Genomic DNA, 72,089 nt, shown 5'->3' with positions numbered 1-72,089 from the left:
GGTTCGTTTGTAGTGGTAATGGCGTCCATGGAGGATGTGTTGCATGCGTTAGTCCTGGTGCAGCAGGAGTTAGCCTCATCCAAAGCTGAGACTACAACCTTAAGAGATAAGGTAGAACAGTTGTCTAGGAATCCCTTTAATGCCTCTTCTCCTGCTTCGTCCGTACAGGTGACGGTGCCCCCACCCATTCCTTTGGCCACTCCCGAAAGATTCTCAGGCGATCCTCGTAAGACGCAGGTCTTCCTAACTCAGATATTGCTCCACTTTTCGTGCAAACCGGCTTGGTTCCCAAATAATCATTCCAGGGTGGCTTTCGCCATATCCTATTTAGTAGGGGACGCAGCCAATTGGGCTGTACCGTTAGTTAAAAACAACGACGCCATATTGTCAGATTGGAATGCCTTTAGAGCAGAATTCGAGAAGGTCTTTGATCGCAGGGCAACTACTTTTAGCGCGGACAAGGAACTCTTAGAATTGAGGCAGGGAAAAAAATAGCTCATTACCTATTTGACCACGTTTAACAGACTGGTGGCTGAGGCTGAATGGCCAGAAGAAAAAAGAATGTCCCTTTTCTATCAGGGGTTAAAGGAGGATTTGAAAGATGTGGTGGCACAAGTAGACCCTCAGCCAAAAACATGCGTGGATATGATTAATCTGGCATTACGCTTAGATAGTCGTATGACAGAGAGAGGGGGTAACAGGAAAAGATGGGATAGAGGAGTGTTCAGTTATGAACATTCCACTTGTATGGCATCTGGAGGGACAGAAAGTAGTCCTGAACCTATGGAGATAGGAGCACTCCGAGCCCTGTTATCTAAAGAAGAGAGGGAAGTCAGGAGAACACAGGGACTATGTATGTACTGCGGGAAGAAGGGGCATTACGTCAGAGAATGCCCCTCCAAACCCAAGTCATCTAGTACACATAGGTTCAAGAGAGTAGCTGTTTCATCCATAGTGCCTGAGATGGAACAGATGGAGACCAAGGAACCAGTGGGTGAAGGGGGTCAGGAATGGAAACTTACCTCGCTATCCACAATCAGGATAGGGGAAACCGAGTCAAGTCTTGTTATAGGCATGACGCTTGAATGTGAGCACGAGCTCCATCAGGTATTGGTCATGTTAGACTCCGGAGCAACAGGCAATTTCATTGATGACGGCCTGGTGACTCGCCTGGCCTTACCACGTATTCCGAGAAAGAATCCTGAAGAAGTTTTAGCAGTAGATGGTCAGCCTTTGAAATCAGGCCACATAACGGAAAGAACTAGTGAAGTCGGCCTGTCTGTTGTTATGCTAGGGAACATACATTCGTAGCAGTTAACTCTAAACATCATTGCAGCTCCTCAGTATGAGGTAATCTTAGGCATGCCATGGTTATGTCGTCATAATTCCGTGGTCAATTGGAGTTCTAAGACGTTCAAGTTCTTGCCCGAGTTCTGCCAGGATCATATGGTGCCTGGTCCCTCTGCTCATGTAGCTGTTTTAACCACCCCTCATTTGGCAGCTATGGCAGCGGAAACAAACGTTCAACTCCCTGATGAATACAGTCTCTACAGAGATGTGTTTAGTGAAGTCAAAGCTGAAACACTACCACCACACAGGGAGTACGATTGTCGTATAGACTTGGTGGATGGGGCTACAATCCCCACTTGCCGAGTGTTCGCATTGTCAGTACCAGAAACTACTCACTTGAAGGAATACAATGATCACTACTTTCGCTTGGGGTTTATCAGACCTTCCCGCTCCCCTGCAGCCTCCCCTCTATTCTTTATAGCGAAAGCCAATGGGGACCTAAGGGCTTGTGTGGACTATCGCGTCTTGAACAAGAACACCGTACGCACCGTTATCCTCTCCCCCTCATCTCTGTTTTGCTCAACCAGGTGAGGGAAGCAAAGATCTACACTGTTTGGACTTACGGGGGGCTTATCACCTGGTCAGAGTACGAGAGGGGGATGAGTGGAAGACGGCGTTCAAGACGCGATATGGTCTCTACGAGTATTTGGTGATGCCCTTTGGGCTGTGCAATGCCCCAGCGGCTTTCCAATTTTTTATCAATGATGTTCTGAAGGAGTACGTGGACTACTTTGTGGTGGTGTATATCGATGTTATACTGATATACTCCCAGGATGAATCCTGTCATACAGATCAAGTGGGAAAGTATTGGAGAAGTTGAGAGAACATCGCTTGTACGTTAAATTGAGCAAGTGTGAGTTTGGGGTACACAAGGTGGAGTTCTTGGGGGTGAACCTCAGCCCTAAGGGATTGCAGATGTCAGATCGGAAGGTCCAGGCGGTGCAAGAATGGCCAGTCCCAAAGAACGTGCGGGAAGTGCAGAGTTTTTTGGGGTTCACCAATTATTACCGCCGCTTCATCTTACAGTTTTCACAAACAGCTGTCCCAATAACCAGGCTGTTGAGAAAAGGGGTACAGTTTGCATGGACCAAAGAGGCTGATGAGGCATTCCAGACCTTAAAAAGAGCGTTCATTACGGCTCCTGTGTTGGCACACCCTGTAGTAGAACATCCCTTTGTGGTGGAAGCCGATGCTTCGGAGGAAGCAATAGGGGCTGTATTGTCTCAGAGAGATCCACTCACGGGTCAGCTCCATCCTGTAGCATACTTGTCAAAAAAACTGAGCCCTGCCGAGATCAACTACACCATTGCAGAGAAAGAACTTTTGGCCATAAAGCGTGCCTTTCAGGAGTGAAGGCAATATCTGTGGGGGGCTTGTCACGCTGTGACAGTATACACTGACCACAGAAACCTCCAGTATATGTCTTCGGCTAGGCATCTGACTCAAAGACAAGTGCGTTGGATGCTTTTCTTTGCTGAGTATAACTTTGTAGTGACCTTTAGACCTGGCATAGATAACAGGAAAGCAGAAGCTTTGTCCAGACAAGTAATGCCAGATGAACAACAGGAAGAAGTCCCTCATGCCATTATCCCAGCAGCCAAGGTGTTGTGTGTGGTTCGTGCTGAGAGTTTCTTGGAAGATGTGAAGAACTCCAGGACTTTGATGGCCTGCGAACGATGGGCGGCTAGCAAACCCGGAAGGGTGGTGAGACAAGGGCTGCAATTCCAGGGAGAGTGTTTGTACCTGCCCACGGTTGAGATACAGAAAAAGGCTTTTGTTTGGTATCATGTATCGCGCCTGGCGGGTCACCCAGGAGTAACTAAAACTGTGAGCCTGCTGGTTAAAGATACTACTCAGTGGGTGAGGTGTTGTGAGGAGTGTGCAAGAGCAAAGGGGGAGAACACAAGGATGAAAGGCCAACTGATGCCCATGTCCACACCTGCTCGCCCGTGGCAGAACATAACCCTGGATTTCATAATGGGTTTGCCCATGGATCAGGGGTGTTCTGCTATCTTGGTGGTGGTAGATAATCTAACTAAGATGGGTAATTTTATACCATGTAAGAATCTCCCCACGGCAGGCCAAACCGCCCAGTTACTGGCTTCTCAGGTTATACAATTACATGGCATTCCTCAGGTGATCGTGTCTGATAGGGGGGCACAGTTCATTGCTCGTTTTTGGAGAATGTGGTGTAAGGCATTGGGTATTGAATCAGCTCTTTCGACAAGCTTCCACCCGCAGACCGATGGGCAGACGGAAAGGCTGAATCAAACCTTGAAGAAATACTTGCGGTGTTATTCTAAGGAAGCGCATGAATCATGGGTGGACTTGTTATGGATGGCTGAATTGGCATATAACAATGCGTGGCAGAGCTCTACTGGTATGTCTCCATTCAAGGCCAATTACGGTTATGATGCCAGCACTTTGCCCATCACCATCCATCCAGATGTAGGCAACCAGCCCAATGTGATGGCTCGCATACGTACCTTGAGGAAGGTGCACAGGGGCGTGCAGAACCATTTGTTGAAGGCTAAAGAAGTGTATAAGCATTGGGAGGATAAGCACAGGATTCCCGGCCCTCAGTTTAAGGTGGGGGATAAGGTGTGAATGTCCACCAGGTACATCCGATTTAAGCTGAGAAGTGTATTTCATCCGTGCTTTATTGGCCCCTGTTCAATAGGGAGACAAATCAACCCTGTGGCGTACAAACTTAGGTTGCCCTGCTCTTTGAGAATCCATCCAGTGTTTCAAGTGCATTTGTTGAAGAGGGCTCTTACGTCCAGAAGGAGGGCACCCCCGCCAGTGGAATGCGACGGAGGTCCCGAATACGAAGTGAGGTCCATACGTGATTCCAAGATGCGCAGGGGTGTGCTATGGTATTTGGTCTCCTGGAAGGGTTACTCGGTAGAGGATGACTCATGGGAGCCTTGGAGTAATGTGCATGCACCGAGAGCCATAGCTTCCTTCCATCGGAGGTTTCCCTCCAAACCTGGCCCTAGGAGGCGCTTGGGAGGAGGGCGTACTGTCAGGGTTTAGCCCATGCGCCTGCCTGAACTGCAATTCCCAAGTAACCTATGCCTGAACTACAATTCCCATGAGCCCTTGTCCGCCGACTGGATTTAGCGCGGTTTTGCCGGTGGAGCAGCGCTTGTGATTTGTTGATGTCAGCGGGAGCGGCTGCTCTCGTTTTCCGGAGTTCCGTGTAGCGATATTCTGAGGAGCGTCTGAAGATTCAAGGCGTCCTGCACTTTGGTGTCGTTATAAACAATTCTTGTCACAGCGCATTTGGTTTAGTGGGAAGAACGGTTCTCTTTTGAACATTACTCTTGAGCCAGCATTTTGATTCCGTGTGTTTAGTGCTGCTTCCCTTCGTACCATCCTGAGAGGGGGAACTTGATGTTGGCATTTAGAGCCTGGTTTCAAGGTGTTTCGATTTGCAAGTGGCGGAGTGCAGGGGGAGTCCTCCGCATTGCCGTCATGAAGACATGACGCTTAATTATATGCTTTAGTGGATTACAAGTGCCAAAGCGGACAGCAGTGGTAAAGACACTGCGCCCTACCGTATTTGGTTTTAACTTGGAACTTGGAGGATTGGTTATCGCTATTTATCGGTGTGGATGACGGAATCTGTACCGGTTGCTTTGTAACTGTATCCTGCCCTTTATTTTCTTTTCATCACCTTATTTGCTTGTGTTGTTCTACAAACCTGGATATTGGTCAAGACTTAAATAGACAGTACCGGTTGCTTGTACTTTGAGTGGTTACACTTCCGAGGGTATGTCATTAGCGGTAGCATCACATACATTGGGCAGTGTTGCTATGAAGGCATTGTGTGCTAAATGAGCTCTTTGTGTTACTTATGGAGAAGAAGGCACAAGGAGAGTACCACCGCTTCGATACTCAGAGTCATAGACAGCACAGGTGACACCCTATCCTTTAGCGAGAATTAATTGAGAGTAGTATTTAAAGGAAGTGTACTAATCTGTATGTTTTGTTTTACAGCTTCCTTTCCCTGCTGTCCCTTCCTTTCCCTCCCTGGGTTTTTCCCCTTTGGGGGTTTTTCCCTCACCGTATCGCTCAAATACTCTGTGTACATATCATTCAGGGTATTTGGGGGGTCCGGAGGTGGAGCTTATTACTGCAAGCCGATCCTGCAGAGTGCCAACCTGACAGATCTCATAACTGGTATGGTGTGATGACCTCTCCTCATCTTCTGACCAATCAAATAAAGGGAATACACAAATTTGCAACACTGGGGGGTGGTACATTGCCCTGGAAAATGGTATAACTAAGGTAGGCTTAGCTAGTTGGATTATCCGACTTGTCCGAGTAGCTGACCAGTCACTGACCCAACGCATGCTGTAGGAGATCGAGAGCAGAGGTGCTGGCGGAGCACTCTGTCAGAAGAATTGAGAATTGCAGAGGGAGAAGAATCAATAACCCAATTGGGGTCCAACAGTTAGCCGCAGAGAGGGGTGTGACGCTGGTGTTGCACTTAGCGGAGGGTTCCTGCCCTGACCTGCATCTGTTCGGTCCTGGTCCTCACCTGTCATGATTTGCACCTGTCCTGTTCGTTTGCACCTGATATTGTGGGGAGTCCTGGTTTCCTTAACCCAGCCAGTGGCCAGGGTTGGTCTTCACACCATTCTAGGTAATATATAAATCTGCGTGGGTATGTTCTTGCATAGTCTCCCTTTCTCACCCTTCCCAGGTATCAATGTCTAAAAGAAGGTCGTAATATTTCTACATATCACTGCGTTTGTTATTATTTTCTTAATTCAAAAGGCTTTAACTTCAGTTGTATGGACTCTAACATTTACGACTTTGCATAGATAACGCGTTTGAAACTTTCCAGAGCCTGTGGTTATTTTATAAAGGTAAATGTTATTTTTTATCTATTATTCTAACACCTTTTCGATCCCTTAGGGCTTTAAATACAGGTGACCAGGATTGGTAAGTCAATGTGTATAGGTATAGGTCCTAAAGTGAATAAAATCCTGATAGGCAAAGGGTAAAAGCCAGATTACCTGTTCAAAGTGTGTATATTTATGGGCCCAGGTGAGTATGGTAATTGAGCAGGTAACTCTGCGCGCCATCACCTGTGAGTAGGTTGCTAGTATTTTGTTCCATTTAGATTGTTTAGAGTGTTTTTAAATACGAGAGTCCCTCGCTGTCCTTTTTTTCAATTTCTTCTTGGACTCCTAGGGGTCCTATAGATGAACGTCCAGTGCCGCCAGGTCGGAAGTGAAAGTTTGGAGTGCTGTTGAAATTTCCTGCAATGGTGGCACCTGCTGGACTTCCCTCGGGAGCCATGTTTAGCCAGGGGGGAGCTTGTGTACAACTGCAGGCTTGAGTGCAGGAAGAGTTCCGATTATGCTGTTGTTGGTGGTCGTGTGGGTTGCCTTATATGGGCTCTCCCATCCTTGGGGGTCGACAGCCCTGTCGGATTCCCGCTTCCCATGGCACTTTTTTGCAAGGGCTTTGTAAAGCACATGGCAGTTGGGAGAGAGTTGGAATAATTGGTTGATTTGGGCTCACAGTCAGGGGGTGAGGACTTGGGTCTGTTTCCATGTTGCTGACCAGTACAGATGTTGGTAAGGATATTAACGGAGTTTGCAGCTCAGTGAACTTTTTTTGATTGAGAAAAGCAGTTCCAACATCCTTTAGAAAGTTGAATTTTGTGTATATTTCTGGCTTGTTTGTGCAGGCAGCGATCTTGATGTCAGGGAATGGCCGGCTTACTGATGATCCTTTATGCGGTTATGCCCATTGATTCTGCATGATTTAAAAGGTCCATTAGAGGGCTTTCGTTTAATCGGAGTTTGAAATCGGCTTGCAAGCTGCACCCAACCGCTCTGGCTGCTTCCGCATGCCAGGTCTGGTTGGCTCTTGCTGTGACTGTAGCTGTCTTGACCTTGTGTCAGCGGGCCAGTGCAAAACGTCAGTATTGGAAGTGCTGCCACACTCCCTGTGCATATTTCTGTGGTAATAGATGGAAGAGGAGGACACAAGCACACTGGTGGGTTGGACTTTTTCCCATCTGAGTGGGGTTTTATCCAAGGGCAGATTTTCAGGTCCCTGGGTCTGGGGCAAACAGCGCCGCCGCCACCCCCTTTGAAGGCATAGTGATGTCAGTTTAATGGCGGGGCACAAGTGCCCTGGTTATCTGAGTTGGTCCTTGTACTGCTATGGTTGCAGTTGGTTTTCCTGGTTTACTGTCCTCCTCTTCCTTCCCCTCCAAGGGGCACCACCAGGCTGTCACTATGGCAGGAGCGGTGAGGATGTGAGGTGGCTGTTCGCTTCTTCCTGATTGAAACATTTTGACAGCTTTGTTTGGCAAGAGCAGCAAGGATGTGCAGGAGGTGTTTTTGGGGGATTTGAATTGGTGCTGGTTTTCTATGAAAATGTGTGGGGATCTAGGCTCTCAAGCCACACCCGACCTATTGGGCTGATTCCAGGGGATGGGATCCTTGCTGCTTGCTGCTCATGTCCCCTGCTCCCTGCCTCAGTTCTGTGGGGGCAGGGAGGAGCAAGGACTATGAGCTGGTGATGTGGGTCACATAGGTCACAGTGCAGGCAGAGTCTCTATGGTGTAGGAGGTGCAGGACCCGCTGCCTAGAGCCCCACAGCTGTTGTCGGGAGCCACTATCTGGAGCTTCCACATTGCTGCCGCCAACCAGATGTTAGTTTCTCTGGGCTGCGGTAGGCAACAGCAGCCGCAACAGACAGCAGCAGCAACGGCAGCGGCCAAAGACGGCTCCTCCACAGCACAGCTCGGGGCAGCCTGCAGCGTCGCTCCACCCTCCACTAGGTAGTAGGAAGTCGTAACAGGACACCAACTGTATCAACTGTAGACAGGAAATTGCACCAACAAATTATGGCTCCTTGAGGCAGGCATAACAGTGAAACAACTTTTAAAAGAGTCTCCACATTTTTCCAACTTTGCGTGTGTGCTGCACTGTACAGCACACATACTGTAGTGTTGTGTGATTTAGCAATGATGGAACCATTTTGGCTCCTGATGGATTCGGGAGAACTATGATATAAGTGTTAGAGTGAAGTAAAGTGAATGCAGGTTTAGAATGTTGAGTTCGCGGTTACACGCAGATGAATAACAATTAGTGGGTAGCCAGGCTGGGGAGGACACTACAACTGGCGATGAGATAGGGGATAAATAACCCGAAAATCGACAGTGCTCTCCCAGAGATTTTGCCGTGGTCCAGCGAACTGCTCATGCATTCCCCGTGTGCCTCCGTAGAAATGCAGAATCGACATTTGGCAAATGGTGAGTCAAACCGCAACTCCAGCCTGTGTAAAGTATTTGAAGATAACAAAACCTTTACTGAGAAGTGTACACATCATTGGCCAAGAACCTGCCGGTAAGGCAGTAAAGAAAGGTACAGCGCTTCTACACAACCTAAAGCTATACATCATACAGAGTGATAACATTAAAGGCGGATACAACCAAGTTTTTAAAGAGCAACAAATAGCGACAGCAAATTGAAAGATAAAGCTGCAACAAGAAGCTCTGCGAGGCAGAGATCAATCAGCTGTCAGACAGTACATAAGGACGCTTAAAAACAAGGTAAGTCAGATACAAGAAATGACACTTTTCAGCATGGGGTTGCTGTTGAAAGCTGAATTGTGGAGAAACTGAGACCTCCAAACGGTGCCGTGGCCAGAATAAAGTCCTTTTTTGCCAAGTAAGGCTTTCAATCATGGTATTCACGAGATCCGAGCGGCTGGCATGGGCAAGTGAGAGGTTGATATTTGAGTACATTGGGCCTCATTTATGAAAAGTGACGCATCGCTGCGTGAAAACAGCGATGCGTCACTTTTCATTGCGCCCTCCTTGCGACACCACTGCTGCGTCATATTTACAGTATGACGCATCATGTCGCTAGGAGTTACAGATACGTCAGTATTTTTGACGTATCTGTAGGCGCAAAAGTGACGCATTGCTGGAGTGTGCCACAAAAATGACGCAACTCCAGCAATGTATCCTTTCACATGGGGCAAGCCCCATGTGAAAGGGCTTGCGTCAGTCTTACGCCTGCTGAGAGGCAGGCGTAAGATTTTGATGCATTTGAGTCCTAAAAGTGGCGCAGTGAAATCTCATAGATTTCACTGCGTCACTTCCATGACCCTTTCTTGCGTCAATACGCCCCCTTGCATACATTATGCTTGGCGCAGGTATAATGTGGCGCAGGGGTTTACAAAGTGACGCATCTACCTAGATGCGTCACTTTGTAAATATGGCGCAACAAGGCGCATTTTTTACGCCACTGTTACGTCACAAAAAGTGACGCACCGGCGGCGTAAAAGTGATGCACAGCCTCATAAATGAGTCCCATTGTCTCTCACAAGCACACGTAGTGAGAATGTCATTTCTCTGCAGTTTCGAGCACTGTTAGAATGTGATCTTTGGGCAGGTTTGAGCCTTGTGATATGCTCGTTTTGTTATACAGTTCATGAACATACCAGTTTTGTTGATGTAATTAGTTTATAAGTCCCGCACGTGCCGGTTGGGTAAAGTTGTGTAATTTTTATTGTAGATTGTTCCACCATGCAATTTCTTTGCATTAGATGCCGCACCGGACAATACTGATGTTCCAAGTGAGTAGCTTATCCGACGGATTTGGTTATTAGGATATTGAACTTACCAGTTCCCGTTGGGCGCATTACATTGTCCTAATAAACGTTGCTATTTTGACAAATTTCTGTCTTTTGTTATATTACAGGTGAACATAACTGAATCCTGCCGTGTGATATAATCACCTGTCTCCATGAGGTAATTTTACATGTTTCTAGAGGTCTTAAATTTAGAATACATAGATGAGTGTATTAAATATTTTGGGGCAGATTTACAAGCCCCTTGCGGCTCTTTTACGCCGCTGTTGCATCACTTTTGTGACGCAGCGGTGGCGCAAAAGATGCGCCATGGTGTGGGGTATTTACAACGTGACGCATCTGGGAGATGCGTCACGTTGTAAAGCCCTGCGCCATAAGGCGGCGTTCCGGTGCAGGGGGGGGGGGCGTTCCTGCACAGGAATGCCTCCTAAAAGTGGCTGAGTGAAATCTACAAGATTTCACTCATTCACTTTTAGGCCAATGCTGCGTCAAAACCCTGCGCCTGCTTGAAGCAGGCCTTGACGCAGTATTGGACAGATAGAGCCCCCCAGAGCATTGCTGGAGCTGTGTCACGCTTGGGACGCAACACCAGCAATGCTCTGCCTTTACGGCACAGATGCGTCACGCATCTGTGCCGTTTTTGCCCCATGGTGCGCCACATTGTAAATGCGGCGTACCATGGGTGGCGGAGCTGCGGCACACAATAACTGGCGCATCCCTGGGGATGCGCCAGTTATTGTAAATCTGCCCCTTTGTTTATATGTTTTTTTAGAAACAGACACCAGTTCCTTGTCCTGAGGAGAACCCTGATATGTAAACTTCAGAGGGTTCGAAACCCGTTGACTACTATTCCAGCACTTACTGTGAAACATTAATTACATGATTTGAAAAAATAACATTTAGAAAATAACAGTGTAATCCAGGGCATTATCAAATGTTAAATGCTTAAAATCTCATCCTGGGTGTTATAAGTGTGTCATTTGTAGAGGTGCTTGACCTATTTATCATGAGAGCAATTCGATGAATTTCTAAATTTCGTTTGAGACTTCATTGAAAATGTTTATTCAGCTCTCGTTTAGATTTGTAAAAAATATGAACTATTTATTTGTTGTGTCTTGTGAGTCATTAGTTGTGTTGCAGTATCATTGTCTATTGTGACTTGTTTAATTTGTGTTTATGTATTTTATTACTTTGTTGATTTACCTGGACAAACTTTGTATGTGATTTTCTGTTTGGTCTAGAAATGGTCGCATTACATTCATGTACAGAACAAAAAAACAAAGTAATAAAAGGTGACTGCTATTATTGATCTAAGTAGCCGCGAAGGAAGAAAAATTGCAAGTGATTTGCCAGTGTTGCATTTCTTGTTTGATTAAACTTTTAAAAAGTAGGCATTTTCTTCTTCAGACCATTTGGCGTCTGCTGCCCATATCCTGGGTCACATGTCTAGGTGCATCAGGCAGTTGGCCTTTGTGTATTGCTTCCTCAAGGTAAAACATAGGGCTATGGGTGTTGGCATTGCAGGCCATCTCTGACTAGATGAGTGAGAGGAGCTATTACCTACCACACTCGCTCACCATAAAGGCTTTGCCTGAGCACACTTACAATCTATTGTGATCCCAGACAATCTGGGACCAGGGCAGGGAGGCAGGAAATTCCAAACACCTCAGGGGGCAGAATCCTCCAGAACCACCTTCTTCTTCAAAGTGAGCACCAGGTGAAAATATTGAACCCTCAAACCTAACTCCTACCTATACCCCTGGACCTGTGGAAGACTCAGAATGACAGCTATGCTGCTCTGCACAAAGGCTTGCTTCTCTGTTGCCCTGGTGCCCTGCTGCCTGAGTAAACGGGCTGGACCTGCAGCTTGAATCCAGTGACTGATCAGAGCCTCAGCGACAGAAAAAGGTTCCAACCATCTGGCAGCCAGCAACTGAAACCAGTTTGCTGTGAGTCTTGCCCCCCCAAGTGGTACTACCCCAGTCCTGGACACTTGGAAGAGGGCCTGAAGGTGCCCTGCCAGCCCAGATGCAGTCCAGTGAGCGGAACCAACGCTGTGCGACATATCTTTCCACAGCTCATCTTCTGAACTGCTGCTGCACGATGCATCCCTGACACAGGACTTCTCATCACAGCCCTCTGTCTCCTCAGAACCGTCACTGTGTGACACATCCTCAAAGTAGGCCTTTGCATTGCAACCTCCTTGTCGACGGCATCCTCATTGACAAGGTAGGACTCCGTATCGCAGCTCCTCAGCTTCTTAGGCACCACTGGTGTGCAATACATCTTTGATTGATGACTTAGCACCGCAAGCCCCTCATCAACAAAATCCTTGAAAAATTACTAAGGTCATCGCATCACAGCCTCGCAGCCCTTTGGAACGGCCACTGTGCGATGCATCCCTAACTCGGAATCTCGCAACAGGATTTAAAGTACTTTGTTAAGCGGGCCTCACTTGGTCCCTGGATCAGGCCCTTGCTTCATCCAGATCAACCTGAAGTTTGTCCCGGTCCCGTGTGACCAGATAGCCAGAGTTGGCACTTTGTGCTTTTAGGCACTATTTTTACTTACATCTTTAAAATTGCACATCTCCAGTTCTAATGATTGGAATTTTGTCGATTTGGTTTCAAATAATTTAGTACATTTTACTTCATTTTTCTAAATGTATGTGGGACTTTTCTTGTAGTGTGTTTCCCTTAATGTTATGTTATGTTATGTTATGTTAAATTTTTATTTATACAGCGCACGTACGCCCATGGGCTTCTTGGCGCTACTAGAACTTTTGGAAACCATAACACAACACAGAATGACCAGAGAGAGAAAGCCAGTCTACGGGTATGCCTGTCTAAATAGCAGGGTCTTAAAGGCATGTCTGAATGTAAGCAGATTGTCACTGTGTCTCAGAGAAGAAGGCAAGGAGTTCCATAAGGATGCAGCCAAGTACTGGAAAGAGCTGCCCCCTTGGCGTTTCCTCTTGACTGAGGGGATAGTCAGCAGATTTTTGTGTGCAGATCTGAGGTTACGTGACGGATTGTGTTTACACAGCATGTTGGTGATGAATTTCGGGCCTTTCCCTTGTAAAGCCTTAAATACAATGCAGCCCGTTTTAAAAATGGCCCTTTGATCTATAGGTAGCCAATGGAGTTTGGCCATTCCAGATCTGATAGAGTGCCATTTAGGTAAATTAAGGATGAGTCTAGCAGCTGTTTGAGGTACTGCATTAATACTTTAAACATTGCCTCTAAGTTACGCCTGACTGATTTTGTGCCTAGCTACGAGAGGGTTTAGCACAGGTTAATTTGGGATTTGCATGTGTTTCTCCCCGACAGAGATTTTGGTTGTTGTTCATGTAGGGTTTCTCCCCCTCATGAACCAGTATATTTTGTTCATATTTAACAATGTGCAGAATGAGGTTTTACGCTTGAATTTACATATGTACCTGCACATGATACTTCTGCCTTTGAAACAATTTTATTAGGACTTCTTAAAGTGCATTTTCTTCGCTTATGCCAAATAGGTCCCAGCTAGGCCTCAACACCATCTTGTTCAAACTTGATGTCGCATTCACTGTTTATTATTCCTGCTACACACAGTCAAGCAGAATCATGTTTATTTCATATTGACACTGTTCACGAAGGAAACATTCTAAAATGAGCTCATTAATATATCTTTCTTAAGGTTTCTTCTACTTGCCTGCAATATTGCATTCATTTATAAAAGTTAACTGTTGTTATTGTCACTATTCTGTTCTAGTTCAAAACATAAGATGCTACAAGGGACTTAATTCATAACCCTAAGTATCAGCTCCAAATAATTCAAACAAACAACCCAGGTTAAATAATAAAGTGTGGTTGTAAGATGGCGTCGAACGACAGCATTTAAAGGAGATGATAACTGGATGTCGACGTTTCGGTCTTGGTTGTTTGAATTATTTGGAGCTGATACTTAGGGTTATGAATTATTGAGAAATTGATTGTCTTTCTTAGTTCATGACTCTCACTGCTTGAATTTACTTTTGTTTTCATCCCGTATCATTTATTCCAAGTAAAGATTTATTTCAGTACAAACCCACCTTCTCCAGCTCTCTTTTTTTGTATTTTTACCTTCCCTGCATTTATGTTGCTTTGAATTGAACCAGATATCCTGTGGATACACAAGGGTGGAAATTGCCAAACCACTCGTTAACTAAGAGTCAACGTCTTTCAAACAAGTCCCTTGTAGCATCTTATGTTTTGAACTAGAAACTGCCCAAGCCTACAAGGGTTTATTGGGTTTCCCCTGTGAGAAAACTACTATTCTGTTCTGACATCTCCGATTGATTTTAGGTCAGATAGGAGCTGAACTAATATTTAATAGTGGAATAGTGCTCAGGTGGTAAGGCTATGTAACAGTGTATGCTGCTCAATACTTTTGTGATTTGATTTGCTAAAATGTACTATTTTGCTCACATCATGACGAATCTGCACTTTGAAATGTATTCCTATCAGAATATTCCCTATATAAACCCTGTCATATACGTTGGAGCCAGAATCTGTTGGGCTCTATTGGGGATGCTGTCCGTTTCCTTACTGTTTTTGCTGCACATTTTAGACTTGGAATTTTCCCGTTTTTGCTATTTTTCTGTACTGATGGCCTTTATGGCAATGATTTACTCACCTGCATCTGTCCTTTCAAAATGGAATGTAATTTTTGCTTTTGGTTTGTACCTTACCTCTGGACACATTGCCTCATGAAATTGAGGTTTACTTCAACAACGAACCGAAATCCACACCCCCAGTGGGCGTACCATTGATGTGACTTTCTGAGGTGTAAGGTTTTAGCTGCTCGTCCTCGCTCACAATGGCAATAATTGTATGTATTTAACTGAGATTTGCTGACCAGCACTCTATTATCTCTGTATTGTGCCATTTTAAATGTTCTTAATAAATCTTCATTAATTTCTAATTCTGAGATAGGACTCACTTATTGAGTCAGTCCTTTCTTATTTGACTGTAACTTTTACTGTTTTGTACCATATCTTAGGGATACATTGCCTCATAACATTTTGTTGAAAACTGTCCCCGATCCACTGGGCGTGCTTCTGAGGTGTAAGGTTTTAGAGGTACAGTGAACCCACAATTCTAAATGTAGAGGATTTGAGGTCCTTTATTTACTCTTTGAAGGCAGGTTGGAAGAAAACAGGAAGGGGCTAGCTTTGGAACCGATCTCCTAGTGTCCTACACTAGAGAAGAGATGAAAGGAGTCCTGCTAGGGAGAATGTCTCCCTTGATATATACTATGCTTACAACAATTTGACCACAGTATCAGCTATCAATAGTGCAGGGCTCCTGCTACCCTGCTGCTAGTTGGGCGTGACTCTAACGCTGCTGATCAAGAGCAAGTGACACCACACACCAGCCCATGGGCCTTATTTATGAAGGCATTGCGCCAGTTTTGCACCGCCGGTGCGTCACTTTTTGTGACGCACCAGCGGTGTAAAAAATGCGCCTCGTTGCGCCATATTTAAAAAGTGACGCATCTAGGTAGATGCGTCACTTTTTAAACCCCTGCGCCACATTATACCTGCGTCAGGTATAATGTATGCAGAGGGGGCGTTCACCCGCAAAAAGCCTCGTAATAGTGACGCAGTGAAATCTATGAGATTTCACTGCGTCACTTTTAGGACACTGTTGCGTCAAAATCTTGTGCCTGCCTCACAGCAGGCGTAAGACTGACGCAAGCCCTTTCACATGGGGCTTTCCCCATGTGAAAGGACGCATTGCTGGAGTTGCGTCACTTTTGTGACACACTCCAGCAATGCATCACTTTTGCGCTTAAAGATACGTCAGAAATACTGACGTATCTGTAAGTCCTTGTGACATGATGCGTCATACATTAAATATGACGCATCAGGAATGTTGTAAGGAGTGCGCAGTGAAAAGTGACGCATCGCTGTTTTCACGCAGCGATGCGTCACTTTTCATAAATGAGGCCCCATGTGTTTTTGTAGTGGCCAAACGGTGGACGCAGGCAGCAGCAGAATACCATGAGAACACCTGCAGGCCAGGTGGCATATCGGTGACTTCGCCTGTCTGACATACACTAATTCAAAAGGCACCCATAAAATACAAAACTCATACTTCAAAATGAGTCAACAGCAAATAAATAGTTAACTTTGAATAGGCCCTCTTAACACAGTTACATAATAGCATTCATGTGGTACTGCAAGGACATCTGTGGTATTGTACGTTAGACAATTGCATGCTAGATAGATCACGTTTTGGTTTGTCCTGCTGACGTGCTTTCTAACAGTCCATTTCACCATTGGATCAGTGAGTAATCAGAAAATGGTAATGTGTCATAAGAATGCTACTCGCCCAAAATTAATGATAGAAATGTATTTTATTTATTGGAGTGGGTGCAGTAGTCTTCAGAAACACAGATATGCCGCACTCATGTATAACAAAAGGAAATACATTTGACAGAATGGCAATATTTACAGCAAGTAAAACACAGTATTCAGAGTGATAATTTGTATAAATCAAAACACAAAATTCGACATCAAAACTTACAAGAAAGTGATAGCTGAGCACTTTTGTAACCAAACTGAATTGTGCCAAGTGGGAGGGAAGCTTATGTTTTCTATTTGGAGTGAGCTTGGTTACTAGAGACTAGAGGTGGGGAGAAAAGGTGGAATGACTTGAAAGGACTTAACTGACCAGCCAGGCGTAAACCATTTCAAAAAGAGAGAAGTTCTGAAACAAGATGATTAATATTGAGGTGACCTAGTCAGATGGTCAGTTGGGACACCGTAAAATAAGTGTGGTCAGAAAAAGATAACACATTAACTGTAAGCAATGAGATGGGCAACAGTCACATGACCAGTGCATGATGAATGGCAGTTGATTAGAACTGAGATTGTGGGTACACCACCATTGAGATGTGATATGTGCCGGTCAGAGTGAGATGGCGAGGACGAGATGTTAGAATAATGTAGTGTTTGCTGAGATGGTCAATTGAAGGTTAGCATTGAGTTAGTCAGTAACAGCAAAAGTAAATGTTTTGATGATTTTTCAGTGAGATTGTCAGCGTGGAGATCACTTAATAGATGATCAAGAATAAGCTGGTCACAGTTAGTAGTTACAAATGAGATGGCCAGTAGCCATAGTGACTTGTGAGATGATCTGTGGGGAAAAGTGACTGACTAGATATTTAGAGTGAGATGATCCATTGTACAAGTGAAGAAGGTAAACACAATCAAACATATGAATGTCTGAGATGTGCATAGGGGGTTCAGTATGACACAGAATTGAGGCGAAAATTGGGAACTTGAAATCTTCAATATAAGGTCCCAGAAAATGGACTAACCATGCAGGCTAAATATATTTTTCTGCTGGTTGGGAACAATAGAGATACAATGGGTTAATGCAGAGCTAGAATTCTAAAATTGAATAAAGAAACAAACGTTAACATTTGCAATGCATCTATAAATCCAGCTTTACAGGGCTATGTGCATCAAGGAATTCTGATGTTGATAACGTTCGACACCAGCCAACTTCTTTACCAACCACAGACAAGCTAAGACTTGTGGTCAGAGAAGAATCCCAGAGCAAGACAATGCACAACACATGTATCATAACATACACACTGCCAGTTCTACCAGTCTCTGGGTTGAAGGTCTTATGTTATAAAACACAAAAATGATATATCAGGACCCACAAATAGTTTAAATTTACAGCATACAATTTGACACATTTTTCAAAATTGTCCATCTTTCCAGAGGCCTGAGTGCAACTTGTAAATGCAGTAAGAAAAGCACTACTTTTATTGCAGATGTTTGAAATAAAATATGTCGAAACTTATTTTAATGGCACAGTGTACCAATCAGGAGGTAGAGCATTTGATGTTGCCTCGGTCTCCTTCCTTGAGAAGAATGACTGGCTGGTGGAAGGAGCAAGCCCTCTGTCCTCTCGTCTAAGTACCACTTGTAGTTTCAATTAGAATCTGCAGAGAATGTGAAAGGAGAGACACTAATTCCAGGTGAAATCAGAGAGGGAAATGAAGAGTAGTGTATTTCAGAGCTTGGAATTCCAGACCTTGGTCCCACAGGATTGGCCTAACAACTGGACGCGACCAACAAGCGAATTCTGCCGAAGAAGCAGTGAAAAACTGTTAACCTGATTAACGTGTAATATACGCCATAAACAAAATCTAGAAAGGATAAGGGTGGATAGCTATGGCACTACTATTTTATTTCACTGACATGGGATTCCAAATGCCATCTGAGAAAAATAATGATCGTTATCACTCACTGGATCCAACCATTGGCACTAGAAGATATTCACAGTTGGTGTTCATGCGCCCCAATCAACCCCTACATCGAAGTGTCTCTATGTCATACAGACCTCTGTTTTAGGCGTTGGTTGGTACTTGTGCAATGAGAGATAGTGTTCCTGTCAAGAGCGTCAATGAGGTCATTTGCTGAACAAATCTGAACCTTTGACTTAGAGAATTTATTTGGTATAATTAAAAGGATCTTTGAATTTACTGATAATACAATATAAAATAAACTGATGCTGTATCCGTGCTCATTTTTTCTTCACTTTACAGTGGTGGCAATGGCCTCCTGCATCTATTATTTGAGTTTCGATTTAGTGACTGGGATGGACAGATTGGCAGTCTCCATTGCCAAAAGATTCATATCCCAGTCACTAATGACCTTCACTCTTAACTCTCACTTGTTCCTTTTACTTCAAAGATGGCAACATTACAAATATATCACTTGTTTACAAATGGCCGCCCTTCTGGTTAGTCAGTTTTTGCCCAGGTGGCAGCTATGGCTGATTCTGCGGCAGTAGCAGTAGACCTTGTAGAATCGGCAGTGGCAGGTAGCACAAGGGTTGCAGCAGGGCACGTCCCCCATGCATAAGTCCAGAAGTTGTGCACACCTTTTAGGTGACCGTTCCTCCCTGTCTGCTGCTTCAATGCTATACGATATCACCTGCAGAAGAGTAGAAGGAAAAGTATTAGTTCTGTCATCACCAAGTTGACGCAAGCCCTGAAATGGAGCTAAATAAATCCCAAATGGAAGCCCACACTGCGCGAGATTTTAAGAGGAGACTGCGCTACATCACCTGCCTGTGCCTTCTGGCAAAGTTTGGGAGCACAGGTGTAGCCGGGGCGTGAAAATGTGGTCAGTCACTCTAAATTACAAAATGCAGACCTTTGGGTCCCTTTCAAGTCTTGTGAACAGGATGTTGAAACAAAAGTGTTAAATGGGATACAGTTTATACGGTTTCAACACAAATTATTGCAGCCTCTTTAGTGTATTGCATTTAGAACAGTATATAGGGATGTATTTACTCAATAATATGAGGCAGATGTAAGTTTGAGATTTCCCAACAAACAAGGGGGCATATTACCAACAACTAGCGATAATTATCGCTATGTTGGTTTAGCGGCAATATTTTTATCGCCGAGCTGCGGCGATTTTTATCGCTTAGGAACCTTGCTATTATCAAGGTTTATCTCCTAAGCGATAAAAATCGGCAGAAATGCATGAATATCGCTGAAAAGTCAGCGATATTCATGCATTACCGAGCTAATGCTCTTAGTCATGTTATCCACCTACCATTGGATAACATGGCTAAGAACTGCTCAGGGGCAGGGGTTAGCTTTTGGAGATATTCGCGCTTAGCGCGAATATCTCCAAAAGTTGGTAATAGGAGATAGTGATGTTAGCGGCTGTTTCCAGTCGCTAACATCTTGGCACGCCCACTTTGCATGTCATTAGTGATAAATATCACCGACATGCAAAGCGGGGCCCAAGATGGTCGCTATCTCCTACTAGCTGTAGCTAACTGGTGTTAGCGACAGCTAGGTAATAGGGAGATAATTTAATCTCTGCTTTCTTGGCTTTGAAAGCCAAAAAAGCGGAGATAAACCCCCTTGATAATATGCCTCAAGGTTTCACCATTTTTTCCAACCAGTCCACCTCCATACCTCCCCCCGGCCCGAGCCCTGCATGAAGCAAAATTACTGAGTAATAATGTCCAACTCTGTACTTATGAATCCCAGGAGCTGCATCTGCGTTTCTTCACAGCCACCACCAGCCCGCCTCTATGGATCACTGCCTGGTCTCGGATCTTTTCAAACTGCCAATATATTTTGGATAATTGTTTTACTGAAATCAGTCAATACCTAATCTAGGATACATTCCTTAAAATGTACTGCCCGAGGGAAGGTGTGCTCTTTGTAAACTGATACTTCGTGCTTTCAGAGAACTCTTGGACACCTCTTAGCCAGACGTGCTATTCCTGGCACTAGCAAAGCTGCAGTGTCTAGGAGAAACTGATTTCTGCATCAGCACAGTCTGCTAATCAACAGCAACAACTGGCTTTAAGTATATATTGCTAATTAAAGACGCAGCAGAAAGCCAAGTGTCCGTTTTCACCTCTCGAAGCCTGTTTTAATCTCAGCATTGGCTCAGTTTGCCTTTCTAACTGAACAAGCATTGGCATAGCCAATAGGTCTCTCCTTTGGGACCTGATAAGTGTTTAGCCATGCAACATTTGATGTTGTTGCACCAAGGATATTGTGCTGGATAACTAAACACTTATAAGGTCCCAAAGGCGAGACCTATTGGCTATGCCAATGCTTGCTTTTTAAGAACAGGCAGTAGTACCTGGGACCTCTAACTGCCCTTAAAAAATATTTTGAGAGCCCTTCCTATTTGGTAAACTGCAACTGTTTTGCGACCGCAATTGCAGTCGCAAAACAGTCATACATAGCTTCAGGAGTCGCTTTTAGGAAGGGGTGCCCTTGGAATGCCAATTCCTAATAGTGAGTCGCTAATCCTATTTTGCGATTCGCAAATTGATATATGACTCGCAAAATAGGATTAGTACAATGGCCACATGTTTTTTGTGGTCGCAAATGGAACTAAAACCCATTTTAGCCTGCAAAAAACGTTAGTACATCTGGCCCTGAATGTAGAGGACACTTCACCATTGGTAGATCCTGTAACATATATACAATTTAGTGGATAGCATTCTACAGTAGATTCTCATTCAGTTCAGTGCCTCCCCTAAACATTGGAAGATTTTCCATTATGACCTAACTCTAAATAACACCTTTATTTTCTATTTTATACAACTTTTAGTGTCCCAAAGACATAAGTAGATTTTAAAGCTGCGCAGCAATGGAAAATCCTACTCCTTGTGGTGCAAGTGGTATGCTCTTCATTAGAGCATCCTTTAACTGCAGAGAGTTTTCATCGTCATAGTCATAGCAAGACAGATGTCATTCTAATGACCGACTTTCAACTTGTGCATTCTTTTAAATTAATATAATTTAAACTTCATGTATGTATGTACATATGTTTATGGTATTCCTATAGCTCAAACCTAGCCAAAAGGTAGTGAAGCGCCTGTACATGGTCATAGATAATCATAAAGTCGAAGAGTAATAGGAGATGGAGCTGGGTTGAGGGTGGTTAATGTATTGTTGAATAGTGTTTTTAAAGAGGCGAGTCTTCAAATATTTCCTAAATTGGAGCAGTGTTGTGGCAGTCCTGATGGATGCAGGTATGTTGTTCCAGATCCTGGGATTTTGAATGGTTAACTGAAGAGAGGAGAGTCTTCTTAAAGGGAGGTTAGCAGAGCCATAAGCAGATATTTTACCGAACAGCCTTTTCAACTCATATAATATCTTTATTTTTTATTAAAACCATATTTCAATCTAATGCTGTTAAAACTGGATTTTATGTTCTAATTTTTTAATTAGTGCTGCTTGATTAAATTATTGTAACACCCTGAATGTGTTACACATAGCAGCCAGATAAAAAAGTTTATGAATTTAGCAAAACAAAATTGACGCCAAAAATCAAAATATGATTGTGTGTGTGAAAAGAGCAAGAAAGTTCAACCGTGATACCTCTAATGATTTTCCCTAACATTAATCTTTAAAACAAATATGTATAATTAAGAAAAGTACCTGGCTCCCCTCCTTGAGAGAAAATACAGTTCAACTGGAAAGCTAGCACACAAATTTTTCTGAAAATGCTATAGGCACCTGTATGTGTGAAGCCTTAACAGAGCTGCTGAACAAAGTAGCGCCAAATAAAAAACAAGGGGGCATATTCTCAAGGGGGTTTATCTCCGTTTTTTTGGCTTTAAAAGCCAAGAAAGCGGAGATACAATTATCTCCCTATTACCTAGCTGTCGCTAACACCAGTTAGCGACAGCTAGTAGGAGATAGCGACCATCTTGGGCCCCACTTTGCATGTCAGTGATATTTATCACTAATGACATGCAAAGTGGGCGTGCCAAGATGTTAGCGACTGGAAACAGTCGCTAACATCGCTATCTCCTATTACCAACTTTTGGAGATATTCGCGCTAAGCGCGAATATCTCCAAGAGCTAACAACTGCCCTGAGCAGTTCTTAGCCATGTTATCCAATGGGAGGTGGATAACATGGCTAAGAGCATTAGCTCGGTAATGCATGAATATCGCTGACTTTTCAGCGATATTCATGCATTGCGGCCGATTTTTATCGCATTTGCGATAAACCTTGGTAATACCAAGGTTTATTTGCGATAAAATTGCCGCAGCTTAGCGGTTAAATTTTGTCTCTAACCAAGCAATAGCGATAATTATCGCTATTGCTTGGTAATATGCCCCAAGTTTTTTTACACAACACCTTTTGTGATCATGGCACGAGGTTGGGACGGAAGCATGCATGGCTGTTTAATACACCAGCTGCCCCCATCCCCAACAAAAAGACAAATACTGTTGGCAACAGTGGCCCGGTGTAAAAAGCCAAAGTGCCCACTCCATTCAGACTCTCGAAGCATGAAATACGTTTAAAAAGAAATCAAAGCTGTACTCAGAAATCAGACGTATTAATCCCAGCAGGAGAGTTCCAACAAAATATGGCTGGCAAAGTAAATAAAATCACTGCATTATTCTAGATAAAGCCAGCGCTTTGCTAATGGAATTGGGTGAAGGTAGGCCGTACACAAAGAAATCCAGCACAAAGCGGCAGAAAGAAGAAAGTGTTTCTCTTTACCACAGCAGTACTAGGAGGGAAGTGTTGAGAAACCTCACTTTCTCACTTAGACATTACCCATCCTTCTTTCATTTTAATCCTGGTGGGGGGCACCTGGATATGATAAATAAAGATTTATTTTTTGTGGGTACCCCCAATCAGTTTTAAATCACTTCCTATCAACTGCACTTTTTCGTCGCATCACTATTTTCAGCCACTTGGTGACTTGCACTGCTTTATCACATTATATGTTACGTGTATTGTGTTGAATTTCATGGTCGTACGTTGGGTCATGTGACGTTTGTATGATTTGTTCCCCCTCCCTTATGCTCCGCCCTGAGTGTGGCTACACCAGGGCGTATTGCAAGCAGGCCCTATGATGAAGCATGTCACATACCTCGGTATGTGAGTGAGGGCAGTTTTTTCAAACAGATGAGTTTGTCTGTTCTGTTATTAGTTTTGTTGTGAGCTCTCCACCCCCATTGTGTGTGTACTTAAGTTTGTTTGGGGGCTATGGGTGGTAGAGTGTAATCCTTTGGCCCTCTCCCCTTCTTTGTGTAAAGTGACTTTAAGAGCGGCAGCTTAGCCGCAGGGGTATTTTCTGTGAATCCCGTGCTATTTTTAGCACTGGGCTATTCATTTCTGCACCATCACATCACGTTCTCACCTTATCTTATCCGATTTGTGATTACTCTCATCTATGTGGAGTAGGGAGATCAATATACTAGGAGAGTGAGTAACTCGACCGACTTCCCTCTCTCTAGCACATAATGGTGCTGATCCCAGGACTTTCTTTCAGGGATGACATAGTCTCTGACATTCTGGCAGGTCCATCTCTTTTAGGTGACAGTACAGTCTCAGCAGTATTAGCACAAGGGGAGGGTTGGGATACCCTTCTGGAACTAAAAAAAAACACAGGTGAAAACGATTTTACATGGGGCAATCCTCACTGAGTACCTACGGGTGAATGCTAGCCCAAGAGGACTCCTTGTAACTAATGAACCACTAATTTTTCTGGAGGATGAGGAATTCAGACGGGATTGGGCATTAATCTCTTGGAAATGCACGCGGGACTGGCTGGTTTTAATTATCCGCACAGCCAAACAACTAGCAGATGCCCTCCTGATAAAAATACAAACAACCGAAGCAGGACTCCAAGCGAATATTGTAATGGCGATATTCGACCAAAAATTGGACCAAATCAACACTGAACTCTCGGAATATAGAGACCATTTGATCCATTCAAAGATTTCGAAGCTTCAAAAGGATTTGAAGAATTTCTCTAGAGAAAAGGAGTATCCTTACACTACCACCGATAATGCCATCCAGAAACTTGCAGAAGGTAATAAGAGCAAACAACAAGGTCGTCCCTGTCAGTATACCACCAGCAGCTCTAGTGAGGGCAGCAGAAATGAGTTCCAACCGAAAAGGAGAGGAAGAGGGCGAGGGTTTTGGCGGGGTCGGAGACCACTGTTCTTCCAGCAACCTTTTCAACAATACCCCAATCAGGCCTATAATTGGCCGGTGATGGGATATCCCCCACCGGACCGTACCAAAACCAACACTATGAGAACCAAAGATTCCAAAATCCAGAATTTCAAAATGACCAGTTCCAACATTACCAAGGGCCTTTTTTAGGGAGAGGCCGGAGCAAGTGACGAGGCAAACAGAAGGGCCACGCACAAGTGAACTGGGACGACCAGGAAAACACCCAAACGGGTGACCAGGAGCATGGCACAGGGAGGCCTGCAGAGCACGAGCCGCGGACCTCCCTAGTGGTCAATCTATCTTCTCACCCCTTATCTCAACTACAAGAATGTGTACTTAACAAGGGGTTGGGATTTGTTCCGACGAATCAGCCAGATCTTTTCAAACTGCGACAGGACTTGGCCTTGTTCTTGGGCAACTTAAGACTGAGGGTCTTTTTTGCAGACCGGGAACCCTCCGGGGGTCCCAAGGGGGGCACTCCTTTTCGTCCCAAATCCACTTTCACACCACAATTGGCAGTACTTCCTCCCCAGATGGCTGCCTTTGAACAGGCAGTGATCCATGATTTGGAAACTTCCAATCTCACACAACCTCATCATTTTTCTAATCTCTTTAATTGCGAGAAACATGCTCTGAAGGAACTGGTTAAAAACAGAGATATTATTTTGAAACCGGCAGACAAAGGCGGGGCCACGGTAGTAATGGATCTAGAGGTGTATCGTTCAGAGTGTACCCGCCTTCTGTCTGACCAGAGGACCTATCGGAAACTGATGGAGGACCCTACTGATTTGATCACCAGGGAAATCATGATCACGGTAGAGGAGGCTAGAACTAACGATTGGATCACGGATCATGAAGCAGAGTTCTTAATTAACAAGCTACCTAAAACTCCGTATTTTTACGTCCTGCCAAAAATCCATAAAACAGTGAGACCCCCTCCCGGGAGACCTATTGTCTTCGGGATGGGGTCTTTGCTGGAGCCCCTCTCGCAATTTTGCGATTTTTTTCTGAAACCCATGGTACAGAAGTTGCCCACCTACCTCAGAGACAACTTTGATATTTTAAGCCTGTTGAAGGATGTCCCTTTCGATCCAGTAAATTAATTTCTTATAGGGCTTGATATAGAGGCCCTATATACCAACATCTCCCAATTGGAAACTCTCAGGGTGTTGGAGTCACTGCTCTTTGAAAGAGAATGGCCTTACGAAACACCACAAGCATTTATCCCACATCTGGCTGAGATAGCCCTCCCCAAAAACTTTTTTGATTTTGAGGGGGCAGTGTACCTCCAAACCCATGGAACATCAATGGGGAGCGTATTTGCTCCCAGTTTAGCAGGGTTATATGTGGGGGCTTTTGAGAATATGATGATTTTGGATGCCAATGGGCCTTGGGCTACACAATTGAGATTGTGGCGACGTTATATTGACGACATCTTGGTGATTTGGAGAGGCAACAGAACATCAGTCAAACGCTTTCTAGAATGGTTAAATGATCAGAACCCGTTCCTCCATTTCACCTCGACCGTTACTAAGACCAGTCTTCCCTTCTTGGATCTAGTGATAGAGCCATGTGAGGGTACCCTGAAAACCAAGGTATTCCACAAGCCTACAGACAAAAATGCCCTATTGGCATTCGAAAGTTTTCATCCCCGATCTCTACGGGAGAATTTGCCTGTAGGCCAGTTCTTCCGAATACGTCGGAACAGTTCGGACTAAACTGACTTTATTGTGGAATCCGACACCCTTACACAGAAATTACAACAGAGAGGTTATCCCTCTAGGGTCATTAAAAGTGCCAAGAAAAGGGCACTCAATGCAAATCGGGAATCACTACTTTCCAAAACCATTAGACCTCAATCTAACAAACCAGTCTTTGTGTCAACATTTAATACGGCGCCACAACAAGTTAGACGTCTGGTACTAAGGAACTGGAAAATACTTAACTCTGGGGGCATGAATATAGAGAAACCTCTCTTTTCATTCAAACGAAGCTAGAATTTAAAAGATCTTCTCATACACACGAGACCTAGGGACATGATGGTCATGAGGAGCGCGACTACTGTGGCAGGCTTGCCCAGACTTATGGGCCACACACGATGTGGCTCATGTAGTGTGTGCCATCTCACGAGTAACACTCAGTCAATTGACCTCGAACTCAGAACACCCTGGGAACAAAGATCGCACACGAATTGTAATTCCCAGGGTGTGATTTATTTGATTACTTGCCCCTGCAAGAAGATGTATGTAGAGATGGCGAGTAGGAAGGTGCGCACAAGAATAACAGAACATCGCAGCACAATCAGGTGTGGAAAAACCAACACTAAATTGAGAGCACATTTCTTAGAACAGGGCCATAGCAACGAAGAATTGTGAGAATAGAGCGAGTTACAAGTCTTTTCTTACACACATCATACCCTGCCTCCTCTGTAAGTCTTATTGTTTTTCCCGTGATGGAGTGAAACTACATCTCCCACCACTCATACTCATGGCACTTTCCCATTGACACGTCATGGCTCCCGTGATCAGCCGATCACGTGGGACGCCATTGGACGCGAGTGAGAAATTGAATTGCTTTATTAAGACTGCTCGTACTGCTAAATCACGGTCTTCACGGGGTCATGGATGAAAGGTCCCTACTACCAGTCTTGCACAACCCTATGCACCCCTTGACACTGAGATCGTACATGCATAATCGATTCTGCATAACACTATGCACCCACTGCCATCATAATCATGTGTGCAAATGGGGTCTTACCAATACCAACATGTTTTGTCATTATAACTTAGGTTGTGCTCCCGGGTTACCCTCCTGCCGGACACCAGTTCGAGTTTATACATCACATAAACTTGGTGAGTACTATGACGGGCGCACTAGATCACGCCCATTGTCTCACTATCGACACAATTGAGAGTGATGTGATTTGGAGAGATATGAGGTGTTAAGTAGTATGTGTGGACATATGCAGCTTTTCATTTTTATTTTTGTATACACACCGGCAATATCATTGAACGAATGTGTTGGGCTTCGATACTAGTGGAGGCATGTTTCTACTCGGGCAAGAAGCCAAATGGGTGCACTAACACTACTCTTGACCATAGCTGGAATTCAATTGTATGTTTTTTATAATATGGAAATAAGGAAAGGATATTAAGGAATGTAATATGCCTATACCATCTTTTCCCTTGTCTCTCAATAGTTAATGTTCTCCCTGATTAGTGGGAGCACTCTCTACACGTGACTAGAGGAGCTAGGATCAAAATAGACCGGCTTGAATTTCGGGGCAACAAAAACCGAATTATGGTAGTGCCTAAAAATTTGGTACAGGAAGCAACTACAGTGCTGAAGAAGACCGGAGTGACCTTTCGAGGCACAGTAAGACAGTCGAAACATGTTGACCACAGCAGAACTAGGAGGGAAGTCTTGAGAAACCTCACTTTCTCACTTAGACATTACCTATCCTTCTTTCATTTTAATCCTGGTGGGGGGCACCTGGATATGATAAATAAAGATTTATTTTTGTGGATACCCCCAATCAGTTTTAAATCACTTCCTATCAACTGCACTTTTTCGTTGCATCACTATTTTCAGCCACTTGGTGACTTGCACTGCTTTATCACATTATATTTTACGTGTATTGTGTTGAATTTCATGGTCGTACGTTGGGTCGTACGTATGTTTGAAGTGTTTAAAAAGTCCAAAATGCATTGTATTTTACTGCCAGGATGACGACAGTGAGCGTGCTGCGAAGTGGATTTGCCCCATCGGCTGTCAGGCCTTTCTGGTCTGCACGGCCCTGCGGTGACAGTGTGGTGTAGGGGAATTGTTACTAAATTGAGAGGAGGGGCATCGATGTTTCGGAGGGCCAGAGCTGCAGAGGAGCTCGTGCTTGGCTGCCAAAAGTTCCGAGTTCTGCCAGAGGGCGTTTTAAACACAAGCACTAGTGTTCCGTCCAAAAACACATTAAAACAAGTAATAAAGAGGCAGCTGAGAAAATGTGGGGAGGCAGGGGAAGGACAGTCTGTTAAAAGAGAAAGGAAGAGGCAGTGGGCAGGGAAGACTGTAGCGAGGTGATAGAAAAAATGAGAGCGACAACTCAGATAGAAGGGAACACAGGCGTTAGAGAGAGGCAGAGACAAGTTAGACTGAACTGTCTGTTCAGAGAGTGGGTTGGTGGGTAGGTGAAAAAGTGAGACCTGAAAGAGGCGAGACAGTTGAGAGAGGGCATACAGTGCCAGCTGAATTGGAGAGAGCGCGGTTATACAGTTTAGCGAGAGACGCAGATAGAGGCAGGTTAAACAAGTATTGGGCGCAAGTATAATGTATAATTAAAAGAAAACGCGAGTTGTGCGCACGCGCGCGACAGAAAAGGTGCTGTGCACGTCGCGCGCGTGAGGGTGAGCTGATCGCTGCTTTGGAAGCACTTCCAAAAGTGACTTCTAAATGTCTCGGCCGAGACCCGCGCATGCGCTGGATCAGGCTGAGACCTAAAAAGGAAAGCGAATGCAACTGATTTTTTAAGGCCTGAATTGGGATGAAGGAAATTACTATTGTATCTCCAGAAGCACTACTTGGGGGAGCTTTGAACGAAGCCTATCTGGTAGGAAGATATGGGAGAGAGTCAGAGGCTACTTACAGAAACAAGTACCTGTAGCCCTTCCGAAACCAATGACTCCTGAGCATCAGTCCACAAGTTGCTCTGCACTTTACATTTCGCTGGTTCTAACCTCAGATCATGTGACAACTTTAGTCATTTCTGACTTTAACACCAACACTGCACGATTTTGCAACCATACAAATAACTTCAAAGAGAGGTGATCTGCATAGAAAATAAGGAGTAAATGCGGCCAGTGACTGCTGAGTGATTACAGTCATGTAGGTGAACAGTTTAGAAATGGAGTAAACACTTGTAAATTAGACAGGACATACATTAATATGATCCATACAATCCATGTTGAATTCAGGCTAACAGATTGGGGGTTCCTGGTAGATGAGTGTGCGGGGGAGGTAAAGAGCAAAACACACACAGATGATGGACGGAATGCAGAGCAAATCAAACATTCAGCCCCCGTTCAAGAGATCTGGGTTAAATCCATTGCTCTTTTGCTCACCATGCCACCCCAGTTTAGAGTCAGCCATATGCAAATCAGTCTTGACCCTGTGCCTCATGGGAACAGTCCAGCCTGAACTGTCAAGCCAGGTCCTCCCTGGACCGGAAACAAGCATCCTGGGACCGGTTTCAGGGCATCACCCCTCATCAGCCAGGCTAGCTTGAATTCAGTGGCACAGTGAGCCCGGGACCCATGTCTGGGCATACCCCGCACACAAAGGGTGGGAAAGCAAAAGACACACAGATGATGGGCGGAATGTAGAGCAAATCAAACATTCACCCCCAGTCAAGAGATCTGGGTTAAATCCATCATTCTTTTGCCCACTATACCAGCCCAGTTTATACCCAGCCAAATGCAAATTAGTATTGACCCGTGCCTCATGGGAACAGTCGAACCTGAACTGGCTAGCCAGGTCCTTCCTGCCTTGCCTGGCAATTCGGGCTGGACTGTTTCCATTGGGCGCAGGGTCAAGACTGATTTGCATATGACTGGGTTCAAACTGGAATGGCAACAGTAGAAAAACAACGATGGATTTAGGTACAGATCTCTGTACTGGGGTGAATGTATGACATTGTTCTGTATTCTGTCTATCAATTGTTCTTTTTTCATGGGGAGATAAAGGGGGCAGGTCCTAAAGTGAGTCTGTGATTTACAGTAATCCTTACCACTGATGACGCGCTTTGAGACAGTTTTGTCAAACAGGACAGCGCGCCGGTGCAGAGGGACAAATAAGTGCACTGAGCACTAGCGCGAATTGAGACAAGGAGGGTGGGTAAGCGGAGATGAAGGTTATTGGAGTGAAAACGATGGGGAGGAGCATAACAAGAAGCATAAATGGATATCAGTCTTACCCTGGGGTTCAGGAGTTGGTAATCACTCTTCGGCTCTTGAACTTGTTCAGAAGCCGTCCTGGCAAGCTCTTGTCTTGCTGAAGTGCCTGCAACATTCGGAGATTCACAAACAACTCAATATTTGTAGGTCACTGCTTGACTCGGTTCAGTTACAAATTGTTCGGATTTTGGTAGCGCATAAATGTAACAAATCACGAGCCTCAAGGATGTAAGTAGATGACCGTGGATTTATTTGGAGATCACAGGTTTTCAGTTTTATAGACATACTTATTCTTAGGTGATTCACAGTAACAATAACATTTTGAACACACATATTGTCAATATATACCTCGTGCCATTACAGATGAATACCACAGACTATGAGGCCGAGATCAATAGGCTCTTAGGAGTCAGACAACATTACAGACCATTACCCAGAGACCCTACTAAAGAATTACAAAACATCATTACCAATATGGTCTCTGAAGCCAAAGAGAAAAAGTGGATTACTGCCAAAGAGGTGGAGTTCTTGATCAGCCCCGCATCCAGGATTCCGGCATTTTACATTGTGCCAAAAATACACATGGCCCAGGGACCACCCCCGGGTGCCTGGTAGTATCGGGCATCCAATCTCTATTAGAACCACTGTCCCAATTTTCTGATTTTTTTCTACGCAAGTGTGTGGTCTCACAATTATCCTATATACAGGACACCACCGACTTTTTGCGACATCTTGAAGCGGTGACATATGACCCCACTGAACAATTCTTAGTGACTATTGACATCGAGTCACTGTACACCAACATCCCCCAGGAGGCTATGCTGGTGGCAGCAGCCCGCTCCCTGGGGGAATGTGAATGGTTATACGATACTTTATAATCAGAAGGGGGAAAGAATCACTGGTCCTGCTTAAACCTTGGGCTCACAAGTCAAGGACCTGGTATCTCCCAAACATATATGACTCTCATACACGTGTATATTGATAGTGATGGTCTCTCTTTTGCGGTATATACTGTGTCCCCGCTTTTCTACACGTGCGTGCGTAATCATTGAGTCATTTTTTGTCTTGTGCACCCTCCACCAGGAGGTTTGCCTTAAGGTTTAAGGCAGTAGTGATCGTGGAAAGTGGGGGGTAGTGGTGTGATTAATAAAAAATCCGGAAGGCCAGACGAGAACACTTTAATAAGTCTGGGTTCGGACTATAGTTAAAAATTACGGATGCACTTTGCGAATTGATGAGGGATTCTAGTGCATTGCATTGGTATTGTTAAAAAGAGGTCAACATGTTTCAGCCTTTGGTAGTCAGTAGATCTATAGGCTTTCGTCAGGACCAATGGGGATAAGTGAATAGTGAAAAAAAATTGTGAGAAGAATAAAGGAATATTGACCTGATTCTTCGCGACTTTAAGGTTTCATTGTACCTGCAAATGTAAAAAACACGCACACAGACAGCGACAAATAGGGAGAAGGGGTATGGAAAAACACATAATTATGTACAATAGTACCTTAATTTTTATATAAGGAACTAGAAAATGGCAATACTTCCCGTCATACTCATTTCGGGCGTCAACTCTTCCATTCTCATGCTTCGTTTCGACTTATATTGAGGTGCCCATAGTTCTGACAATAATACTGTAGTGAAGTGCTCATAGTTCTAACCATTTCACTGTGCGTGGTCTATCGTGAAATACGCTAAACAGTGCGGAAGTTTTGTGTCACTGCATACATTCTAAGTATTCCAAAGATGTGGTTATTGGGGTTTAAAGGCGTGCTAATGGTGCCGATGAGGTTTACCACGAGTCGTTGGTTTAGCGTGGTTGCATTCATGCTCAATACGCTGCGCGCGCTCTTTGAAATGCGCATACCTTGTCTTATTTCGGAAATTGCTCCCTCGGGGATTTAGGCTGATCGAGAGAGGCCTTACTGCAAGGTATCAGAAAGGGGGGAGTTATCGAGTGCGCTTTATTTACTTACGGTTTCCCGTTTCTTGAGTGCGTCTAGTTTTTCCCAGTACCTTAGTGCCTTCTTACTCGGTCCCGGCAGCATGTGCTGACTCTGCCTCTCCTCACCCGGAACTACAGGGTGATGCGGTTCCTGGTTGATTTTAACTCCGTGGCGGTGGAAATAGAAGAAATACTTCAGCAATAGGTGCCGAAGGTCTCTTTTAAAATAAAACCCACCATTATTATTGGTAAATAAAGGAGTGCATAAATTAGAAAAAATGGGGGAATTATGTGTATAAAGGAACCGTTGTTATTTTGTTTTCAATAAGTGAGAGAGGCTCATGAGTTGTTGCGCTTTAAGGTTGAATGCAGAGATTTTGTTAGATGGGTCTTTTTTGAACTACAGTATTGGGCTTGTTTTTTGGGATCATTAGTAGAGTACATAGTTTGTGATCACCAAGGATGGGCAGAGATACTGGGCCATTGGGGTACCCTATTGAGGTGGATTGTTGAGAGTTGAAGTCTCAGATCATCTGTTGAGAGATAACCATGGAACAGAATCGTTCAGGCCCAAGGTATCTGTTTTTAACCTGTGAACCCAACGCTGTTCTTTCTCGAACAGTATGTTTTCCGCGTTTTTGTCGATTGTCTCAAGGCTTTCCAGGATCACCCAGTGGAGATCATTGACAGTGTGTTCTTTTTCTTTATAGTGTGATGACATCTTAGTTGTGCTTTTCTGACAGTTCACATTACTCCTGTGTTCACTGAGTCTCTGTTTCGCTTTTCGGCATGTCATCCCAATATATCTCATGTTGCACGGGCATGTGATCATATATACCACGTGGCTGGTGTTACAGTTGGTGTGTCTTTTTAATTTCCATAACATGTTTGGGAGTAATTGCAATTCTTTTGTTGGCTTTGTAGTGGCACAGGCTACGCAGGAACCACAAGGATAGTGTCCAGTAATTGGAGGATTATTCCAGAGGCCTGGTTGTTGTTTCTTTTTTCTAGGTGGGGGTCTCGTGTGGACCAGCAGATCCTTGATATTGGTGCTCCTTTTCTTGGCAAATCTTGGTTTTAGCCAGGTCAGGGTGTTTGATGTAATAATCTTCCAGTTGCGGTTGATTATTTTCTTCACCTGATTTGTTATTGGGCTATACGTTGTTACGCACGTAGTCCTGTCTTCAATCTGTTTTGGGTGACTTTCGAGGAGAGATTCTCTCGGTTGATTTCTGGCTCGTTTCGCACAGGAGTTGATTATTCTTTTTGGGTAGTCTCTGGTTGTTAGTTTCTCACAGAGATCTTTTGCTTGCGTTTTATAGTCATTTATTGAGCTGCAATTTCTTCTCAGCCGTAAGAACTGGCTGTACGGAAGGTTTTCCCTTAGCGGGCGGGGGTGAAAACTGTTGAAGGATAGTAGACTGTTTTTTGCAGTGGGTTTGAAAAACGTTCTTGTTTGTAGGCTGTCTTCCTTGGCAAAAATGGTGATGTCCAAGAAATCCAGGCTATGTGCATTGGATGTGAATGTGAACTTTAGACATTCGTCCTGATCGTTCAGCCACCTGTGAAAATCTGTTAGTGACGTATTGTCCCCTCTCCAGATTAGGAAAATATCGTCGATATATCTCTTCCAAAAGAGTATATGACGAGAAAAGGGGTTATGCGCGTTGTGTACATAGGTCTGTTCAAAAGTGCTCACATACAGACCTGCTACGCTAGGCGCAAAGGTGCTGCCCATCGATGTTCCATGTTGCTGGAGGTAGAGGGTGTCCTTGTATTGGAAAAAGTTTTCCATAAGGGCCAATCTACAACATTCCAATACGAAATGTCTTGGGGTCCGGTGTGGCCAGTCAATGTTAAACACGATGGTTTCGAGAGTCTCTAAAGTTTTCTGTTGCGGAAGGCTTGTATAGAGGCTTTCGACGTCCAGTCCTACTAGGAGCATACTACTTTCCGAGTACTCGAAGTTTTGTAGCAAATTGATCAAGTCTCGTGTGTCTTTTAGGTAAGTAGGAGTGGCTTGGACCAGTGGTCTCAAGTACTGGTCCGCAAATTGCGATAGTGGCTCTAAAATAGAATTGATCCCCGAGACAATTGGTCTTCCTGGTGGTGGCATCTTGTCTTTGTGCGTTTTGGGCAGAGAATAAAAGTAGGGCGTGACTGGTGTTCTTGTTATTAAATAGTCCGCCTCTTTCTTTGATATCCAGTTGTTACATTCTGCTTCCTCAATCATTAATGATATTGTTCTTTGTAGGCGCGCTGTTGGGTCGGTTGTGATCACTTGGTAGAATTTAGTGTCTGCCAGTAGGTCCATGCATTGTCTATCATATCCTTCTCTTGTGAGCTCACAAGAGAAGGATATGATAGACAATGCATGGACCTACTGGCAGACACTAAATTCTACCAAGTGATCACAACCGACCCAACAGCGCGCCTACAAAGAACAATATCATTAATGATTGAGGAAGCAGAATGTAACAACTGGATATCAAAGAAAGAGGCGGACTATTTAATAACAAGAACACCAGTCACGCCCTACTTTTATTCTCTGCCCAAAACGCACAAAGACAAGATGCCACCACCAGGAAGACCAATTGTCTCGGGGATCAATTCTATTTTAGAGCCACTATCGCAATTTGCGGACCAGTACTTGAGACCACTGGTCCAAGCCACTCCTACTTACCTAAAAGACACACGAGACTTGATCAATATGCTACAAAACTTCGAGTACTAAGAAAGTAGTATGCTCCTAGTAGGACTGGACGTCGAAAGCCTCTATACAAGCCTTCCGCAACAGAAAACTTTAGAGACTCTCGAAACCATCGTGTTTAACATTGACTGGCCACACCGGACCCCAAGACATTTCGTATTGGAATGTTGTAGATTGGCCCTTATGGAAAACTTTTTCCAATACAAGGACACCCTCTACCTCCAGCAACATGGAACATCGATGGGCAGCACCTTTGCGCCTAGCGTAGCAGGTCTGTATGTGAGCACTTTTGAACAGACCTATGTACACAACGCGCATAACCCCTTTTCTCGTCATATACTCTTTTGGAAGAGATATATCGACGATATTTTCCTAATCTGGAGAGGGGACAATACGTCACTAACAGATTTTCACAGGTGGCTGAACGATCAGGACGAATGTCTAAAGTTCACATTCACATCCAATGCACATAGCCTGGATTTCTTGGACATCACCATTTTTGCCAAGGAAGACAGCCTACAAACAAGAACGTTTTTCAAACCCACTGCAAAAAACAGTCTACTATCCTTCAACAGTTTTCACCCCCGCCCGCTAAGGGAAAACCTTCCGTACAGCCAGTTCTTACGGCTGAGAAGAAATTGCAGCTCAATAAATGACTATAAAACGCAAGCAAAAGATCTCTGTGAGAAACTAACAACCAGAGACTACCCAAAAAGAATAATCAACTCCTGTGCGAAACGAGCCAGAAATCAACCGAGAGAATCTCTCCTCGAAAGTCACCCAAAACAGATTGAACACAGGACTACGTGCGTAACAACGTATAGACCAATAACAAATCAGGTGAAGAAAATAATCAACCGCAACTGGAAGATTATTACATCAAACACCCTGACCTGGCCAAAACCAAGATTTGCCAAGAAAAGGAGCACCAATATCAAGGATCTGCTGGTCCACACGAGACCCCCACCTAGAAAAAAGAAACAACAACCAGGCCTCTGGAATAATCCTCCAATTACTGGACACTATCCTTGTGGTTCCTGCGTAGCCTGTGCCACTACAAAGCCAACAAAAGAATTGCAATTACTCCCAAACATGTTATGGAAATTAAAAAGACACACCAACTGTAACACCAGCCACGTGGTATATATGATCACATGCCCGTGCAACATGAGATATATTGGGATGACATGCCGAAAAGCGAAACAGAGACTCAGTGAACACAGGAGTAATGTGAACTGTCAGAAAAGCACAACTAAGATGTCATCACACTATAAAGAAAAACAACACACTGTCAATGATCTCCACTGGGTGATCCTGGAAAGCCTTGAGACAATTGACAGAAACGCAGAAAACATACTGTTCGAGAAAGAACAGCGTTGGGTTCACAGGTTCAAAACAGATACCTTGGGCCTGAACGATTCTGTTCCATGGTTATCTCTCAACAGATGATCTGAGACTTCAACTCTCAACAATCCACCTAAATAGGGTACCCCAATGGCCTAGTATCTCTGCCCATCCTTGGTGATCACAAACTATGTACTCTACTAATGATCCCAAAAAACAAGCCCAATACTGTAGTTCAAAAAAGACCCATCTAACAAAATCTCTGCATTCTACCTTAAAGCGCAACAACTCATGAGCCTCTCTCACTTATTGAAAACAAAATAACAACGGTTCCTTTATACACATAATTCCCCCATTTTTTCTAATTTATGCACTCCTTTATTTACCAATAATAATGGTGGGTTTTATTTTAAAAGAGACCTTCGGCACCTATTGCTGAAGTATTTCTTCTATTTCCACCGCCACGGAGTTAAAATCAACCAGGAACCGCATCACCCTGTAGTTCCGGGTGAGGAGAGGCAGAGTCAGCACATGCTGCCGGGACCGAGTAAGAAGGCACTAAGGTACTGGGAAAAACTAGACGCACTCAAGAAACGGGAAACCGTAAGTAAATAAAGCGCACTCGATAACTCCCCCCCTTCTGATACCTTGCAGTAAGGCCTCTCTCGATCAGCCTAAATCCCCGAGGGAGCAATTTCCGAAATAAGACAAGGTATGCGCATTTCAAAGAGCGCGCGCAGCGTATTGAGCATGAATGCAACCACGCTAAACCAACGACTCGTGGTAAACCTCATCGGCACCATTAGCACGCCTTTAAACCCCAATAACCACATCTTTGGAATACTTAGAATGTATGCAGTGACACAAAACTTCCGCACTGTTTAGCGTATTTCACGATAGACCACGCACAGTGAAATGGTTAGAACTATGAGCACTTCACTACAGTATTATTGTCAGAACTATGGGCACCTCAATATAAGTCGAAACGAAGCATGAGAATGGAAGAGTTGACGCCCGAAATGAGTATGACGGGAAGTATTGCCATTTTCTAGTTCCTTATATAAAAATTAAGGTACTATTGTACATAATTATGTGTTTTTCCATACCCCTTCTCCCTATTTGTCGCTGTCTGTGTGCGTGTTTTTTACATTTGCAGGTACAATGAAACCTTAAAGTCGCGAAGAATCAGGTCAATATTCCTTTATTCTTCTCACAATTTTTTTCACTATTCACTTATCCCCATTGGTCCTGACGAAAGCCTATAGATCTACTGACTACCAAAGGCTGAAACATGTTGACCTCTTTTTAACAATACCAATGCAATGCACTAGAATCCCTCATCAATTCGCAAAGTGCATCCGTAATTTTTAACTATAGTCCGAACCAAGACTTATTAAAGTGTTCTCGTCTGGCCTTCCGGATTTTTTATTAATCACACCACTACCCCCCACTTTCCACGATCACTACTGCCTTAAACCTTAAGGCAAACCTCCTGGTGGAGGGTGCACAAGACAAAAAATGACTCAATGATTACGCACGCACGTGTAGAAAAGCAGGGACACAGTATATACCGCAAAAGAGAGACCATCACTATCAATATACACGTGTATGAGAGTCATATATGTTTGGGAGATACCAGGTCCTTGACTTGTGAGCCCAAGGTTTAAGCAGGACCAGTGATCCTTTCCCCCTTCTGATTATAAAGTTACCTACGGAGACTGAAAGGATTCTCACTCTGCCTCCCCCACCCCCATGATTATACATGGTTATACGATACCTCACAGACCTTCGTGTTGCAGTGCATTGAAATTGCGCTCACACGCAATTGTTTTGCGTACAAAGATCAGCTTTACCTCCAAACGTCTGGAACTTCAATTGGGGCTTCTTTGCCCCCAGCCTGGCCTGCATATATGTGGGCCAGTTTGAAACCAACTTTATTTACCATCCATCGAATCTCTTCCAGGGGAACATTGTCCTCTGTAAGAGGTATATCGATGATATTCAGTGCATTTAGAGAGGCCCAGAGGAAGCACTCAGGGATTTCTTACTCTGGCTGAACAATCTGGACGGATGCCTAAGATTCACGTGGACAATGGATCGCCATGAAGCCACCTTCTTGGATCTGGATATTAAAGCTGAGGAGAATAAACTGATAACCAACGCCCATCAAAAACTGACGGACAAGAACTCCCTTTTGCATTACAGATCTTTGCATCCGAGGGCCCTCCGGGACAACCTCTCGGTAGGACAGTTTTTTCGCTACCGGCGAAATTGTACATCCACTGCTAGCTTCTTGGAACAGACCGAGGACCTGTTGAAAAAACTGATGACCAGAGTCTATCCACAAAAAATCATCAAACAAGCACATAAGCAGGCCCTTAATACCCCTAGAGAAGCCCTTCTGGAAAGAAGTAAGAAAGACCCAGAGGATTGCATACCTGTGGTCACTACATTCGGTCCGTGTTCCACCAGGATAAGAAAAATTATCTAGAAGCATTGGCATTTGCTTAGTACAACATCAATGCAAATGCCCCAGCCCAGATTCGCTTTCAAGCGCTCTACTAATTTGAGGGACCGACTGGTACATACTCGACCTCAACAGGATAGGCAGGACCAGTCCATTCCCCTGGGACATTACACATGCGGTGGATGCACAGTCTGTGCACTCACTACTAAAACAAAAACAGTGACCCTCTCAAATGGCAGAGAATGGCATCTTAAAAAAATAAATAAATTCAGCAATTGTAATTCAACTAACGTCATATACAGGATCACATGTCCGTGTGGCATGCACTACATAGGCCTCACCACCAGGAAGATAAAAACTAGAATCCAGGAACATCTGAGCACTTTGAAACTAGGTAAACTCACCACAAAACTAGTTCAACATTTTGCTATCCTCAAACACCAGCCCAGGGACCTGCAGTGTGTAGTTATGGAACGGGTGGTTGGGGACCAATTCAACATGGAAAACAGACTGCTAAAAAAAGAGGCCTGCTGGATATTTCAGGAGGGCACGGACCAGACGGGACTGAACGACCTTATAGAGTGTAACAGGATATCCTCTATATAAAGTGGGTTATTCAGGTATCACTCCAATCGAGCCCATAGATACACCAGAAATATGGACCCATTAACTATATGGAGTGACAGGAGGACTTGCGGCTACATTACTAAATCATACAGAAAGAACTACTGTATGACAGTAAAGAGGCATGGCCCTGATGTCCGAAATTATCACGTTACAAAATAAATAGAGAGATGATTCTAGAGGGAGGGCGGTAGCAACAGGCCACCGCTGGGCAGCAGGATCTTAATCGTGTACAAAAGGTACCGCTGTGCACAACCCCTTGAACCACAGTTAAAGCTAGAATATCCTCATGTTAGCAAAAACACCAATAATAAAGACAATTTAATACGGAGAAAAAAGAAATATAAATACATACATATAAAACACCTAGAAACCTGTATTTGTGTACTGTATTTTATCACTCACTTAGCATATTGAATAATTCAAGCGTCCATGTGATGTGCCCAATATCAAATACACGACTTTAGGCAGTAGTATTCTATGCAATCACAGTTTCTCTACCCCTTTCCAAGATGGCCTCCATCTCGGACGTAGCCACGCCCCCGTAACGTCATGGACGCTAGCAGTGGGCGTGGCCTCAAACGCCGACTGCAGCGAGGACAACAAACAACTTTATTAAGGCTGTCTGCATTCATCAAAAACACAGGGGTCTTAGCAGAAGCCACATTCCTGCATTTCGCGGTAAGCGTGTAAATGTTAACTTAATGTGTGACTGCTTTCTGGGATAAGAAGGTTAGCGATCCCGAGTGTGGACAACATGCGAGACTTAAATACCGGTTGATGGGCGTATGCGCCCGTATCTCGCACAACGATTATGGAATAGCGCGACACCCTGGGATTAGGGAGATAGATGCCCGCACTTTTCAAAATACTACCTAATATCTCAAGGGCAGCTTCGTGAGGGAGCATAGTCAAAATACTAAAATCGGACCGCGGACGAGGCATCACAATGGCCCCGCAGTAACTCCCGTAAGCATGTGGGATAACCTTAGCATATAATTCAGCTAAAGAGCGGTACACCAAATAGAGGGCAAAATGCTTTCCTTTTTCTTAAAAACCAACCAGGGATTATTCAAGCTTCATTGTGAGTATTCATACGGGCGTAATCTTGCAATAAACCCTGTTTGATGCATGTTTTTATGTATGTTGTTTTACGTTGTAGACTGACCAAAGGCAGTTTCCGGTAGCAACAAAGATAGCTACAAACACCAGATCTTTTCCAATTTCATCTACGGGGGCACTGGTACACGCATGAACAGTGGCTACCTGGTAAACAATAAAGAGGTTATATATGGCAGACATCTGTTACACCACTTTCCGATTGATGATCACTCTATGTATATTTGTCCAGTGAATGTGTCTTAGTCAAGCCACTTAAGATGTGTAATGTAATCATGTGGTATATGTGTTGTTTGTGTGTAACTACAGGTACAATAAATGGAGAAGTAAGGTGCAGACAAGACGCAGACCCAAACCCTGATGAAGTTGCCGGTAAATCTAAACAGGCAATGAAACATGCTGGTTTTTAATAGAGCGGGCTCACAGCAAGGAATAAAAGTAATATAGCCAGTGTAGCCTAGCTTCTTTTATTTGATAAGTGTCCCAATTCCCATGTACAGAGTTTGTCACACCTTTTGGGTCACTAGCACATAAGTAGATATGTATTTTTTCTTTATCTGCACTGTTCATTACCTACCCTGTTTGTTTTCAGTTGGCAGTAGCTGATGATGAGAATGTGAGGACACAGGCGAGTACCAGCCTGTTTATTCCTCCCCGGGTGTTGCTCCCGTGAGGCTCTGCCAACTCCCCTCACCTTTTTTCCTTGTATTGGTGGGTTGTTTTCACGTACACTTAGGGTACATAGGTTACCACAGCTCCACATGTGTTTACAGAAAAATCTTCTTGCAAAATATGACATTGTTCTATATATAAGCGGATGTACAAAGTTGTCCACCGTGGCGGATATCCTAGGATAGGTATCTAGTAAAAATCTTTTGGAAGACGTGGGTCTTCACAAAGAATAGGAGCAGGTCTAGTAGTGATGAAACTGTCATGCTCTAAACCTAATTTGAGTTTGTAAAGTGGTTAGTGAGGGTGTGAATAAAGATATAAATATGTTTGGGGGTGTGGCTTGGACGCTGAAGATGGCGGTCGCTTGAGCCTGCTGCTCCGCACCAGCCCAACACATATCCATCTGAGCTGTGGAGTGCCTAGAAATGATCCTGATACATTCCTGAGTGCGGCACCCCCTGTGCAGCACCCAAGAGGGTTGCGGCTGCTGGCGCAATTGTTGATGCGGAGGAGTTGGCTGATCGTGACTGCTGCAGCTTTCATTCCTAAAATGGCGCCGACGGCTGGCACTGAGATCAGACTCTGGATGGTGCCAAGCTCGGACCCTTGGGTGTACCCCGACCGTTTGAAGAGCTGCAGACGATTCAGAGCACACTGATCGGACCTAGGCGCCCTTGCACCTAGATTTCCTGCTGTCAGCACTGGGGGGATGTGGACGGCCCTCACTTCACCCCTAAAAGGGAGCCTGCACTGTCAGCCAACTGCTAATGGCTAACAGACCGAATCCCTCAGGACCCCTAACACTGCTTTTGGTGTTTGCCTGGTAAGCAGAACTGGGGGCAGGGGCGTATGGGCTGGGAATCTATGGCCTCTTGGACTAGAGAATAGTCATAGTCATAGTCATATCATACTTTATTCGATTAATTAAAATCATAAAAGCAATTACAGTACATTATTCCAAGATTAAAAAAGCATTTTGAACCAATTCATCATCATGAATATACAATTACAATGGATAAATAACATCATACACAAAAGAATAAAATATTAGCTAAAATAGAGTCACACCTCAGAGACATTCACCATCGATCTTTTGGCCTTAATACGCATAGCTGCAACCAAGAAGCAGGCAACCCCAAATATTACCCGGGTGCTGCCCAACAGTAAATACATAAGTGCAGGCCGCACTTGTGTAAAATCCGCCTCTCTCAGCAGAGGTACCAGAAACTGTTTTCTGATATCAGCATAATGGTCACAGAACATGATAAAGTGCATTAAGGATTGATCAGAAAAATTATCACTACTGCAGGGAATGGACTGATCTGGTTTTCTCCATACTGGAAAATGACCCAGGGAGAACTGTATAATATTAAATCTAATCTGACAAGAAAGTGTCGATGGAATGGGAGAGTAACGATCTTTAGGTAAGGTTCAATAAGTGGAGTGGCCAGAAGCATATAATTCGCCCTGACACAAGGTTTTTGCACACCCACTGCCTCCCGTTCTTGCACAGCTAATCCCAGAAAGTTGTTCTTAATCCAGTTTATGTCACCCTTCTGCAGCAAGTTTGGTGAAGCGTATAATTCTGGCCGTCCCAATTTACACAGAGTGTCTTTAATATATACTAGCTAGGGAATTTTGTTTGTCAAATCTAGTGCCATACAATCTTTTAAAATAGTGTGGTTCAATGTAATCTCATTGTTGAGCCAAGTTTCGGCCCAGCTAATCAGTGGGGCGAAGTGTAACTGATCGGTGATATAACCGAGTCCTACCTCAGAGTGCACCGAAAATACTGGAGTGGATTGGGGGACCGCTAATAGGGATCTTAGAAATTTGTTCTCTACAATCTGCAATTTACCTTGGGGCATATAACACCACAATGACGCGCCATACAATGCTATAGACAAACATTTGGATTTATACACTGTTAGCAAAGCTTCAATGGGACATGACCCCAAAGGTTTTGCCAAGCCCATGAGGGCTGAGGTTGATCTAGTAACAGCAGTGCCTTTAGCTTTTAGTTGGGGTCCCCAAGTGCCCCTTTCGTCAAAAATGACGCCCAGATACGTGAATACAGGAACCCTGGATACATCCGCCCCATTGCAGGTAAAGCGTTTTATTTTAAGGGTCTTTGGTCGTTTACCTGCGATCATGACATTTGTTGTTTACCTGAAGGTCTAAAGTGCACATAAATTCCCCAAATGCATCCAGAAGTCTCTGCAGCCCCAGTCCTGTGCGGGCCAATAGCACCGCATCATCCGCGTAAAGAAGTACTGGCACCACAGAGTCCCCTGCTCGTGGTACATCTAATGTAGGCCCCTCCAAAGATTTTTCCAGTGAGTTTATATATAAGGTGAACAGGAGGGGCGCCAAGATGCAGCCCTGCCTGACGCCTTGTTTGGACCTAAAAAAGCTGGTGCATCCCCCTTCCTTGTTGACTGATAGAAGCTAAAAGTCCTTGGTTGAGGACAGCCAGAAAATTTACTGGCGACGGGTCAATCCCTAAATTATATAAAATGGACCACAGCTTCTCTCGGTTGACAAGGTCGAAGGCCGAAGAAAGGTCCATAAGGGCATAAATAACAGGCCAATTTGGCCTGGGTGTATTTACTAATTAGCATGTAAAGATTTAGACATTGGTCAAGGGTGCCTCTTTTGGCCCTAAACCCATAGTGTAGGTTGGAAAGGACCCCCCTCTCCTTCAGGCAGTCTTCCAGTCTATGCAGGATGACTCTGCCCAGAATCTTAATGGCAGAGTCAATCAGGGAAATCGGCCTGTAGCAGGCGGGGTCACTCCTTAATCCTTTTTTGAATATGGGTATTATTATAGAGGTTGCCCAGGACGAGGGGAACCCTGAAGTGCTAGTGGCGTTGAAGATGTTTGTTAATGTCTTCGTCCAGAATTTAGGTGGGGTCCTGTATAAGTCTGCAGGGACGCCATCAGGTCCTGGTGCTTTATTTTTTGTCATCTCCTCTATGGCCCTTTGGACCTCTACCTCGTTAAAGCATAACATGGGGGCTGGGTGCATATGTACAAGACCCATCTCGTCTGTGGCGCCCTCCGCAATGTCATAAATCTTACTAAAGTGGGCAACCCATTTCTCATCTGGGATCACACGATCCAAAACAGAATTGACTGCTCCAGAAAAATAGGGGTGATTGATGATTGCCCAGAATTTGCTGCTATCTCTAAGAACATCAGTAGAGATAAGGTTATCCCAGGCCTCCCTTTTACCAGCCCTTTTGCGATTAGCTATGGCCAGGTTATAGTTTTTCCTTTGCCCAGCAACAAGCTCACGATTTCTGGGCTTTTGTTTTAATTCATGCAAAAAAAATTTATGAGCTTCCGAGCAGTTAGCATCGAACCACCTAGATTGGTTTGATGCTTTCCGCTTGCTGTTAGACTTCAGGTCCTGGTTAATTTGAGTACAGATGGCGACATAGGCACCAATAATGGCTTTACCATCTGCCGTGCTATCTAAGCAGACTGCCATGTCTGCATGTGCCTTGGTCGCAAGATCCTTCATAAAAGTATCTGGGACCACCTTGGCCCAATTAAGTCTTCTGCCCTGATCCTTGGGAATTAAGTTATTAGTATCTGTCCGACTCTCCTCCCGTCTGGTCATAACATCACCAAAGGTCAGCGACAGTACCAGGGGATTATGATCACTAAAAACTGAAACTACAACTTCATAAGAAGAGACCACATTTACTATTCCTGGCGAGACAAAAATAAAATCGATCACTGTGTCAGCATCTCTACCTTTAAATGTCCGGACCCTATCCTCCCCCCTGGCCATATCTACCTTGAACAAATTCATAGTAATTCTTCCAATGCTTCCCCTTGTGAGGTGTGTTCAAAATAGGTGGTAATGGATCCGGGGGCTCCTAGAGAATACCTCGGGCCTAGGTTGGGGCTTGGCGTACTGCACTAGGGAAGGCGGCAGATCGAGGGAGAGACCATGTTAAAGGCCTGTTGTGCGCATTAGTTATTAGTGGGTCTCTGTAGAAAGAAGGAATGCAGGGAATCCAATTGACATTGAAGGAGTTTATTAGAAGATAATTCCACCCAGCGTACGGAGCATCCCTTCAGTGGAAAGCACGAACTGTGACTGAGAAGCATCGTTCGAAAGTCCACCAAAAGGATCCACCATGCGTGAGCCACACTTTTAAATCACAACAAGAAACAGCATAATACATGAAACATCACGCGCGTGAACAATTGACACACAATAAAGCATTGTGCGCTGCTCGCGCGATGCACGCTTAACACTACACCACCTTCCCCCTTACAATAATAAAAATAATAAGAGAAACATTTAATATATATTGCTTAATGCCTGACAAAACCATCAAATCTTTTTGGGATCTTAATTGTGTCGACCCCCAGAAGAACATTCTGAGAATACGAATTTCTATCTAAATGGACATGATCGCATGAATTTGAACAAGTGGAGGAAGAAAATGGAGGTAGAGAGGACTGAGCTGGAATTTCATCCTTCCTTGACGAATCTAACCAGTGACTCCAATCAAGATCCTCTTCAACTCTCCCACGACTACTCCGCATAATTAACCAGTTGTCTTGTAGTGTAGTTCCTATATTCCCAATAGGCTCTGCGCATTGGAATAATATAAACAGCAGTGTAGACGTAGGACTGAGGTCGACTAGGTCTCTACTGACTATATTAGACTTAATTAGTTTCGCCAGCTAGCTCAGAGGTCACTAGAAACTTTCTCGAATGTTCAGGAAAGAGTTAACTCTCCGGATTAGACAAGAAGGGATTAGCTTCTCACAACCATACAAACATGACAACTTTGCTCCCTCAGAATAGAGTGTATCTCTAGAGTCGTGTGAAAACAATAGGCAGCTATTTCACTCAGGCAATCGTGCATACTTAGTTTCACCAGAGTGCAGAGAGATAGAGAGACGGGCGTTTTTCAATAAAAGGTGTTATTTTATTGAGCAGTCTTCTTTCTCATGCAAGAGAAATGAATTGCCACAATTGCAATACTTATTATGCGTACAGTAAGAGTAGTATTATGAAATAATACTGTAAAAGCATAGATATGGTTTCTTAGCCATATGATACTTTAAAATAGATAAAATATATATACATACATAAAACCATTGACTAACGTACTCAACTGGTGCTTCTAACTACACCTACCCCAATGTACCTGACCTAAGCCTAATACTTGGGAAGGAGTAAGTAAGTAGCAGTTTAAGTTAAGTTGGATAAGATTGTTTTCTGCCAAGTGTCTGAATCAAGAATTCTCTTTAAGGGTTTAGTCAGCTCCGTAACTTGGTAATAGAATAAGGGAGGTCTGGTATCTCTTTCTTCAGGACTCGATCTCCCAGCAACCCGAAAGGGTGACTCGAGAACACCGGCGCTGGATTTTCTCGGCGTGAGAAAAAGTAGCTTCTCCAGCGCGTCAAAGGGGAGGGGCGGCTTCCGTGGGCTCTCGCATCATCTGGGCTCTCGGGCAAGTAGATAGCCGCTCTGCTCCAAACCACCATGTGTTTGCTTAAGGCAACTGTTGGTATTTTATACCTGAAAGGTGCCGGGTTTGACGTAAGGTTGGACATAAGACGTCACTAAGAACTAACAGTTCTTTCTGGACTCCAGGAGTTCTTGTTCAAATCAAAACAAAAGCAGGGGGGGAATTTCCCGGGCTTCTGAAGGCTTGGTTTGTCTAAAGAACGCGTTGTGCTTTCTAGGAGTCGATGGGAGTAGCCGTGCTGTGCTTTGGACTGCATGGGCTATTACTGAATATGGATATGATTCTTATGCCTTTATAAGGATATTATTGATTATAACCGCACAAGGGCATGAATTGGGAATATCGAATTAGGGTCCTAGATAGAAATACAACAGTCTCTTGTTCCACCACCCTTTCCTATCAATAAAAGCAGCCCCCTTGCTAACTTTAAGGACTTGAACTGGATCAAAAAATGTTGATTCTCCTTTTCTAACTTTGCTTGGCTTTTTAATTAAAACCCAATCACCTACCAGAACATCTGCATTGGAGGAACTGCATTTTTTTTAATCAAAGTTAACTTTCATTTGAGCTTGTTTCTCATTTACTCTTTCACATACTTTCTTCAAATCTTCTCACCAGCAATATCTTTCAACCATGTTGGAAACAAAACAGAATGTGCCTTCCTGCCTCTTAATAAAGTAAAAGGTGAGATTCCAGTAGTGCAGTGAGGCTTGGTGTTGTAACTCCACACTTTTTTTAAATTAAATCTTCAACGTTAAGATTGGAAGCCAAAGCTATTTGTATCCCTTCCTTGATCACTTTATTTCCTCTCTCCACCAAACCGTTTGATGAAGGTGAATACAAAGTGACTTTTCGGACACAAAATAGGTACCGTTATCTGTCACAATGACTTTAGGAGAACCTTCTAAATGGAAAACCTTAATTAAAAATGATATTGGTGAGTCAATATCAGGCGCTTTTACAAAATCATGATACATCCACTTTGAAAAATAGTCAACCATTAAAAACATGTTTCTTTTCTTGATTTAAAATGGAATAGGGGCCAGAAAAATCGAGGCCAACCTTTCCCCATGAAGTGTGTGGAAATTCAGTGGGGTGCAAAGGTACCTTTAGAGTATGCCAGTGTTTAACTGGTAAAAGGCATTCAGGGCAATCATCGATTGTCTTTCTCACCTGAGTATCTAAAGAAGGCCACTAGTAATGTTGTTTTATTTTCATAATGGTTTTAATGACCCCCAAATGTCCCTAATGAGCCTCGTTCACAATTAAAGGACGTAATTTAGACGGAGGAACGAATTTGTCCCCCCTTCGAACGATTCCTTTCTCTACTGAAAGATCATCAGAAACTTGGGCAAATACACGTAAATCACCTTCTAAACACCTAGACTCAGGCCAGCAATGAGTAGAATAATCAATGACTTTCTGAAGAACTACCTCTTTCTCACAAGCTTGAAAGACAGTCCGCTCAGAAATTCTTTCCACCCTGAATATGTTTAATTTTGAAATGAAACTCTTGTAATCTGGACACTAACCTCATCAACCTGGCTGACACACAAGAAGAATTTTCCTTGTCAAAAATATAAATCAAGGGTTTGTGGTCAGTTACGAGTTCAAACTTCCGACCCCAAATGTACATTTTAAATTTATGCACTGCCCACACACATGCCAATGCCTCTCTTTCGATAGTACTGTACTGTTGTTCAAATGACTTGAGTGATCTTGATGCGAAAGCTACAGTTTGTTTGTGACCTTTAACTCTTTGTGTAAGTACTGCCCCAAGACCTGAAATACTAGCATCTACAGTTATGATAGATGTACAATCATCCCTGAAAACGTGTAAGGCTTGTGCAGACACAATCATTGTCTTAACATCACTGAAAACTTTTTCTAGATCAGTAGTCCAGCTAAAACTTCTACCTTTCCTCAGAACCATGCATAAAGGCTCAACTACTTGAGCGTAGGAGGGAACAAACCTGGTGTAATACTCGGCCAATCCTAAGAAAGATCGTAAGGAGTCTTTAGCAGTGGGGGGTTTGGCATCCTCAATGGCCCTAATAACTGAAAGCTTACGTTTGATCCCTTGTTTGGAAACTGTGTGACCTAAATACTTTAGTTCCTAGACTGCAAACTTACACTTATCTGTACGTACAGTCATATTTCTTGACATCAAAATTGACAGAACTTGTTTTAAAATCGCATTATGTTCCTCTATTGATTTTACATAAATCAAAATATCATCTAAATAAGCCTGTACGCCACTGATTTCATGAAACAGTGTATCCATGAGTTTCTGAAATACGCTCCCAGCCGACGCTAGGCCGAACGGAAGTCGTAAAAATGTGTATGCCCCGAAGGGGGTAACGAAAGTTGTTAACTCTTGAGAATCTTTTGACAGAGGAACTTGATGATAAGCTGATCTCCAGTCGATAAGAGAAAACCATTTAGCACCTCCAAGATTTGCTAATAACTCATGAATTTAAGGTAGTGGGTGGCATTCTACAATAATATTTTTGTTTGAGGCGTGCAAGTCTGCACAAAACCTAATTTCGCCAGACTTTTTGCGTGCGACTACGATGGGCGCAACCCGTTGTGAGGATTTGGTTGGTTCTATAATACCTTGATCACACAAATTCTTTAAAGTTTCTTTCAATTGATTCCTCACGCTTAAAGGAACAGAGAGTACTTTATGCAAAATCGGTTGAGCCCCAGGAATTAATCTGATTCGGTGCTCAATGCCCTTAACAATACCCACTGTGTCACTGAAAACTGGTTTGAACTTGGAAATAATCTCTTTTAGCACTTTAGAATCTGTATCTGACACGTTACATTCAATGTTACACACCAGAAGTTCCCAACCTTAATGGGATTCTCATCCCCAGGAACTAATTATAAGCCCATACGAGCAAGGTCTTTCCAACCGATGATATTCTTTCCTTTCTCTGCAACATACATTTTTGTCATAGTTTCCCTACCAAGGCATTGTACCAAACCAGTAAAATACCCAATCATATTTATGTCTTTTTTCCCCAAATGCTTTTGGGTTTACATCAGAGTGAAGGAGATCTACCTTCCTGTTCCATAAATCATGAAAGGTAGTATCTCTCAGGATCGTAATAGGTGAACCTGAGTCAGCCATCACCTGTAAAGGAATATTGTCAATTATAGCAGAACATAAAGGACCTTTTATGGAATTTGTTTCACCATCACGGTCTAGCGTTACAATTACGTTGTTAAGCGAATTGCTACAAGCTTCAACATCTGAATCAACACAGTTCATGTTAATTCACCTTTTAACATTTCTACATACTCCCTGAAAATGTCCCTTTTTTTTTTCAAATTACATAGCATTTGTTGATGGTGGGGCAATTTGGGTAATTGTCAATGGGGTTTTTGGAGCCGCATCTGTAGCAAAAGAAAGATAGTTTTTTTTGACAAACTTAACATTTTTGTTTTTAACATTTACTGCACATATGGAATTGTCTTGGTCAGTTTCTGATGATGAAAGGAGATTAACTCTGATTTTAGGGCTATCCTGCATTGCGTTACTGGAGAGAGTGGAACGTTCAATGCCCAAAGATAGATAAATTACCTCGGATAAGGAAGGGTTTTTGCATCCTAAAATCCTCTCTTTAATCTTACGTGAAGCGCAATTAAAAACGAACTGATCCCGGATATATTTATCAGACAGAGGTCCAAAATCACATGTGGTTGCTAAAACTTTGAGTGCAGATATATACTCTCCCACTTTCTCTTCCTTTCTTTGCTTTCTTCTATGAAAATGATGTCGTTCTAGCATGATGTTTGGTTCTTCTGAAAATAGTTTTTAAGGCGTGCGACTGCTTCCAGGTAAACATTTCACTGTCCATCACCTGAATGAGATGCTGGTGGTGGAATAGGTACAATACTATGAAAAATCCTTTGGGCAACTTGGCCAAGACATCCAAATAGCAATGCAAACTTACGAGCAGGAGAATAACTAACAGAGTCAATAGCAACTAAATGGTTTTCAAACGGCCTAAACCATTCTGACTAAATGATTTCAAGGCTACCAGGTTTGCTAAGGAATGGAGGGGGTTGGGTAATTTGTTGAACATTAACCATCACAGTTCCCAAAAAAAAAATTACAAATGAAACATGTGAAAGAAAAACATTGAATTATGAAAAATGAAGGCAAAGCAATTCAGATGTACAGTTAAATGTAGCGTGTGTGTAGCTGTTAAAAATTCTGACACGTGACAGTTAAAGTGTGGGTATCGCTGAAAGTATATGTACTTTAAGTATTTATTAGTGTGCGCGTCGCTGAAGGAAATTCTGATAAGTTGTTAATGAAGCGGGCGCCCCTCTGTTGAAGTTCCTGACGCTCTGTAAAAATGTTAAATTCTGATGGTTATTAAGTGAAGCTTGCGCGTTGCTGTTAAAATTATTAACGAGCTGAAAAATGCTTCTTTAAACTAGAAAGAACAATTAAGCGTGAGAGTCGCTGAAAGTAAATCCAACGCGCTGTCAAAATTCTTCAGAAACGAAGTTGGACTTGAAGTGATACAATGTATCTAATATGAATTCAGATCGCCAAGGTGGTGCTGTTGAACGTCAAACATCAGCGCGGACAGCATTCTTCAAAGGAAAACATGCTATGTTTGGTAACGTTAGACGCTTAAAGAAATGCGCACTATTCAGTAACAGGCGGTAACGTAGGGACATAATTACTTGAGGCAATGCTTACTGGCCAATTAGAAAATGGCTATTACGAAAGACGTAACCGCTTACAGTCTAGGCACTCGATAAATCCGAAATATGTAAATAGAGTGTGGGCCAATGGGAGCTCCGTAAAATCAAATGTTCACATACCTTTTCCGGGTCAAACCCTAAACAGACAGTAATACCATGATCAAAACGGAGGACATCGAGAATAACCGGACTTAAGGAGATGGTAAATGGATAAGGGTTGACAAAGGAGGTAAAAATAAGTAAATCCTCGGCGTGGGTATGTGGGTGGAGTCACTCACCGATCGTCGCCAAATGTAAAAACAAGGATTCCAGGGAATCCAATTGACTTTGAAGAAGGAGTTTATTAGAAGATAACTCCACCCAGCGTACGGAGCATCCCTTCAGTGGAAAGCACTAACAGTGACTGAGAAGCATTGTTCGAACCTCCACCAAACGGATCCACCATGCGTGAGCCACACTTTTAAATCACAACAAGATACAGCATAACACATGAACCATCACGCGCATGAACAATTGACACACAATAAAGCATTGCGCGCTACTCGCGCGATGCACGGTTACCACTACAGCCTCCGTAGTAACCCACCCCCCGGGGTAACTTGGCGGCCTGTCAGAGAGGGTTCTGCATTCTGGGGCCCAGGACGGGGCTCGAGAATGCTTGCAGTGGAGTGGAGAGGCAGTGGAATGCTGAGTGCTCGCACCCCTGGAGGCAGGCCATCATTTGGGACCTCAGGTGGATTCTGGCACTTGACAATCAACAGAGTGCCTTCACAAGGCCTACTCAGTTCCCTGAGCATGTGCCTTGAGTACTGTGCAGAGCCCTGCCTTTAGGCAAAGTTTGGTGAGCGCTGGAGGAGACATTTGGGGTGCCGGCGACCTCCAGGAGGTCCCCTATTGCCACTAAAAGTGTGGCTCAGGGACATTAACCTTGAGACCTCTAGGAGCGCTTCTTGCAGCCTTAACTTATTCAGATAGCCAGGTGAGACTACCCGTGAGTGACTGCTAATTTAGTGTTCTCCCTGGGATTCTTGCCCATTATGGTCCTGTCTAAGCATGGGGGAATTTTGCGAATCTGGCGTTCGCGAATTTTGCGAATTTGCGAACTCGCAATCTGCAAAATCCGCAAATTCTCGCGAATTTGTGGATTTTTTTTTTGTGTTCGCAAGGATTTCTGCCAGTTCGCAAGGATTTCTGACAGTTCGCGAGGGTTTTGTAACAGTTCGCAATCGCGAACTTACATGTCGGCTCGCAACGGTCACGATTATGTTGTTTCTACGTCTGGTTCATCATCATAGGTTCCCAGCACCCTCTGTTTCACCCCTACCACCCTCTGTTTTACCCTTGCCACCCTCTGGTACATCAATGCCTTATGCCACCCTCTGGTTCATCATCACTGTAGATTATGGGGGGAAAAAGCAAGCACACCTGCCTGCTTCAACTGACATGAATTAATTTGGGGTTGATTTATTAATGTGTCACTGTTTTAAAATTCCAGTCTGGCACCTGCATCCTTATCTGTAATTTGCTTTCTGTTGCAGTGCAATTTTTTTTCCAGGACCTTTGTGGCCTACTTGTAGCTATTCTATGAGCCTGCTGTGAGGGTCAGAGCAGGGTCATACAATTGTTGCAACTAGCAACTGAACAATTGTTGCAAGTAGCAACTGAACTTTGGAGGGGCCCTTGTCAGGAAGCACTACAGGGAACGGTTACTAATGATGAGTTTGAACTTTTGAACCTGCTTTCACTTTTGCAAAACTCGTTTTTCTGCAGAGCAGCATTACAGCAACTTTAATGCCCCACCAAGCTTATATGAGAAAGTTGATTTCTAATCCAAAAGTTATCCAAAGAAAATCAATAGGCCTCAAATCTAAAAAAGTGCAGGCAAATGTCAACCTGAGGAGTTATTCTGATAAAAATAATCATTTTCAGAAGGTCTATGCTGCTTGCTAGTAGATTTCTTGTGCGGAATTGCAATTTTTGTAATTTCCCGAGTGCGAGATTGTTGCTGCCCGCCGCACCTACATGTTCGCAATTGCGAACTTACACCGCAAAGAAAAAAAATCCGCTGTGTGCGAATTTGCGGATTTTGCGGGAAATTCGCGAATCTCGCGGATTGCGAATTTACCGAAAATCCGCAAAATCCGCGAGCGTAACGGATTTTCCGCCCATGCTTAGTCCTGTCACGCTCAGTGTTTCTTCTGGGATGGAGTGAGTTACCTTCATTGGTGGGTGATAGTTTGCTCTACTCTTCACATAGGGAACCACCTACTGTGTAACCATGGGCAAAGCAAGGATCAGACACACAGGAGTACTGCTTGAAGCTGGAGACACTCCCCAGGATCCTGTCAGGCCCCAGGTCCCCAGCGAACTCAATACATGCCCAACTGGCTAAAATACTTGCAGCAATTGCTGACACTAAGGCTACCTTACAACAAGATATCAGTGTGGTGTCTGTGGGTCTAGGCCTACTCAAAGCTGACCACCTCAAGTTGGTGGATAGGGCCAAAGAGGTAGAGACCTCTGTTGCAGAACTGAAACCGGAACAACTGACAATGTCTCGCCAGGTTGTGGAACTTTCTGGAAAAGTTCAGACACTTGAGCATAGGGCTGAGGATGCTATACGAGAAATAATATTCCAGTGGTAGGCTTGCATGAAGGTGTGCCCAGAGAGGGGATGCTCTGATTGCGGGCAAGGCTGGTCTGCTCCGGCAGGGCTTTTTGCGATTGTGCCTGTAACAGTCCGAAGGGGAAGGCTGCGAGCCCTGATGGGGTCCCAATGGATATATATAGAGCTGTACCCAACATAGGGGCCCCATTTCTGACCAAGGTCCTCAACGTGACAGAAGCTGACTATGTACATTCCACTTGATCAACTTCCCTTATCATACCCATTTTCAAGAAGGGATCTAGAAACGACCCAAAATATTACTGGCTTATCTCTCTATTTGAATCTTTCGCCAAATTATTGGGGAGTTTTGTCGAGAAATTGGAACTATGGGCAGAAGAGAATGAAATACTCTTAAGCGCCCACTATGGGTTTAGAAAAGGTCTGGGGTTGGGAAAGCAATTGCTCATCTTTAACCAGTTAATGGGGAATTATACTCAAGCCATGTATGGGTCACTATACATCTGTTTCATCGATTTAAGTAGTGCTTTCGACTTAGTCGATCACAGGAAACTCTGAGATTGTCTAGATAAAAAGGGGGGCCCTAAGGAGATTCTTTCATTTTTGGCCCACTTGTAAAACGACTTAAAAGCCAAAGTTTGATTTAGAACACAGTGTGAATTGATTGCAACTGTTGGCAAACGGAGAGGGGTTCAACAGGAGTGTGTCCTAGGGTCCTTCCTCTTATATTCATACAGATACACCCAGGATTGGGAGGCGTAATATCCAATACTCATGTATCCCGGCAAAGCGACTGTCTTAGCACATACCCCAAAAAGTCTGCAGCTTTTAATAGACTCATTCTCAGACTTCATGGAGAGGAGAAGTATAAAAATTAATATTGCCAAAACGTATACAATGAGTTGTGGCCGTACAGGAGGGAAACAACACACATTTTTTATTAAGGGGAGGAAATTACCCTTTTAGTTACCAGGGGATCCAGTTTTCATCTAAAGTGGACTGAAAGCGCCAAAGGGAGATCTGAGTTTTGAACATGACCAAGAATAATTAAGGGCTGATGAGGTTGCCTCTACGTTAGGCGACAAACCAATTGCTCAGATGCTCACCCTTTATAATGCAAAAACTATTTTCAACAGCGGTGTATGGCGCAGTGATCTGGGCTACAGGGGGCAAGGGGCTTCTACAAAAAGTAGAAAATGCCTTTTTGCAGAAACTCCTGGCAGTACCCAACTCCACTCCGGCATGCATTGTTCACTGGTAATGGGTGTTGATTTCCTCTGGGATACTGTTGAAATTAAACCCCTCCAATTATGGCGATCTGTTTGGTCCAAACAAAAAACTTTGCTTTCTTCTTTCTTAAGGATTGTATAGGCCTAGATATGATGAATAAATCCCTTAGATATGGAATACAAAGCAGGCCCTTTTGGGATTGCACCAGACAGAGAGGGATTTATGGTCTCACCCAGAGGAAATTTTCAGGTATTCTAAAAAAAGATATAAAAGAGCATTTGTTTAGGGTTTGCTGTAGGAAGAGAGAGAAAGTAGACCTCCCAAGGCAAGAGTGGGTGGTATATAGAATTAAACAATCAGCCTGGATGAAAACTGTACCTCACGATAACCAATATTGCACAGAATAGGTACCTTTTAACTCGGTTTACTTATCACCAATATTTGACTGAATTCCCAAAAAAGGAAAGTTGGGGGACAATCACCCGCCAATGCCACTGTGATAACCAGTCGGAGCAGACTACTCAGCCCTTAGCACTCTTTGGCAAGTTTCACCTAATTCACAGGAAATCCCATCTTAAACCGCCCTTCCTACAAGAAAGAATCATTCATCATCAGGAGGCGTTTAAGCATTTGTATGAAATAAGGGATGTGACAGTATGACAAAGGTTCGCCCTGTTTCTTTCTAAAGTGATCCGTATTAACGCTCTATTAGATGACTCAGAGAATACAAATAGTTAATTGGGTCAAGGCTCTTACAACAAATCTCAGGCTTTGTTCTGCTGTTACTATGCTTAGTATTTGAATGGCTTTATTCAAATAGTGTTAGAAGAAAACAATTGTAAACTGTAATGGATGAATCAGGTGCTAATCTGTGAGATGTTTGTTTTTCGTTGTACTTTTTTAAATCTATTTTTTTTATTTTAACTATTTTGGCAATTGTGTGAATTTTGGTTTCATGAGATGCATGTTTTAACTATATTGTAATATATTTTATTGTATTAACTTGTTGCTTTTATGGATCACAATTATTTTGCCAAATAAAGCCTTTTGGACCTGACCTGACTGTGCCTGTTCAGCATGCCCCGGTTTAGACTGCGCCCCCCTGTCCCAGGTGGTCTCTCGTCCCGTCGCTGGAGGTGCACAGAGGGCACACAGGGCACCCCAGCCCTCAAAGGTGGCCTGCGTCTGTGAGTTCCACAGCGGAGGGGAGTAAGTTGATGTCACGGCTGGGCCCAGAGTTCGGATTCAAGGTGATTGCAAGGTGGATGGTGCAGGGTGCTAATAGTTCACGTTCGCCATCTTGGCCAGCTTGGCCACCTTCTACTTTTCATATGCTCATCATCTAAGATATTACCAAAGACAGGAGGAAGTGCCAACTGCACACGTAAAAGACAGTTTAGAGGAAGTGTTTCTCTCCTTTCCTCATACGTTTCGCATCCATACTCTAAATAGGAGGTTCCACAGACCATCCAAAGATCATTTTGCAAAGCATACTGGATGTCTTCCAATGTTTGATGCATTTAATTTACATAAATTGATATTCCCTGTGAATAGCCACTGACCATCCTGAATGTTTCAAACGTATCTAAGTTGGTTTGCAAATCATCGTCTAATGGTTTCTTTCCCTTGGGGGATAGATGAACATATATCAAGCAAGAGTTTATATAGCGCAGCTACTCACCAAAGTGGGTCTCAAGGTGCTGAAGGAAGGGGGGCAGCCTCTAGGAGATTACGGCGTCTGGTCAAAGAGCCAGGTGTTGAGGTCCTTCAGGAACTTGGGGAGTGATGGGGTCTGCAGGAGGTGGAGGGGCAGGGAGTTCCATGCCTTGGCAGCGAGGAGGGTGAAGGAGCATCCTCCTGATCTGGTCTTCTTTATGCGTATTACCTTCACAAGTGAGAGCTGTGCTGAGCGGATGGATCTTTAGAGTGCGTGGAATGTGAGGCAGTGGTTCATGTAGGCGGGTCCGTTGTTGTGGAGGGTTTTGTGGGTATGGGTGAGTAGTTTGAAGGTGATTCTCTTTTCGACAGGGAGCCAGTGTAGAGTCCGTAAGTGTTGGCTGATTTAGCAGTGGCAGGTTAAGGACTAGTCTGGTGGCGGCATTCTGGACGTTCTGTAGTTTGTATGTGAGGTTCTTGCTGATCCTGGCGTAGAGTGCGTTACCGTAGTCTAGTCTGTTACTGATTAGGGCATAGGTGACGGTTTTCCTGTGTTCGAGAGAAATCCAGTTGAAGGTCTTACGGAGTAGGCGGAGGGTGTGGTAGCAGGAAGAGGTGACGGCGTTGATCTAGTGGTCCATTTTGAGTTTGGTGTCCAGGATGATTCTGAGGTTGCGTGCGTGGTCTGTGGGGGGGGGAGGTTTCCTCAGGGCAGGGGTGCACCAGGTGTTGTTCCAGGCATCTGGGTGTGGACCCATGATGAGCACCTTTGTTTTGTCTGTGTTGAGTTGTAGGCAACTGTTCTTCATCCAACTGGCGACTGTTCCATACCATCTTGAAAGTTAAGTTTGGCGAGGTTGGGTTAGTTGGAAAGCGAGAGGATGAGTTGGGTGCCATCTGCATACAATACGATGTTGAGTCCATGTGGTCTGATGATTGAGACGAGTAGGGCCATTTAGATGCATAACAAGGTTGGGCTGATGGAGGAGCCTTGGGGGACTCTACAGGTGGTCGGTGTGGGTTTGGAGAGGAAAGGAGGGAGTCTGACCCATTGTGTTCTGCGAGAGAGGAAGGAGCAGATCCAGTCAAGGGCCTTGCTCCGGATTCCATCTTTGTGGAGTCTGTGGGCTAGTATGCAAAGATATACATCAAGTACAAGAAGTGTTGCTACTTTATCAGCCAATTTTCACTCACTAATGCAAAATTTAATGGGCTATCTAACATTAGCCTCGATATGGTAATATCAACGCATATTAAAATTACATAGATGAGAATAATAGAAAGGCTAGAATGATGGGCTGAAAGGGAATGATGGAAAAATGAGTATACATGGAAGAATGATGTGGTAGAGGGGACAATAGAGAAGAAGAGCAATGAAACTTACAGAGGATAGATTGAGGGAGGGAAAACATGGACAGAATGTGTTAAAGGAGAAAGATAGAGAGAGAAGATAGAGAAAAATATGGAAGAGAAGGGACAATGACAAAGAGTGAAAATGAAAGTAGGATGGAATTGTTATGAAATTGGAGATGATACATGAAGATGACAAAATGAACATATAGGGGAAATTATTGAGGATGGGGATCACGAAGGAATGAAGTAAAGGGGCATTTGAGATCTGACTTTATAAGCCATCTGAATTTAATGGCACTGACCTGTGAGCGTCAGAGTCGGGACCTTGACTCGTCGATTTGGGTAGTTGAGGGGCTCCATGTCATCCACATTTGGGTTTATCTCGTCCAGATAGTCACTGCTAAGGTCAGAGGTCAGCATGGCCTGACAACTTTGAAGCAAGCACCAACAAAGGAGTAGCACGTTCAACATGGTTCCACTGAAGGCCTGAAGAGCTAGAGATGGCACCTGAAAGAAAGAGCACCAGGTTCTTACCGGATGGCACATTTACTGTAAAAATCAATATTTGTTTTGTTCAACGTGGACTGGAACGCATCATTATCTTGGGGGTTTAAATCTCTTGCAAGCAAGTTCCACATCTTTAACAATTACAGTCACATCCGATCAGTAGTGCATTCCTGGTCAGGGACGTAGCTTCAGGGGGGGTGTTACACCCGTCTAATAAATGTATTATTTAACAAATATTTGGGTACAGGAGCTTTCAATCGAATATGGTAAGGTGTCTGTCAAAGTTCACCTGGTATTTTACATAAGCACACTGTGTGTTTTGAAGGTCCTAACATGTCAATTTGATAAAATGCTGCCTTAAGTTCTCATACACAACCTGCAGACCTTTCCCTTTCCACTGGCCTTTAAGCCCCCCTCATGCGCTGCTCTTCATATAATGATTAACATATGCAAGCATTATTGTTAGAAAATCTGAAGCAGCCCCCCCCCCAGTCTTACTTGCCAAGCTAGCCCCTGTCTACTGGTACATTTTACTTTTAAGACTATTTCTTTGTGGAGAATTCTGCAAAGTGTCTGATCACAGATATGGCAGATAATCCCCGCTTCCATGCTTCCTACAAACATTAGTCCCCAGTTACATAATTCCTTTTATTTTGCCTCAGTAATTAGTGTTCGTTTTACTCAGCAGTAATGGAAAACCATGCTTGAGTAAGCCTTGTTTATTTTTAAGGGAAAACACAACCTTTCTAAAAGCAGGCGCGTTAACTTGGGCAAGCTTGAGTAATCTTTGTCTAGTGAGTAACACAACCTTCACAAAGCAAGTGCGTTTGCTTTTAAATACTTCTGTTCACAAAATAAAGACATGCAAGCTTGGTGTAGCAGGCACAGTGTTATAGTGCATAGTGGTTGTGATTTGACGTTAAAAGCTGCCCAATAGTCACATGGACATCAATTTATCAAAATGCCAAGGGTAGCAGATTCAAGCTAGCCTCGCTGATGAGGGGTGATATCCCGAAACTGGTTCCAGGATGATTGTTTCAGTTCGGGCTGGACTGTTCCCATGAGAAACAGGAGCAAGACTGATTTGCATTGGGCTGGGTCCAAACTGTGGTGGCATTGTGAGCAAAAGAACAATGGATTTAACTCAGATCTCTTGACTGGGGGTGAATGTTTGATTTATTGAGCATTACGTCCGTCATTTATTGCTGTAGCATTGCTCACCCTAAGTTGGATAGGTATTCCCAGATGTGAGTCCCTTGCGTGCTGTGTCACTGGATTCAAACTAGCCTGGCTGATGAGGGGAGATACCCCGAAACCTTTCCCTGGATGCTTGTTTCTGGTCCAGGGAGGACCTGGCTTGGCAGTTCAGGCTGGACTGGTCCAATGAGGAGAAGGGTTATGACTGTTTTGCATATGGCTAGGTCCAAACTGGGGTGGCGTAGTGAGCAAAAGAACAATGGATTTAACCCAGATCTCTTGACTGGGAGTGAACGTATGCTTTCTTTAGCATTCCATCCATCATTTGTTGCTGCAGCAGGGGTAGCGGAAGTGACATTGCATGCCATGTGACCCCTTCCTGATGTCACAGGAAGTTACATCACATGAACTTCAACCTGGTAACATCACAGGAAGTATGGGAAAACAAACACCTGGGCACGGTGGATTAGGCAAAAAGCAGGCACATCCATTCCAAACATTCATCAAGATAACATTACTTTGAAAACCACATATAACCTAGTATTGTATAAACTTCATTTCTTTTTTCACTGTTTTAATAAATAAGAATGTATACTCTTTTTTTAAAATTACAAAAATATATATCCAAATGCTAACAAATAGTTTTGAGAAACACACAGAATGTATTTTCTTTTTGTTTAAATTGATATACACATTTTCTTTATATTCTGGGAGTCAATATCCAAAAGCTCACAGTTGCCATATTTCTCTATTCTTTGGTACTCTCAAAAACATTTACATAATATCTGTGATAATATAAGCAATATTTGAAACTGTTCATCAAATTAATAGTATAGGAAAATTGGCAGCTTGTTAAACAAATGATCATATAATCAATATTTTAAAACCATCCATCATTATAATGGTATGAGGAGACGGACTACGCGCGTTTCAGCATAGGCCTTCGCCTGGACTCCGTCACAGTGGTTACTGAGTGAAAAATATACAACAATATGATCTGGAATTAATTTACCTGCTTGATAATTAAAAATATACTACAATAACACGTTCCATATTAAATATTAAAAGATGCACATCCTTGTTATGCTATGTTATGCTAAAATTATTCATACCGCGCTCGGTCACCGGACGGTTTCATGGCGCTCATAACAAATGCGGAGGGCAGGAACGGGGATTACTCGAATGCTGACTGGAAGAGAAACGTTTTCAGCTTCCTACGAAAGCAGTCATAGGTAGGGCAATGTCGGAAGGCATACGGAAGGGAATTCCAGATTTTGGGGGCCAAAATGAAAAACAGAGACCACCGTGTTTTTTGCGTTTGATTTTAGGAATAACTAAAAGGTTGTGTGAGGTGGAGTGGAGATCTCTCGAGGGAACATATCGCTTCAGACTAGAAGAAGTGAAAACAGGAGCTAAATCAGACAGAGCTTTGAATATCGTGCAGACAAGTTTGAAAGTGCAGCGCTTAGCCACCGGGAGCCAATGCAGGCTCCGCAACAGCGGCGAAACGTGCTGGTGCTTAGGCTGATGGTAAACCAAGCGTGCTGCCTGATTTTGCACCAGCTGCAACCTGTGGAGATGGTATGCAGGAATTCCCACATACAGAGTGTTGGCATAGTCAATTCTCGACATAACGAGGGCCATGATGACAAGGATAAGTGCATCTCTAGTGAGGAATCTACTGATTTTACGTATCCTACGCAGGTGGAAAAAGCAGGATGACGTGACAGCACTAATCTGAGGCCTCATAGATAGGTCACTGGAGATGACTACGCCAAGACTCTTCACAGAGTTGACGGGGAAAGGAGGAGGCCCTAGTGAGGGAGGCCAAAAGCTGTCATTCCATGGGTTGGCTGCTCCGCCCACCTGCACAAGCTCGGACTTGGTGGGATTTAATTTGAGCTGGCTGTGACACATCCATTCTGATATCTCAAGCATGGTAGATTGGAAGCTGGTGCAGGAGGATAGGGAAGTGTCAATAGGGAAGATTAACTGCAAGTCATCCGCGTAATTAAAAATTGTGGCCGCGGATTTGCGGAGGGAAGCTATTAGGGGCTGCATGTACAAATTAAATAACAAAGGAGATAGAGCGGAGCCCTGTGGGACTACGCAGGATAGGGGGGAATAGGAGGCGGAGAAGGTAGACAGGTGCACTGCCTGGGAACGCTTATCCAGAAAAGATCTAACCCAGTTGAGAGCTACGCCCTGAATGCCGGCATTTTTGACACGGTCGATCAATATTGCATGATCGACCGTGTCAAAGGCCGCCGACAAGTCCAGCAAGACAAGTGCTTGGGAGATGTTATTGTCAGCGCCCTTTCTCAGGGTATCCATCACAGCCACGATGACCGCCTCGGTGGAATGTAGTGGGCGGAAACCGGCTTGCTGGGCCTCCAGAAAAGACGAGCTCTCAATGAAAGCACTCAGGCAGCGAGTGATATATGTCTCCAGAATTTTCCCCAGATAGTTAATTTTCCTTGGTGTATCAAGTTGACTCAGTGCCGACAAATAAATACGACTAGTCCTCAAAAGATCAGAAGTGAAGGCCACTCAGATGAGGCAAGAATAGAACCAAAGTACCCAATATGTCTTTTGTAGTGAGTTTAATTGGAAAGATTCCTATTTCTCTTTGACGTTGGGTATACATTCCCGGGGAAGAAATTTAGAGAGTTAGCTTAGAGATAGGCGACACTCAAGATACCTTAGCAGACCCTTAGTGTATACTCTGCAAAGTGATATCAGTCTGACTACCAATATCTATAGGACATTTACAGAAATGGACAGCCCTGGTCGTCTATTTTATGACAAATCTTTCAGCTGCTGCCTTGTTTTTGCTGTTTGAGACACAGGAAACAATATTGTATAACATTGTTTATTCTATTTATCTATTTTGACTAGTTTTTAACTAAAATTGTAACTGTTTTTAATACCTTATCGACTTTTATTTGTTCTTCAGAGGTAAGTGGCGCAAACCATTACATTGCAAGTCATTACTACGACTTGCTGTAGGGGACGCGCTGGGCTTAGGAATAGTGTTATTTACTGTTCCTACTCCAGTTTGCGCAACAGCAGGGAAGGTGTTGGATTCTAAATCCAACAACATTGCGCCCCCTACAGCAAGTGGTACTAATGACTTGCGATGTAATGGTATGCGTATTAACAACGCGGTCGTTGTAATGACACACGTTGTGGAGAGTGTGCTGTAAGCGCTGTTTCCCCACTCAAAACAAGTTCACTTGATCATTTGTTTTCGAAACTAAGGGGCAGATTTACAAGCCCCTTGAGACACTTTGCACTGCAGTTGCGTCACTTTTGTGCTTGAAGCAGGAGCAAGGAGTGATGCAGTACAATAAGTATAGGCCTCAACATGCGTTGCTGGAGTTGCATCATGCTTGCGACACGACTCCAGCAATGCGTGACTTTTGGGCCAACAGATGGTTCAGAATTTCTGATGCATCTGCCAATCCTTGCTCTATGGTGCACCGTATTGTAAATACGGTGCATACGTGGTGGCCAAGGGCCTCGCAGGCTGTCGTAGGAAGACTGACGCATCTCTACAGATGCGTCAGTTTCTTGTAAATCTGCCCCTAAGAGTATCATGTAATTGATTCTCAGTCTTGAAACATAGACAACAATGCTATTTAATGCAGGTCAAGTTCTCCCAGCAATCTTCTATTCCATGACATGGTATACATACTTCTAAACCTGTGGAGCCATTGAACCTTTCCAGGTTTACTTTAATTGATTTCTTCTATAGAAAACATGCACATCACTGGTCAGTACTTGTGTTGATCAATAATATGCTTGTTCTGCATTAGCATACCTTACCAGCAACAACCATCTTATCTAACAGCAAGAATGCCCAAAGGCATGGCTGCTTGCTTTACAAATGCAGATGTTACAGTCCACTTTTAAAAACGACTCCATTAATCACTGCTTCTAAAGCAAAACTTTCCACATCACACACACATACAGAGACAACAAATCATATGTGTGTAAATCAGTGTATATATTTTTTTTGACATAAGGCAAAGGAGACTACAAAGTGTAGGATTCACATTTCATCCATGCTGGAAGGCACTTTTCAAGAGTGCTTGGTGTTGAGAGCCACAAACTCAGGATTCATAACATAACACAGTGGTTAGGATTGACGTTAATAATACGAATTTATTTCTACCCAAACAAACCTTATTTGGCAAAATCATGATAGAAAGTCTGGAACAAAACATGCAGCTGGCATGCTGCTCTTAGATGGCAGTTAATAGGTCACTGTGCTAGATTACAAATGCAATTTATGAACTGCACAGTAACAACAGAATCTCTGTGATAAAAGCAGTAAGCCAATGAGCTATCCACATAAAATATTGTTCTTTGATATACATGGTACATGTTCTTTGCAGCAGGCATATTAACCCTTTGCGTTCCCTTAGATAAGGGAAAACTGCCACTAGACAAAACTCCCACCTATCTATAGAAGGTACATTAATAAATCACCTGAGTTATCTTCACAATTTTATTGTTGCACGAAAACTACTGAACATACGAGGACTTTTGCAGCACTTTTAAAACGGCTGCACTGCAACAAAATTAGCCCTCACTAATAAAACCTGCACCAACCCTTCCAGTCTACCGGGGAAATGCCTGCCCATCGTCCGATGCCGGGTACGGCCATTCCAGCCTTGGTGGTGTTCAAAACAGAAAATGTCTTGTTGTCCAGTCCACCGGCACTGACCGTCGAGCACATGCTGTGGCTATCTTCGTGCATGCATTTTTTTAGAATGTGTCATGAACTTGCCACAGATGGTGCCTGCAAGCAGAGTGCCGGAGGATAGACATAATTCCTCCAAGGTTGGTTTAAAGAGTGCACAAGCGCTCCCTGCACTTTCTGAAAGCGTTGATTCATGTGCATGCACGATTACCTACTCTGTTGCTTTAGCTGCAGCCCCAGGATTACAGCCGTGCAGAGGGTCAATCACTTGAGAGATGTAAATAGGCTCAATGCCCTTTAAATCAGCCATCGCCTGTAGGCAGATAAGGCCCATATAAACCTTAAGCTGAAAGAGAACTCTGATGCCCAACTGCCTGAAGGGAGTGCAGTATTAGATGAAGTTCCGTTTTGTTTTAATGATCAGACAACTGAGAAACTGTTCTTGGGTCATGTGGACCCCCTCACTACTTCTTCCTTCATGGCAAATCTGTGTATGGCTGTCACCAAAACCAATGAACAAAGTGTATGCCTTGGGTACAATTACCCTCCTCTTCAACCTAAGCCATCACTAGCAACCATTTGCATGCCACATAGCTACACCCCCTCAATGTGATTCGCTGATATCCACGTAGATGCTCAGGACTAACTTGCGCCTTTGGAACATGTTGCAGTGTTCACAATTCTCTCCAGCAGGGTTTTGCCATGTTGCTTCCATTGTTGTGGGGATTACTTCAGGATATCATCAGCTCTACCCAGACACATCCTGACCATCTGGCGTACCTTTACACCTAGTACATCGCCAGCCTGATCCAATCCCACAACACCTGGCTACCAATAGGATGCATGAAATCACAACACATTAAACCACCACTGTAGTTCCAGAGTACCACCATGTAGCCCCATGTAAAGTGCTTAGACGGCTATCAGGTGGGAATACTGCTTTACAAAAACCTACAATAATAAACAGATCCAGACTTGATACCAAAGCAGTGGGGATCTGAAAGCCCAAATGCTCTGCACTTCATGTTCACGCTGGTCTGGGAGAAAAGTGGGGTTACTCATGCCAGCGCTTGAGACTTTCATAATACACAGTTCAGCATAGCATTATTTCTCTGAGAATGTAAGCAATCTGTCTTTTCTTGTTACTTCGCTTTACAGTTATAATCTGTCATTGCCCACAACTTGAAAGATGAATATTGCAGTTTTGCACATGCGCTGTACACGTTTGCTTTTAGCTATGGCAAGAGAGAAGTTGAAGTTAGTAAGACAGCAGTTCTGCACATCTAAATGTGTCCGGTGCATTCTTAAAGGCCATGGGGCATATTATCAAGGACGGGCAATACATTATCGCCGCTTTTATCGGCAGGAAACTGCTGATAAAGCGGCGATAATGGACTTGATAATATGCTCTATAGAATTCCAATCGAAGCCCATGTTAGATGTCTTCACATCTAACATGGGCTTCGATTGAAATTCCATAGAGCATATTATCAAGCCCATTATCGCCGCTTTATCAGCAGTTTCCTGCCGATAAAAGAGGCAATAATGTATCCATGACCCTTGATAATATGGCCCCATATCTCTTTAACAGACGGCTGAATCATTTACTGAACTTTTTCTGCCATAATGACTAGTTACCTCTGATTACTTCTGTGGTAGTATAACTCATGACATGAACCGTACCCTTGTACTTGGCTCAACCTGAAAAAAATTTCGAATCACGTTATACTTCTACTAGCTCGGAGTTTGAGACAATCACTTCTATTATTTCTGTAGCCAGCAGGGAATTCAAATAGGAATTTTAATTTAAAATGGAAGGATGGCTCAGTAGAATCTCATAAACAGTGATCTATATGTAATGAGTTCGAATCTTTGCAACGCTCATTCAGCCGCATGCCCTTAAAAGGCTGACTACTATTAGCCTGCAAGATGATAACACTGGATCCTGACAGCACTTTGAAATGGCAGAAGAGTGGTAAAAGGCACCTTATAAAAAATGCATCAATACCGGTTATTGACTCTTTTGATTGACATTTTGTTGGTAGGTATAGTGAGTATAAATGAGCTGGTTCGAGTTGGGTTGCAAGTAAAAAAAAAATCTATTATTTCTAACAAAACCCAGGGAAAAACATAACAATTTCCTTCACCACATTACTACTACAGTGATTGAAATTGCCCTGGTAGATTTTCCTTTTGGTTTAGCCTTTCTCTCTGAAAGAATCTTTTTTTGTTACTACAAAACTCTAAATTTATTCCTAGGCGAACATTTTCAGGACCATGCATTACTGGACCATGATTGTGCAAATTAGAGCCCGTTAATATTGATGTACGCAATGAAACGTGTGCATAAAAACAAAAACGAAACACTGTTTTCGAAATCACCCGAGCTGACCTCTCCATCAACCCAGAGTCAGAAATACGTGGCCAGGCAGACCCTGCGACCTAGACTTGAGGCAACTGATTGACAGATCACAGTTGGGGTGGCAAGTAACCAGCAGAACAAACCCAGATTAGTTCCACAGATAGGCAGCAACACCAAAATGGTTTGGGGAGATTGGTCGCAATAAAATGCACATGGCCGGAGGGGCACTTGTTCCCAAAACATCATAAAGTTAGATGCCACGTGAAGGTAGGAATACTCAGCCAATCAGGACACAGCACACAATCATGCGCCCCCCATGCCGTACATCTGGACATGTTACCCACTGGCCTTCATTGTGTCCACGCAAGGTGGTTTGTCATCAGGTGGGAGTCATTTATGGCTCCATGACTAGGCCCAGATTCCTTACCTTAAACAGGATCTATGAATTATTTTATGATGCCCCAAGAAATGTATATAAAGGCACTCAAAATGATTGTACTTTGAGACAGTCCCCAGACCCCGACTTTGTAACTGTGCTCCAGACAGAAGTGTTTGATTGAACCAACTGTTCTTGTTTTGCCAAACGCCTCTTGTCTTTGTTTTTTCAAGGTAAATTCATATTCGAGCAACAAGCCTTTTAACACTCCCCTGGACTTTACCTTACTATTGAACCCTAAAACCACGCATCAATTTCACTCCTGTAGGACTTCACCCAAGGGGTAGCTACGTCGGAGAAGAGGTGTGACAAAGAGACTCACAACTCAATGTCTCATATAACACCAGTAAACAGTTCATTGTCTGGCCAGTGCTTTAACCATTTTTCGTTTTATTTTATTTGTGCACTTCAGTGAACAATAAAGCAATACAGAAAAACCATGGTGACTTTGCCTCCTCCAATCTGGGGCGTGGAGAGATGCAACACAAATCAATTCCACTACATTATTCAGGGGAATATTTATCAAGTAGTTGCATCGTCCTGGCGACACCATGGGGTCTAAAGATGATGCAGCTACTAAATAAGATTTATTAAGCCACGCAAGGCCACCTTGAATGGCCTTGCATGGCTTGATAAATCTAGAGTAACACTGCACGTTGCAAATCGCTGTCTTGCTTGAATCTGCTCCAGGAAGCCATTACCTGGGTGGATCATAGGTGTTCCCACGCATCCACCCATAGATTTTGGTGCATTCCCAGATTTAGCATGACTGGTAGACCTGGAAATGCATTAAAACACTACATCTCCCCAGGTGAGGCTTAACGAGGAGAAATATCTTTATTTCTCCTCATTACTTCCTCTTTGTATGTGTGCTGCACAATGCAGCACACATAGAAAGAGGAAAATGCCTCGGAGAGTTGTTTTTGTGCAGGAAGGTGTCCCTTCAGACACACAAAAACAAACCTGCTTGCAACGCAGGCACCCTTGCACCATGGTACAAGAGGGCCTGCTTTGGTGCTAGGTAGCACATTGTGAACCAACGCAGGCTATAGATAGAAATGCGTCGCATAATGTTAGATATGACACATTCCTGCCCTTTCCCTATTGTGGAATGGTAGAGTGGGACAACCCAATATACCCTTGGAGGCTTGGGCGATTCAAATAGAGTCAGATAAAGTGTGCCAACAAGCGATTTTATTTAAGAAGTGTAATTTCTAATGAGTTATATTAAAAAGAAATATTTAAATAGTTCAGTTTTAATAAATCTTGAACCGGCAATAACATGAATTGAATAACTTGTGCAATAAATGCACAGAGAAACAGAAAAAGAACAAACACGGGAATATCTTATAATCAATATATAAATATATTTTCATATGTAAATCACATTAGGCAGGGTACAATCAAAACTGGAATTAATTCAATGCAAACACATGAAAAAGGTACATTACAATTCAACCTGTAATTCATGAGTAAAAACATCCATTTCTAATTTAATCAAAAAAGTGACGTATCTCCTGGTAAATAAAACAATCACTTAAAATATATCAATTATTGGGGAAATGGACGATACAGTCGACGTTTCGGTCTTCTGTGGTGTGAATCCCTCAGACCATCTTCAGGACAATAGAAATTGCATATAGCAAAACCACTAAGAGAACACAATGCATACAATTACATATATGTCATTTCAATTCAATTCTAATCCATTAATTCAACAAAAAATCCAAGATAACCCGTGTAAAAACAAACCAACATATATATAGCATATATGTATAGTGATCCTCATTCTCACCTGCCTAATGTGATTTACATATGAAATATGTATATAACTCATTAGAAATGAAACTTTCCCTATTGTTGCGCTGTGTGATTTATTTGTTAAATATACCCCTTTGTGTTTGTAGCAGCTTCCCATCACTCCCCCACCCTGATTCGTGCCCCCTATCAAATTTTTTTGACCATTCTTCTAGATCATCAGTGCAGACTATTCTCATTCTAATTTCCTCAGCAACTGCCCACTCCAGCAAGTCTTTCTCCCACGGTGCCTGTGTCGGACCACAGGGCCCGAGCCATCATATGGCTATTTGCCATTTTGCCAAAAACAATCCCAACAACAGAAATTTGTATCTAATCTTCTTTATTTTAGGTACAGGAATAACATTTAAAAAGCATTGCCTGACCATCATTTATGAAGGCATGGCAGTAACCACACGCAGTGTATCTGCAATGTCTCTCCAATACCCTTGTATGTGCACACAATTCCATTTCATAAGTAAAAAGTCAGTCTGACCGATTCTAGGGAAGTTGGGTACTCTAGTTGTTTAGATTTTGGCTCATTTCTGTGAACTCAGAAAATGGAAGTGTGTGAGCTGAAACCTGCCATTATTGGATATCGACTGGACATGCTCGCAAGTCTGTTTCTCTTACGGAGAAGTCAATGGCATATCCAGGCTATCGTCCCAACGCTTTCTCGCTGACATCTGCATTTTTTGGTTAGCAACCTTTAAGGCTTTATACAGTCTAGATACTGCGTGTGCTGCATTACCTGTCTCCACTATTATCGTCAGTTACTCTGAGGTAGGGGGTATAATAGGGAACTCCGGCCAGAAGACCTTCAATGTTGTCATCAATCATGCATACTATAACAATTGCCCTGGGCTCCACCCTCAAAACATTGCTGCACCTCCGTAAAGGACAAATATCTGTCCTCTGTGTACAAATCTCCAAGAACGAGGCACCTTCCTTCCCTCCACTGTGTCATCTGTAATTACAAAGCTGGTTTTCTGAATGGCTGTAGCCTCTATATTCCAGAGACCTGGAGAAGGGAGAATACATACTCACCGTTTATACCACTGCCGCCCAGGCTGCTGCAGCCTGTCTGACTATATATGGACAGCATCCGGGGACCCGTCCACCTTTCATCAACCACACCGGGAGAGCATCCTCACCACAGCAGCGCCTCAAGAGTCTCTTTTCCCTATTATCCTCATGACACCACAGTGCCGCATGTTACAGCTGCCCCGCATTGTGATGTGATGTGATGTGTGATGTGAATAGGCTTTTATAGAGCGCTCTTACACTCCAGGGAGCATCTTGGCGCTAGACATCGCTGTCCCGACAGAGAGGAAGTAGGGATGCTGCTTAAGGAAGGTCCTATAAGTAGATCCTGGTCTATGGGTAGAGTGTGGGTTAGATTAACGCTAAGCAAAGTGAGTCTTCGATTTTGAAGATCCATGTTTTGAGCATATTACGAAACAGTTTTTCGGAATGGATCAGGCGCATTTGTGATGGGAGCTTGTTCCAGGCTTTGGCTCCAAGTACTCCGATGGATTTTCCACCTTTTGTGGTAAGTCTGAATTTGGGGACTGCGAGTAGGTTTAGGTTGGATGATCTGAGTGACCGTGGGGGAGTGTATCTTCCAAACCTCTGGGACAGGTATGTCGGTCCTGACTGGTGGTAGGCTCTGAACGTAATGAGCAGGATTTTAAATAGCACTCTTTTGTGGATGGGTAACCAGTGCAGGGTTTTGAGTGCTTTTGAGGCAGATGATTTCCTGGGTAGTCTTAGCACCAGGCGGGCGGCGGCGTTTTGAACCATCTGCAACTTGTGCAGAACAGCTCTGTTTGAGCCTGCATAGATGCTGTTGCAGTAGTCTAAGCGGGATGTGATGAGGGCTACTGCCACAGTCTTTCTAGCTGTTAGGGGAAGGAGGTCGAAGAATCTTCTAAGACTTTTGATGATATTGAAACAGGACCCTGCCACTGTACCTGCTTGTTGCTTGAAGGATAAGGCTTCATCAAACCTTATCCCTAGGTTACGGGCCGACGTGATGGTGTTAGGGGGAATTTCGGCGTCTTGAGGCCACCAATTGGAGGGGGAGAAAAGGTTGTTTTGGCCGAAAGGGAGGATTTCAGTTTTACCTGAATTACATTTGAGATGGTTCGTTCGCATCCAATCAAAGGTTGCCGTCAGACAGGTTTTTAAATTTTCCTCCGCTTTGGAGGAGTTGTTATCCAGTACTAGGATAAGCTGGGTGTCGTCAGCGTAAGATATCGTGCTGATGTTAAAGGATGTGATGAGTTCTATCAAGGGGGTCATATAAAGGTTGAACAAAACCGGGCTCAAGCTTGAGCCTTGTGGTACCCCTGTTTTTATGGTTTTTTCATCCGAGCAGTAGTTTCCTAGCACGGTTACTTGTCTCCTATGGCTTAGAAAGTTTTCCAGCCATTCGAGGGCAGTTCCTGCTAGCCCTGACTCTGTCAGGCGGCCTATCAACACGGGGTGTGAGACCGTGTCAAAGGCCGCCGACAGGTCGAGCAGGATCAGGACGGCCTTTTTCCCTTGGTCCAGTGCCATCTTGAGGGTCTCTACAGTATGTAGGAGGGCTGACTCTGTGGAGTGTTTCGCCCTAAAACCAGCCTGGTTTGGATGAAATAGGTGGTTTTCCTCTAGATGTTTTGTCAA

The 72,089-nt window shown here is 43.7% G+C and overlaps 1 protein-coding gene across 1 annotated transcript; it reads right to left on the bottom strand.

Moving 5' to 3' along the window:
• Positions 1-17,851: 17,851 nt before the first annotated feature.
• Positions 17,852-58,883, bottom strand: AGRP (agouti related neuropeptide). Its single transcript, XM_086946474.1, has 3 exons — positions 58,715-58,883; positions 30,460-30,545; positions 17,852-18,961 (listed from the first exon to the last, which is right to left on the bottom strand). Exons 1-3 carry the CDS (start codon positions 58,881-58,883, stop codon positions 18,773-18,775), a joined length of 444 nt encoding a protein of 147 aa, XP_086802600.1. The 3' UTR covers positions 17,852-18,772.
• Between the last annotated feature and the right edge of the window lie 13,206 nt (positions 58,884-72,089).

The sequence above is a fragment of the Lissotriton vulgaris genome, chromosome 12 (assembly GCF_964263255.1).
Source record: "Lissotriton vulgaris chromosome 12, aLisVul1.2, whole genome shotgun sequence".
Classification (NCBI taxonomy): Eukaryota; Metazoa; Chordata; class Amphibia; order Caudata; family Salamandridae; genus Lissotriton; species Lissotriton vulgaris.
Note: the sequence above shows the minus strand (reverse complement) of the source record. Positions and strands in the feature narration are given on the sequence as shown.

What these genes read in the sequence shown, in the direction of transcription:
- AGRP (XM_086946474.1), bottom strand. Translation starts at nt 58,883, where the DNA reads ATGTTGAACGTGCTACTCCTTTGTTGGTGCTTGCTTCAAAGTTGTCAG. An exon ending in CCCGACTCTGACGCTCACAG is followed by an intron (nt 30,546 to 58,714) that starts GTCAGTGCCATT and finishes CGAATGTTGCAG; the next exon opens with GCACTTCAGCAAGACAAGAG. An exon ending in ACCAACTCCTGAACCCCAGG is followed by an intron (nt 18,962 to 30,459) that starts GTAAGACTGATA and finishes ACTCTTCTGCAG; the next exon opens with GTGATATCGTATAGCATTGA.